The 71,859-nt window shown below is 41.7% G+C and overlaps 2 protein-coding genes across 4 annotated transcripts; one reads left to right on the forward strand and one right to left on the reverse strand.

The window, feature by feature from the left end:
• The first annotated feature begins 10,591 nt into the window (after positions 1–10,591).
• On the forward strand, positions 10,592–29,403 carry HSF2 (heat shock transcription factor 2). 2 transcript variants are annotated; one of them, XM_060238733.1, is made up of 13 exons: positions 10,592–10,768; positions 15,810–15,918; positions 17,951–18,078; positions 19,216–19,340; positions 19,583–19,658; positions 20,116–20,177; positions 20,293–20,377; positions 22,443–22,588; positions 26,243–26,512; positions 27,137–27,242; positions 27,510–27,563; positions 28,108–28,192; positions 28,723–29,403. In XM_060238733.1, exons 1-13 carry the CDS (start codon positions 10,634–10,636, stop codon positions 29,010–29,012), a joined length of 1,671 nt encoding a protein of 556 aa, XP_060094716.1. In that variant the 5' UTR covers positions 10,592–10,633; the 3' UTR covers positions 29,013–29,403. The 2 variants fall into 2 exon arrangements, with proteins under 2 accessions (XP_060094716.1, XP_060094723.1); XM_060238740.1 differs by lacking the exons at positions 27,137–27,242; positions 28,723–29,403.
• Positions 29,404–32,500: 3,097 nt separating this feature from the next.
• SERINC1 (serine incorporator 1) lies at positions 32,501–58,732 on the reverse strand. Of its 2 annotated transcripts, none has more exons than XM_060238751.1 (10): positions 58,546–58,732; positions 53,912–54,073; positions 50,363–50,526; positions 42,510–42,589; positions 41,969–42,106; positions 40,826–40,995; positions 40,636–40,726; positions 36,018–36,159; positions 35,678–35,908; positions 32,501–35,450 (listed from the first exon to the last, which is right to left on the reverse strand). In XM_060238751.1, the coding sequence occupies exons 1-10, from the start codon at positions 58,582–58,584 to the stop codon at positions 35,312–35,314; spliced, it is 1,356 nt and encodes a 451-aa protein (XP_060094734.1). In that variant the 5' UTR covers positions 58,585–58,732; the 3' UTR covers positions 32,501–35,311. The 2 variants fall into 2 exon arrangements, with proteins under 2 accessions (XP_060094734.1, XP_060094742.1); XM_060238759.1 differs by having other exon boundaries at positions 50,363–50,519; positions 53,908–54,073.
• Positions 58,733–71,859: the final 13,127 nt, after the last annotated feature.

Consider the following 71,859-nt stretch of genomic DNA (forward strand, 5'->3'; position numbering starts at 1 on the left):
AACAATGTAATAATAGAAATAAAGTGCACAATGGTATCATTCCAAAACCATGCCCCCGCCCCCCGGCTTGCCAATCCCCAGATCCCAGCGGGGGTTCTCCCAATTTCCCAGGCTCCTTCCCACTCCCAGTCAGCTGGCCAGCGGGGGTGGGAAGCCCTGCCCCCACAGCCACCATGTGACTTTCCACCTCCAGAGACTTCAGTGTCCGATCGAAAGGCTTCCTCTTGGAATGGTGTGTCCATGTTACTTTGAAGAAGTTGGCAGCAACTTGTGAGTAGAGAGGCCAATCCCTAGCTTCAGAGTTGCCAGAAACGGGGGAGGGAAATGTCTGCTGGGCACTTCATTATTCCCTGTGTGGAGATCAATTCTCACTGGGTATAATGGGGAATTGATCCGGTATCTGAGGCTCTGTGGGGGGGCTGTTTTTCGAGGCAGAGGAACCAAATTTTCCGTATAGCATCTAGTGCCTCTCCCCAAAATACCCCACAAGTTTCAAAAAGATTGGACCAGGGGGTCCAATTCTATGATCCCCAAAAGAAGGTGCCCCTATCCTTCATTATTTCCTATGGAAGGAAGGCATTTAAAAAGGTGTGCTATACCTTTAAATGTGACGGCCAGAACTCCCTTGAAGTTCAATTATGCTTGTCACACCCTTGCTCCTGGCTCCACCCCCAAAGTCTCCTGGCTCCACCCCCAAAGTTCCAATATATTTCTTGAACTGGACTTGGCAACCCTACCTCCCCTCCCACCCCCCAGTCCATGGGAAAAGTGTCTTCCACAAAACTGGTCCCTGGTGCCAAAAAGGTTGGGGACCACTGCTGTAGATCAACTTACCCATTTTGAAAATCATAAAAAAATAAATAAATTAGATGGGTTGGGCTGAATGTTTTGGTGCAAGCTTAGGCAGTTACTTCAGTCTAAGGCCACCAGAATAACTTTGCATATAATGCCACTGTAAGGAAAAGGCAGGAATAATAAGTGCATACTGGGAGTAAACTCTGATGAGCTCAAGGGGAATTCCTGAGCAAACATGCTTAGGATTACTCTGGATGTAACTTTAAAGACAGTTTGTAAAGGTTCTAGTCTGTTGTTCTGTTACTCTGGAGTAAAGTTGTGTACCCCATTTTCAGGAATTTTTTAAAATCATCCATTCTATGTGAAGCTTGCTCAGTACTGCATGTTTTAAACTGCTCTCTAAGCTTGGCATTGTACTAATTCACTAAGCTCATTTAAATGTTTCACCAAGGGTCATGTATTTGTGTTTCCATAGAGACTAAAACCTAAAATGGTGCTCAGTTTCTCAGTAGCCCTTTAACCTCCATCCCATCAGTCTGTGTAGGGAATCCCCCCCCCTTATTATTGTAACTTCAGGGGTTATATTTTGTGCTGTACCTCTCCAAGGATCTCTTCTCTACAGTAACTCTTTACAAAATCAAACTAGAAATACAAATTAACTCTTTTCTTTACGGCAGGAACCGAGTTACTGGCACTTCACACAGTGGAATCAAAGAGCTACCATATCCCTATAATCAGATTGTTTGAGTCCAGTGGTATCTTTAGTTAATAGCATCTTTTTTTCTTTGAGGTGGGGTTATTTGTTTATTATCTATAGTGGGCAAATTGTATGCAAAACATTTAGAACTCCGATTAACTGACTGGATGCGCCTAGGCAACATCATAGGTCCTGAACAGATTGGCTTCTCCAAAGGCAAATCTGCTATGGATCACTGCTGCACTCTGGCCTTCCTTGCTGAAAAATATATGCATACCGGGTCAAAAAAATTATATGCGGCCTTCATCGATTTGAAGGGTGCTTTTGATTCAATAGATAGAGCCCAACTATGGATCAAGCTAGGTTACCTGGGAATGGACCCTCGTTTGCTGTTTCTCTTGAGGAAACTTCATTCTAATACCTTTTGCCAAGTGAAATTTTCTTCTAGCGGTGACTTGACTAGTAAAATCCCAGTGTTAAAGGGGGTAAAACAAGGTTGTGTGCTGGCCCCACATCTTTTTAATTTATTTTTAACTGACCTGGCACAATTTTTGACCCCTATCAATGGTCATCCGCCTAAACTTGCAGGCCAAGCGGTCCCCTTATTACTTTATGCCGATGACACTACCATCCTCTCTTGTACAAGAGTGGGCCTGCAAAGGTATTTGAACGCCTTTTATGACTACTGTAATTGTAATTCACTTACTATCAATTATACCAAATCTAAAGTAGTTGTCTTTTCAAATTGCTGGGGCCCACAGAGATGGTTTATTGGCAATTCAACAATCGAGCAAACAAAAAATTTTAAATACTTGGGGATCACTTTTAACCACAAGTTAAGCTGGGTTTCACATCGTAACAACACCATCAACTTGGCTAAGTGTTCAGCTGCTCAAATTAAACAGTTTTTCTTTGCAAGGGGCAACCAATTAGTTCCAGCAGCTATTAAAGTATTCAAAGCCAAAACGCTTGCCCAAATCCTCTATGGTATCCCTATATGGATCTCAGCTTTTACCAGGAAAGTGGAGGGCATTCAAGCCTCATTCTTTAGACAAATTCTTGGTTTGCCAAAATGTGTGTCCTACTTTGCTCTCTGCTCTGAAGTGGGTCAGTCTTTGGTGGAGACAAAAGCCTGGATTGCAGTGTTTAAATTCTGGCTCAAAATTCATTTTAGAACAGATCCCAACAGCCTTCTTGATTGTATGAAAAGAGACCCATATATTTCGTCCTGGACAGCAGTGCTTCTGTCTAAACTCAATCAATTGGGGTTAGAGGTAGATGATTTTTCTACCTCTGAAGAGTCATATATCTTCAGATGTATTAAACTGAGACTGTGGGAATTGGAGGAAACGAAATTACGGCCAACTCTCCCTTATACTTGCTCTCCAGCTTCCTTAGGTCTTTATGCTTTTTGTGGCAAAATGCCCAATTATCTATCAGACCTAACCACTCCAAGTCATCGCAGGGCATTTATGTTGGCCAGACTAAACGCGTTTCCCTCCAAAGTTTTACAAGGGAGATATCAGCGAGTCCCTTTAGCCGACAGACTTTGCTCCTGTGGAGCGAATACCCCTGACTCAATCCAGCATATATTGCTTGATTGTTCTTTTTACCATAACCTCCGTAAAGATTTATTTGGCAAGCTTTCTTTTTCTCCAGATTTGTCTATTCTGCCACCCTGTTATTATTTATTGAGTGATACTGAGGGGGTGGTTAGTGAGGCTGTGGCAAAATTTCTGGCTGACATCCTTAAATTTAATTCTGACCATGTTTGAATGTATCTGTAAGCTCGGTTTTATTTTGATTTTATCTCCAATGTTTAAATTTTTATATTCTGTGTATTTTTATCTGAATCTATTATGCCATTAAAGGTTTGGTATGGTATGGTTTGTAGTGGAGTGTTATATTTCCCCTGCTACCAGGCCAGAGAAGTGCATTCCAATATACCCTTTTAATATTCATTACAATCAGTGTTCTAACCTACTATTTCAAATAAGAAGTGGACTAAAATAAAGAGAATGTATAGCCCTTTATGGTGAGAATGCAGATTTAAGGCCTGAATTAATTTAGCATACATAGTGAGATAAGAAACCAATATCCCTGTTAAGCCGGTGGCAGTATTGTTCCAAGTGTTGTAATAACTTGTAATTCAGCAGAACAAAGTTTGAGTCTAGTGGCACTTTTAAGACCAACAAAGTTTTATTGACAGTATAAGCTTTTGTGTGCAAGCACACCTCATCAGATATGATGAATTCAACAACTGTTATTCAGCAATTTTCTTTTCCAGTCTGTTCCTGAAGTTCCTTTGCAATAAAACAGCTGCTTTGAGGTCACCCATTGAATCTCCTGGAAGGCTGAAGTGTTCTCCTGTAAGCTTCTCAGTCTTGTGATTCTTGGTGTCAGATTTGTGTCCATTTATCCTTTGACATACATAATGTTAGAAAACAACCCTAGATTTCTTTGGTGGTCTCCCATCCAAATACTAACCAGGGCCAACGCTCCTTAGCTTCCAAAGTGTGATGATGACGATGATGATTATGATGATTTATTGGATTTATATCCCACCCTCCCCAGCAAAGTAGGCTCCCCTGCTGAAGCCTGATGAGACCAGACTTTTTAAATAAGCCTGAGATGGTGATATTGCTAGGTCCCATGACTGTGTTGTCCGGGTGTATGTGGCGGCAAAGCTGGCATCTGGGTTTATTGCAAAACCTGGTACCAGTGTCCATATTTAAATTAATGTTGCATTACTGTGGGTGAGGAGTTGTTGGAGACTGGGGGGCTGTCTATGCACAAGAAAACATCTCAGTACTTGTGAAAGAGAATTGTTATTATCTAGTAGAGGTTGTAAGCAGGCCTCAGATTCAGTGGGAGCTCACAGGAGCACAGCTTCTGAAACTTTCTGAGAGTTCCACCTCCTTGTCCATTGAATAGTATTGCAGCTGCATAACAATCCCTGGATGAGCTCCACCACCTATTTTTCTGCAAAACGACCCATGGTTGTATGTAACTGATGATGCATTGAACTGTTTTCAGTTGAGAGCTTCTATGTGAGCACTAGTGGTGTTCTCTTTTGGGCCAGTCTTGCAACAGGTTTTCTCTGGGTACCATTCAGGATTTGTTAATCTGTTTCTTGACTTCTTCAGATGGATACTTTAGTTCCAAAAAGGTTTGTTGTAGATCCCTCAGATGAGAATTAGATGTTAACAGACTCATTAAACTGCAATGTTATCCTTTATACCTACCGAACAAGGACAAGGTGACTATTAAATACCTTATGCTGAGTAATCTCCAAGTTCTGATGCCACAGTGACATGTCTGTACAAGTGCTATATTTCTCTAAATGATAGGTGGTGGAAAGTGCCATCAAGCTGCAGCTGGCTTATGGCAGTCCCATAGGGTTTTCAAGGCAAGAAGCATTCAGAGGTGATTTGCCATTGCCTGACTCTGCATGGTAACCCTGGACTTCTTTGGTGGTCTCTCATCCAAATACTAACCAGGGCCAACGCTCCTTAGCTTCCAAAGTGCGATGAGGTCAGGCTAACCTGAGCCATCCAGATCAGGGCATATTATTGTACATGCATTATTGTAAAAGAATGAAAGAGCAGGAGTTGGGGCTGTGGTGGGAAGTATTGGAGGAGTAGCCAGTTTAGCTACTACTACAAAAAAAAGCCCTGCAAGGGCTACAGCTGCTGCTCCATTCAGGCACAAGATGCTGAGGGTGAGCCTTCACATCATAAAGTCCTTGTGTTTGTTGGGGAAATAGCATGAGGACTTTCTTATCAGACATGCAATGGGAGTATTGTACCTCCTTAATGCACATTGGCCCTTTTTCACTTGTGACTGTGGCATGCAGGGAGAAGCAGCTTCACTACTCTGCCCCCCCCCTGCCATTTTTGAATCATCAGACTGTCCTCTGGAGCTACTATTAGCTCTATTTCAAAAATTCAGTTGTTAGATGTATGTGTGTTGGGGGGAATGCATAACAAAATCTGCTGGATAGTGAGCAGCTTCTGCTAACCAACCAAAAGAACATGGGTCAATTTATTTAATTCAATTTCATTTAATTCAATTTATTAAATTCATTTACATGCTTTTCTCTACCACTGGTGATCCAGAGCGCTTACATCATTACTCCTCTTCTCTGTTTTCTCTACCAAACAGCCCTGTAAGCTAGTTAGGCTGAGAGTGTTTGACTGGCTCAAAGTCACCCAGCAAGCCTTCAGGACAAAATGGAGATTCAAACCTGGATCTCCCAAGATCCAATTCCAACACTCTAACTATGGGTGTTGCAGCATCTCATGTCTGGAAAAGCTGTTTGAGTTTGCACTGCCCTATTGCAACAAGATGGAGGGTGCTCAACTGGCATCGAAGCGGCACAGGCCATTGACATTGCTAACATGCCTCAACCATGGACCAATGAGGAATTTTTTTTTTAAAGTCCCACTGTGCATGTGCACAAGCAGATTAGCATACAAGCACTCCTCGGAGTAGGGTTGGAGGGGGGGAAAGGATGCGTGGAAACTGAATGGAGCAATCATGCATTTCCATGGTGAAATGGGGTGACCAGATGCCCAGAAACCCATCATGGAAACACTTCCCCCAGGAAACCACCAGGAATTTCCCCGGAAGTTGTCATAGCACAAGGTATGGACAAGTGGGACACAGGGCCAGATGTGTGCATGTTCTGTCAGTAACAGATGTGTGCATGTGATTGCACCTGAAGGGAAGACCCCTGAATAATTATGAACACACCTATAATAACAATAAATGAAAATGTGGGTTTGTGCCTTTAAAATGTCTGATGCAACATTTAGAGTGTCTGTTGGGAGGCCCCTCAGAGGAGCTTCTGCTAAACTGTCAAAGCCAGGCAGCCTAAATGGGGGTGAGACAAATGTGTATTGATAACAGGAAACTCCTTGTTGAATAAAGATAAGAAGACACACTGGAGAACTACCAGAGAGAAAGGGGAGGGGGGAAGTTAATTAGATAACAAAGGGGCCAGGCTGCAGGCTCGCTTTTGCTTAAAGCTGATGGTTTGAGAAGTGTACAAGGTTCATTATTTTTGGAAACCATGATGCTCAAATGAACCTTGCCATTGGTGCCAAATAGTAAAATACCTCGTTTTCAATCAGTAAGTGCGCGCCTCGTTATTTCCCTGCTACACACCCACTTCATCTGGGGGAGAGGGTGGCTATACGAGAGCAATTTGGTCATGTGATCACACCCCACTATTCCACATTGGCTCTTGCATGCATGGTTGGATGGGATAAAGTGGCTAGGCAAAATGAAAGGTGTTCTAAATCATCCTATTTCATTGTCTGATTCTGTTCTTATATTATGGGAAGAGACTATAACTTTAGAAAACTCTATTCCCCTCCCCCCACTCATCTTTTTTCTACATTAAAAAGCCCCAGATGCATTCACATTTCATTGTAGGGACAGTGCTCCAAATCATAAATCCCCATCACTTCCGATATACCATTCCTTGTAGAGGAAGGTGACCAGTATAATAAACAAATAATTCAAAATATGGCAACACCATAGTAATGTAAACCACTGTGCCACTAGCCTGTAGTCAATACATTTTAGAATCAAAGAATCATACTTGGAAGGGACCTCCAGGGTCATCTAGTCCAACCCCCTGCACAATGCAGGAAATTCACAAATACCAACACCCCCTAAATTCATAGAATCTGCATTGCTCTCAGATGGCCATCCAGCTTCCGTTTAAAAAACTCCAAAGAATGGGAGCCCACCACCTCCTGAGGAAGCCTGTTCCACTGAGGAACCGCTCTAATGATCAGGAAGTTCTTCCTAATGTTGAGCCGGAAACTCTTTTGATTTAATTTCAACTCGTTGGTTTTGGTCCTACCTTCTGGGGCCACAGAAAACAATTTTGCACCATCCTCTATATGACAGCCTTTCAAGTACTTGAAGATGGTGATAATATCACCTCTCAGCCAAGCCCGGCACTACGATTTTCAGCACCCCAGACCAAAACCTGCTTCTCTGCCCCCCCCCCCCCCAGTGTATTTGTGTGTGCTTTGCACAAAACATTTTTTAAAAAATCCAGAAGTAACAATTATTTATATTTCCTCTCCACAGTATTAAATAAAAATAAAAAAACTCATTCTCATAAAAAGAATTGAAGAGGGGGGAAGTGTACAGAAGGGAGTGTAGGACTAAGTTTCAATGAATGGGCATGACCTAGGACTTGCTTGTCCTCAGTGCACAGAAATTAGAATAATCTGATACCATACATATTTTTTAGAAATGATTTGGAAAATATTTGAACACCTTGTCTTAAAATATTTTATTCATCATGTTAAAATAAAATGTTCCATAATCAATTTTTTTTCTTTTTTTTCAATTTTTCGGAAAAAAACAAAAAATACTTCAGGAAAAAAATGGGGGGGGGGACGGTTTTCCAGACCTTCACATCTCTACTTACAAGTATTTGAAGATGGCGATCATATAACCTCTCAGCCGCCTCTTCTCCAAGCTAAACATCTCCAGCTCCTTCAACCTTTCTTCATAGGACTTGATCTCCCAACCCTTCACCATCTTCGTCGCCCTCCTCTGGACCCATTCCAGCTTGTCTATATCCTTCTTAAAATGTGGTGCCCAAAACTGAAAACAATACTCCAGGTGAGGTCTTACCAGAGCAGAGTAAAGCGACAACTTCACTTCACGTGATCTGGACACTACTGTTGACACAGCCCAATATTGCATTTACCTTTTTAGCCACCACATCACACTCATGTTCAGCATATGGTCTACTAAGACCCCTAGATCCTTTATGCACACACTACTGCTAAGACAAATCTCCCCTATCCTATAGCCATGCATCGGATTTTTCCTACCTAAATGCAGAACTTTACATTTATTCCTGTTAAAATTCATTTCATTAGTTTTAGCCCCGTTTTCCAGCCTATCAAGATCATCCTGTATCCTGTTTCTGTTTTCTACTGTATTTGCAACCACTCCCAATTTTATATATATACACATACATACAGAGAGAGAGACGGTGTTTGTGTGTGTATATACACACACACATCAGACTATATATATCTATATATACACACACACACTTCAAGAACACCTCACAATCCAATGTTAGCTCCCTTCTTTATCTGTAGTTGACCCTAAGAAACACACACAGGAGTCTTAAAACACTGAAGAAATGTTACTCCAGAGTTCACTTCTGGTGCAGTGAGGAGATCCTCAACATGTAATCGTTATCAGATCTGCTAAATTCCAGGGGGGGAGGGGGGGCGCTGGAGTTCTCCGGGAATTACAAGTAATCTCCAGAAGACAAATATCTAGGTTTCCCAATCCCCAGGTCCCAGCAGGGGATCCCCTGGTTTTACAGGCTTCCCCCTGGCCCCCAGCCAGCTGGCCTGTGGGGGGAAGCCCCGCCCCCACAGCCACCATATACCTCTAGAACTGCAGCAGGTTTAGAAACCTGCAAACAGGTTCCGTTTTAAAATGTGTGTGTTTCTGTTGTTTGTGTGCCTTTAAGGTTGAGCAGGAAACAGGAAGCACTTCATGGGGAAGGGTCAGCAGCAACTTGGTCAGAGCACAGCCCTTCTGTTTGGTTTGCTTTCATTTTCAGAGCAAGAGTGTGTGTAAAAGAGAGCAGCTTATAACCCCTGTACTTTTCAGATGTCATTGTGGAGGAACCAGACCCAGTAAGTGTGTGTGAGAGAGAGGGAGGGTTGCCAATCCCCAGGTGGGGGCAGGGGAATCCCCGGTTTGGAGGCCCTCCCCTCGCTTTAGAAAGCAGTGAGGGGGGAGGGAAATGTCTACTGGGCACTCTATTATTCCCTATGGAGAATGATTCCCATAGGGAATAATGGGAAATTGATGTGTCTGGGGCGCTGGGGGGGGTGTTCTTTGAGGTAGAGGCACCAAATTTGCAGCATAGCATGATACCTTTCCTCAAAACACCCTCCAAGTTTCAAAAGGATTGGACTAGGAGGGCCAATTCTGTGAGCCTCCAAAGAAGGTGCCTCTATCCTTGATTATTTCTAATGGAGGGAAGGCATTGTAAAGGTGTGCAGCCCTTTCAATGTGATGACCAGAACTCCCTTTGGAGTTCAATTGTACTTGTTCCAACCTTGCTAATGGCTCCACCCCCAAAGTCCCCAGGTATTTCTTGAATTGGACTTGGCAACCCTACAAATATCAGTTCCCTTGGACAAAATGGCAGCTTCAGAGAAGAAACAGGTGCTACCCGAAAATCTCCAGGAACGTCCTAAACCAGAGCTAGCAACCCTATGAGCTGGGTCAAGGAAAGTATATATTGAAAGACGGTTATATAAGATTTCCTTATAATGAAGAATAATAGACTATACTAAGAATAAAATAGTATTCTAAGAATTCTCTTCTAAGAATAATAATAGAGACTATTATGTTAACAGCCATAATTGCTGATATGTCATGTTTCACTAAAATAGCAAAATTCACAGAAGGGCTTACTTCACTTTGTCCTAACGCATTCAACTTTGGCGTTCATCACTTTGTAACGTACCACTACCAGTGTTGCATGTGATCAATACGCCGGAAATAGCAAGGCTATACATACTTAACATGCACGTATCGTGAAGCATGCAAGGCTGTATTTCGGTACGGCGTTCAGAAGAAATCTAAATTTCGGGAGGGGGGGGCGCTCCTCATATCCACCAAGCTCACAACTCTCCTTTCCCTGCGTTTCAGTTCTGAATTGTTTCCCTGCACAACACAGTCAACTCCCACCCGCTCCTTTTCTCTTCCCTCAAGCAAGCGCACACACAGCCCTTCCCATCGCTTTGGGAGACGTTTTCCCTCATTGGCTAGCCCCCATTCGCTATTTTGCATTTGACGTCGGGTGGAAATTTCCGTCTTCCCCACACTTCCCACCCTCCTCTCCGGCCTTCTCAGCCAATAGGTATTTCTCAAGTCCGCTCGCGTTGCTTACACTGAAAGCCAAAGAGCTCGTGCCATTGTGGCACGTGAGGACGGAGCACGTGTTCCCGTTCTGTAAAAGGAGGGGCGAAGGGCAGGTGGTCCCCGCGTGCAGCTTGCCGCGCATGCGCGGAGGCGGCCCCGATGGAGGCGGTGGCTGATGAGGCAGCCTAGGCTCCTTTCCGAACGACAATGAAGCAGCAGGCGGCTGCGGCGGCTATGACGACGAGCCCCAGCGGCACCAGCACTGCGGTCCCGGCCTTTCTCAGTAAGCTCTGGGCGCTGGTGGGCGACGCGCCGAGCAATCAGCTCATCACCTGGAGCCAGGTAAACGCCTCCTCGGAAGGCCGTGGCCGACACAGACTCCCCCTTTGCGTTGCACAGCGGCGTGATGGTCTCTTCGCCCGCCCCCTCGGGGTTCCGCGGGGAGTGGGTCACTCTGCCTCTCTCTATGGAGGTAATATGTTACCTCTCCACAGGGAAGGCTGCAAGGGAAGAAAATGCGCCTGTGGAGAAGAAGAGGGGGGCGTGGTCAGGCCTCCATCCCGCTTCTGTTTCCTGGCGGGCCTGGGAGGAGGGAGAAGAGCCTGGGCCGGGATTCGTGAAGGCCTCGGGCCATCGATGCTGCGCGCACCTGCGAAGAGGGAGGGAAGGCTCGTAGCCGCCTCGAGGCTGTCAGATGAGATACTGAGGCCGTTACTGGTGCTGGGGGGGGGGGGGTGGCGGGCGGCAGGATGTGGATGTGACGTGGGACTTCGGACGTGACATAGCTGCGAGGGCACGCTGAAGGGCTGTTTTTACGTGTGCCGTGTTCTCTTGTTACAGAGATCCTCGTCTGTATGGGAGATATAGCACGTGTCACACGGCCTCTTGACTTCACTTTTGCTTGTGCGCTTGCAGTTGGGTCAAAGCAGGCGTGGAGATCTGCGGCTGGTTGTGTTTACAGCTGGGGAGCAGGTGATATGGCGAGTTAAGGATTCTCTAATCTTGGCCACAAACTGGCTGGCCGGCCCTAGAGAGCAGTTATTTTCCTCGTTTAAAAATCTATAAAAGCCAAACCTTGTGTTTCTGCAGGTAGGTGCATAGAAAGCAGACTTTGGAAAGCGAATATTAATAGGCAGGCGGAGGAGGTGATTCTTAAAGTAACAGGTAGCCATTGGATATCTTTCAGCGCAGCAGGAGGGAGAGAAGAGGAGGTTGCACATTGCAGACAGAGATCTTTCTGGTCCCATAAATTTATCTGTCGGATCCAGGATGGTTCCTGTTATTTGGGAGTAAGCTATATTGAACACTGGGATTTACTTCTGAGTGATAATATACAGAATCAGGCTACAAGTCATTTCACTGTTAGATGAGTATAGCTCTATGTTCGAGAACAGAAAAGTGGTGTGCAGTTTTTTTTTTTTTGTAGACATTGAATCACTTTATCATGTATGATTGGAATGGTGTGGAGAGGAGCTAGAGAGAACAAGTTTTCCACATAGTAATTGTATGACTAAGGCAAATGGCGCCAGGAATCTAGGAGACAGTCATATTTTTTTATTGTCGGTCTGGCAACAGGGTGCTTTATTTTTAGCGTGTAATGAATTGAGTCCATAATGTTCGAAGTCAGGGATATTTGATAAGACAAATAAATTGTTAAATCATTCTAATAAACACAGTAAAATTAATTTACAACCCAATCTTACCAATGGTTTGGTAGGATTCCTAAATCTTCCTTGCACTTGTGAAGCACTGGAACAGTGGATCTGTTTGCTGTTGTGTCTGCATTTATGGTAAACTACTACCTGGCAGTCTTTGTGCAGACATATCCACAGGGTTTGCTTCCATCACCTATGTAACTATGACTGAACACCTGTAAAAGGTGCTGCACTTCACAACCCTTGTTGTAGCCACAGAGTCTCCCCCCAATTTTATAATCTATATTGATTCTCCGTGGGAAAGGTGGGTTATAAATTAAGGAAATAAAATAAAAACAAACTATTTTCCTATTTCTTTTCTGTTCCTATATCCCCATATATGGTTTGGGCATTAGTTGCTGCCATCCTGGATGCTGGGCTTCTAATGTGGGAGGGGCTCTGGTCTAATTCTAGCAGTTTGTGCATTGGGGGGGGGGAGTGGGTGGGGTGTTGATGTGATATTTTATTTATTTAGAATATATATATAAGTTTTCTTGCCAGATTAGATTTCTCTGGGTAGGATTTCTATCACTATTAATTTTTTTTACTTGCGGGCATGGCTCTAGTGATGCATTGGTATGCAGTGCTGTGATTAATGGGTGGTGGTGAAGTTGCTAGGCACAAGAAGATCCAGCATGGTATAGTAACCAGTGTGGTATAGTAATCAGAAAGTTAGACTGGGGAGACCAGGATTCAGATCACCACTTATTTGCAAAGCTTACTTGGCATCTTAGTCTATTCTATTTCATAGGATGAAGGTAAAGTGTAGGAGTATTGTGCCCTGAGCTTTTTGGAGGATCACAGGATAAGAATGTTATAGGAGTGGCTGTGATAGCAGTGCTGCCTCTTGTTTCTACAGTTTCACACTGCTACATAAAATGTAATGGTTGCTGCCAAAGCAACTGTAAGAAGTTTGGTGTACTCAAACTTATGTCATTTATTGGATAAGAAAATGACTTGTGCATGAATCTATGAATTTTCATCTGGCACGCTGTGCCCTGAACTCTCCGAACAATCCTTCCTTTTTCAATATGAAGATAATATTGACCAGTCTTTGAATGTTATTTTAAAGATGGTTAAAGTATATGACTGGGGTATCAAACTCATTTGTTATGAGGACGAGAACTGACATAAGTGAGACCTTATTGGGCCAGGCCATATATATCATTAAATGTAATGCTAGGTAGTAGAGATGTAAACTTTATAAAGGACATGAATAAACACAATTATTTTTTTGCTTAATAGGAATCCTGTGTGGGGTAGATGTAGCCCTCAGGCTGTAACACACAGTTATTTGGATGCACTAAAATTAGTGTCAATGGTTTTGAGTGCTTTGGGTGTTTTTATGTAAACAGTGTTAGGGAAATGAGTACCATATTGCTCTGAAATGTTTGCAGATATTATTCTGATTAAAAATAATTGAGAGCCAGTCTGGGATCTGGGAGACTCGGATGCAAATCTCTATTATCTTAGAAACCTAGAGAATCACTGTCAGCCTGATCTACTTCAGTGTGATTGTGAGGATAAAATGGAGGGGAGAAGAGTAATGTAAACTGCTGTGGAAACCCACTGGGAAGAAAAGCGGGGTATAAATGAAATCTATAAATAAAAATAATTTCCACATAGAGCTTTGCTTTTATTTGAGTGTAATTTACCCTATACTTGATTTTTTTCTAAACCAGTATTTTATTTTAAAAAAACCCCTTTGCTATTGGGGCATTAAATTGACATGCTTTTAAAACTAGTTTTACTAAAATAAAATATTACCTTGTGTTCTATTGAGGACATTGGAAATTTCAGCATCATTTGGCTGAGCACTGTGGAAAATGGGATACTTGTCTAGCTGGACACATTAGCGGTGGGGGGGGGGGGGAGCCATTGTCCTGATCCATCACAGCAGCTGCTGTTTGTATGACCTGATATTTCCATTACTTCTGATGTAAAGACAGAGTTGGAGTACTACGGAGCTGCTATGAAAAAGGGAATTAAGCCCTTCACCTTAATAAATCTCTTGCAACAGCCACTCTGTCTAAGCAGCATAGGTATATTACTCAATAATTAGCAACATAAAGTTAATCTGCCTCCATATTTGGTCTCTCTGACCTTGGGAAAGTGTGGATATTTATAAATTTTTCTTCTGCTCGTTTCTGTTTTTATGAAGAAATTAGTAAAACTAAATAAAATCATGAATATTGCCAAGCTTAGTAAGGGAATCCTAAAATATTTTAATATCAGTTATGCTGTTGAGGTTCCCACCCCTATTTCCATTTTTTTATTTCATTGTGGCTGACTGCTTTGTACATGCATAATACAGTATTCTCATGCAAGGAGTAGTGAGGGACAGCTTATATGAAAGAGGATTGGTGTTGGTTTAGAGTTAGCTGAAGCTCCTATTAGGAAGTAAAATTATTCATAAATATGTGTATTACAAGCATTTATGAGTAGCCAGCTTGCTGGGGGGGAAAGTGTGGATGACTTGGGAAGGCAGTGGCAAACCACCCCGTAAAAAGATGTGATGTCACCCCAGAGTTGGAAACAACTGATGCTTGCACAGGGGACTACCTTAGTTTGGGGGGGTTTTTTACTTGAAAGCGGCAGGTTACTGTATGCTTGAAATGATATAAAATATAACAATTTCAGTACAGTTTTAAGAAAAATAACCAATCAAAAGTATTTTCCAGTTTTGAAATACTGTGAAAGTATTAACCCACAGGATTAAAAATTGCACTTCAGCAAACAGCAGAAATACTTATAAATGTAAACCATTGCTCTCCAAGTTTTTCCCCATATTAAAACTATTTAGAAAAACTAGCCACAGCAGCAAAAAAAACCTTAAGAGGACTTTCTTCAGTGTACAAAATCTCAGCACAGATGAAGACCAGTGAATTTCCCATGAGAGGCCACAGCAAAGTTGTGTTAATGGTACTATCATGAGAAGCCTTAGCCATCCATCACGCTTCAGGTGCTGGGGACTTGCTTTGAGGATCTCTGATAACTTAAATGCCTGGGCAGGCCTATATCTGGAGCATTGAAGCTGGTTCTCATTTCATCCTCATGAAGTCCCTCCAGAGCCACAAGCCCCCATAAGTGGTAAATGATCTTACTATTTTCCAAGGTACAGGGCCAGCCCCGACACTAAGGGTTCTGCCACTCGAGGCAGACCTCTGCACCACGCCCCCCTGCAATCTCTGTGGAGCTCATTTCTCACACACAAACTAGTTAATATTGTGTTTCTTTTCCATTGTTCTACAGATTAAAGGGATCTTTAACCCTTTTTATAGAGAAAACAAAAAAGTATAGCGCTGGGCACTTGAAAAAAATTGTACAGGAGCGTTTCTTGACTTTACTGTGTTGAATTGTTCAGTTGCTTTTCTTGCTTTCAACTGTATGATTATTCTGCGGCTATTTACTGATTATTTCTGTTTCAAAGGTTTGACTTATCAGAGTGGCATTGGTATCATTTTCAAGTTAGAAAGTGCTCAGTGATATTCCCACAGACATATACAGACACTTCAGTTTGGGATTGTACCAAGTTTAATAAACCGTACTCTCTATCCCTGACACCATTTTGAATTCTGATTGAATCTAAAGGTTTCTTTGTAGGTCTAGTGACCTATTTGGTAGGTGATTCGTTAGCATTAAGAAATTGTTTGCTATAATAGTATAATTGTTCATAATCTTAATTTCAGAATGGCCAGAGTTTCCTTGTGTTGGATGAACAAAGATTTGCAAAAGAGATTCTTCCAAAGTACTTCAAGCACAATAACATGGCAAGTTTTGTGAGACAACTAAATATGTGTAAGTTCTATGTGCAGTGTTAAATACAGGTGTTTTGCCTAACAAGCTAGAACTAAGAGAAATCTTATAAACATTCCAAGAGTTTTTATCTCTTGCATTAATAGGTTCCACCTGTTACTCAGATCTAATGATTCCTTTGATCACTGAGGCACAATGAGTTATAATATGTGCAGCACTATTTCACTTAGATGTCATATGATGAAAGCAAGCAAAATACAAGCTGAGAACTCCTTACTCTGTATCTCTCAAAACAGAATTCAAGGGAAAGACTTTCAGCTACAGCCATGCACAAAGATTTTTTGAGTTCTAACAAGGGAAAATAATCTATATCATGTAGGATTTTTGAAGGTGAGCAGTACAGTGATTATTAATAAATGCCATGATAGTATCTTCCAGAGTAGGCACATTTTGATCTATGTTATAGCAGGGCAAGTTCATATCCTGGTCTAAAAACATCAAAAATATGAATTTAAAAGATATGTAGAAAAAGTGGAAAATAAAAAAACATTGGACAATTTTTGATAATGATTAAGTCTTAGAAAAAAGAATATTAATTTTTGTTTTTATTAGTTAAGGGTACCTTTAAATATTAGTGTTTTAAGTAAACAACACCGGCAGAGGTCAAGTAACGGGGGGAGGGGTGGGTAGAAAGTAATATATGGGATAGATAAAAGAAGTTATTAATGATGCAAGAAATATAATTTGTTACCATATGTTACCAAATAAAATTGTTTTAACTGAAAAATATGAATTTATGAGCAAAGCTTTGTAAATGAATCATGCCTAGAGCATACTGCTGTTCAGATGGAGACCTGTGTAACTGCCGAAGTGTTGCACTGTAAATTTGCACAGGGCTTTGTTATGACAACTGCATGTGTGGCTTTCATCTTTTCTAGCCTTAAAATTGCTAGTACTGAAAGGTAGAAGTGAGATGGAGAACTCAATGTGTTATCTTCCATATTTGTACCCTCTTCAACACATCGAGGCTGTGCTTGACTTTTATTCTTTCATCTAGCTTTACAGGAAATTAGCTTTTAGTTTACAAGAAAAAAACATTCCATACTTGCAACTGTCATGTTTTTCTGTATTAAACAGCAATGTACTGAAAGCTGCATGGATTGTTCTTTATCTAGAATAGGGGTGGGGAACCTCCATCCTGAGGTCCGTATACGGCTCTCGAGGTCACTTGGTGTGGCCCTCGGGGATTGCTAGGCCAAACTGAGGCATGTGGCAGCCTCCCTGGGGCCTGGCTGGCCAGCGAGGATCGTGGGGCCCAGCCACACTATGCAGCAGCCTCTCTAGGACCAGGCAGGGATCACAGGGCCCAGATGTACTGTGCAGCAGCCTCCCTGGGGCCTGGCCGGCCAACCAGATTTGCTGCGGGATCTGGAAAAGTTACTGTCACAGTTCAGTTTGCACTTCATTATCCCAGATGGTGTGGCCTAATATGCTAATATTAGGGGATGTGGTCTAATATGCCGCTGAGTTCCTGCTGGGCCCTGGACCTATGCATTTGCCTAGGATGGCAGGCTGTGTGTGTATGTGTGTGTGCCAGATTAGGCTCTCCCCACATGACTTCAAATAGAAAAACAATTATTTGCATTAATTTTGCTAGCCTGAATCATTCTCCCTTGGCAGAGCACTGTTTTTTAAGTTGATAATTTTTCATGGCCCGCGAATGATGTTATAAATATCCATATTGCCCTTGACAGAAAAAAGGTTCCCCACTCCTGATCTAGAAAGCTCTAGTACCTCTAAAGCTAGGAGGACAAAAGAGGGCACCATTGCAAAGGCTGTACATGGACTTCAGACCTCCTCCTGCAACTGGGCATCCACCTAGGATAGTTCCATAGGTAAAGATAGTTTTTAGCAGGGTGGGGTTGATTATTAGGAGGGATAGTGCAAGGGAACAAAGGTGGTAGGTTTCTTTTTTGTTGTATCATTGCAGAATTGAGAAGGTTTTTTGTTCTGATGAGAGTTGTAGCCTCAAGTATTCAGTAATGTCTGCATAGTTTGCTTTGGCTTTTTTCAGATGGTTTCCGTAAGGTAGTCCATGTTGACTCTGGTATTGTCAAACTGGAGCGAGATGGCCCTGTTGAGTTCCAGCACCCTTATTTCAAGCAAGGGCGGGAAGATTTATTAGAACACATTAAAAGAAAGGTTAGTAAGAAATTCTACAAAACCATTTGACTCCTGCATCTCTGTGTTCAGATTGTTAGAAAACATAGCCATCAAAGCACTTTTGACTTTTTTTTTTTAAGTTAAAACTCTGCTAAATAGCCCGGTGGTGCAGAGTGGTAAAGCAGCAGTACTGCAGTACTGTGGTCTGAATTGTCTGCTCATGACCTGAGTTTGATTTTGGCAGAAACTGGATTCAGGTAGCTGGCACAAGGTTGACTCAGCCTTCCATCCTTCTGGGGTCAGTAAAATGAGTACCCAGCTTGCTGGGGGGGAAGTGTAAAAGACTGGGAAAAGCAATGGCAAACCACCTCGTTAAAAAAAAAAAAACTCTCTGCTGTGAAAACGTTGTGAAAGCAATGTCACCCCAGAGTCGGAAACAACTGGTGCTTGCACAGGGTACCTTTCCTTTTCAAATAGCTTGACTGGCAGCTTCAACTGATTTTTAGGCAGTCAAATATGCATTATGTTCCTCCAGATGTTCTTCATTGTGAGTAGAAGAAATCAGAGTGCAGAAACATTTTAAAATATTTTTCAAGTGTTGTTATTACAGTGTCAACCGTAATAACCTTTCTAGTACCTCTAAAGCTAGGAGGACAAAAGAGGGCACCATTGCAAAGGCTGTACATGGACTTCAGACCTCCTCCTGCAACTGGGCATCCACCTAGGATAGTTCCATAGGTAAAGATAGTTTTTAGCAGGATGGGGTTGATCCTAGGTGGATGCCCAGTTGCAGGAGGAGGTCTGAAGTCCATGTACAGCCTTTGCAATGGTGCCCTCTTTTGTCCTCCTAGCTTTAGAGGTACTAGAAAGGTTATTACGGTTGGCACTGTAATAACAACACTTGAAAAATATTTTAAAATGTTTCTGCACTCTGATTTCTTCCTTTTAAGATTGGTGACCCTTCATCTTAATTGTGTACTTAGTTTTACCGTTATGCAAAAAAAGTACTTTCTTTTACCCAGAAAGAGGATGCCAGACATATATGGAGTATGAATGGTAAGTTCACATCAGTATTTGGCAACTGCACAGCTGTATAGTCATAAAATGTTATCAAGTAATTAAAAGATAATCCTCAAATAGTTGGACAGCTAATATTTGTAATGGTAATCTTTACAGGTTTCTTCTTCAAGACCAGAGGAAAACAAAATTCGTCAGGAAGACTTATCTAAAATTATAAGCAGTGCTCAGAAAGTTCAAATTAAACAAGAGACAATTGAATCCAGACTATCTGCTTTGAAAAGGTATGTTTGATGTAAAAGTTGGAGCTTGTGCTTGCATAACTTTGCAGAAGAGTATTAAAATAAGTAAGACTAGTATTTTGTTTGGTGGTTGGAGGTGTGTGTGTTTTGAGAATCTAAAAAGCTTCTAGTTCAGTTTTATAACTGAGTCATTGGCAGTGGTTTACAAAGTAATATAATTTAAAAGAAATTTCAAGGTATGTCAGTTTTCAGTTGTCTTACTGATTGTTGACATTTTTAAACAGAGAAAATGAATCTCTTTGGCGTGAAGTAGCAGAACTGAGAGCAAAACATTTGCAACAGCAACAAGTTATTCGGAAGGTAACTATATGACGCTTGTTTTCTGTGATTCAGGCTTAGAATTCCATAGAATAGGATTGGGGAAAGAGGTATAAAACTGTACTGTCTTTGCCAGGAATAAATGGGAATGGTAAACAGGAGATGGTTTCAGAACAAACTAGTAGATTAAAGAACACAGCATCAACTGGTACTAGCAGTTGTAGGACTTGAAGAATAATCTGGGATGTGGAAGCTAGTTTTAGAATGATCTGCCTTCTGGTCATGATTTAGACAGACAATGATGAAAAATTCAGTTGACTTGTTAAAAAGTGCTGCTTCACTGAAGATCTAATTGATGGTTCTTCCTGTTCTGCTTTTTCTACTCTAAATTTTTATCTGAAAATGTTACACATAATTTCACTTTAATCTTGAAAAACAAATGGCAGTTTGCGTTCATGGATATGGTAGATTTAAGCACTGTTTACATTTTTCTCTGCAGATTGTACAGTTCATTGTTACCCTTGTTCAGAATAACCAGCTTGTGAGTTTAAAACGCAAACGGTAAATATAACATTGGATGACTTTTGGAATTCTAAAATTAGTTTTTCATTAAGCTGCCACTTTCAGAAGCCATATTCCTAGCTTTCTTCACTAAATGTGTGTTTTTCTGTGTTAGCCCATTACTTCTGAATACCAATGGGGCTCCAAAGTCCAACTTGTTCCAGCATATAATCAAAGACCCTGCAGAAAATAAACATCACGTGAGTTCATTTTGAAGTATATTTATGCAAAGTAGCGAGTGCAGGCAAAAGTCATAGCCAAATAACTGCAGCCAAGCTGTTTTGATAAACACAGAGCAGCACAAAATGAAAACAGTCCATCCCTTTATTTTCATGCTATTCAGGAAAGAGCATATTGAATGAAATCCTAAATAGAAACTTCAGTTATATCAAGCCAGTTTGTGCACATTTTTGAAAGGGGAAGAAAAAAATATTACGTCCTATGACCTGTTATGATGTGGTTTCTTGATCCCTCCTTAGACTGATGCACAACTGCATGAAATGTCAATTAGTTCGCCAATCAGTTGATGACTCTCAGCCAGACATATCAGATGTCTTTATTAAAACATATCAGTTTAATTCATATCACATCAAACCATGGTTGAAGTTTTAAACATGCAGGTGAACTGTCGTGTGGGGCTGCATATCTAGTTTTAGTTTTATTTTCCATATTATATATTTATGCACTTCCAGGATGAGGCAGTGGTCAATTATGAGTCATTGACTCATACACAGTGACAAATGATAAGCTGAAAACCCACTTCACATGATGGTTTCTAATCAAAATCATGATATCAATTCAGACATCACACCAAACTGTAGTGAATCCTTGGTTGAATTGAGCTATTCTTTGATTTTGATATAAAGTGAGAGTTGTGTTTGAGCCATCACGGACATCAGGAATACAAGTCATCACTTGATATTGCAGTTCTGTTGGACAGATAAGCGTGTTCATGCAGAAACATTTGACCCAATTCAGCTCACTGGTTTTATTGGTCTTAGGGCTACAGTGAGGAAATAAGTTCAGGAAATTATTACCTGTATTTGGCTCTCAATCATACATTACTTCTAATGGATTCTATCACGTATCTCTTACCTGACAACTATGTGCTGCTTTGGGTTGATGCACTAGATTGAGTCTTCTTTTGTTCAACCTTTCCCTTGTGTTTTTTTTTTATAACCTTCCCAGAATTAAAGTCGCTTGTAGCCTTATGAACTGGTTTTCTTGATTCATGACTTTTTTCTGTATCCCTGCAGTTGTACAGCAGTACTAACTGAAAGCCAAATTAATGCAACTCATGACACAGTAACAGATGTAAAATGAAATGAAACCACTGCAGTTGTACAGGTTTTTATAGTTAACAGATGAGTTGCAATTTAGTCCTTAACTGTTGTTTAGAATGGTCTAGTATCATGTCAGCTGTGGATATAGAGCTATTTAAAGAATATTGAGAGAACTAGCATGAGTGATGCTGACTGGTCTGTGTTTTAATGGTGGAGCTAACAGATTATTTCACTTGCATCTTACAAGGTTGCTGTTGTATTTTGACCTATCTGGATCTAAAAAGATAATTGTATTCTATTGGTTAAAAAAAATTGTTTGCAAAAAGTTTGGGTAATCTACCACATATGTTGGTATCTTTATATAACTAAAAGAAATGTAAAGCTTTTTGAAATTTTCTGGTATTAAATTCTGATGGGAAGCAATTATTTGCAGATAGACTTGGGCTGATAATGGAGTTGCAAGCAAATGTTATCACTGCATTTAGGTAACACTGCTAGTCTTAATGCTCCATCTCTTTAATATTCCTGTTTATAGCTTTATGGTCTATTAGCAGTTTCAATTTCTATTCTAAACTTGGCTCCAGGGTACAGTTAAAAAGTCCAGATGATACGGCCATGTACAGATAGCAAAAATGAAAAATCTGAAAAACTTAGTAAAAGGGGGAGTTAAAAGCCCTCCAAATTGAAACAGAGGGAAAGAGGAGGAAGAACTAGAGGTAAAACTAAGGAGCAGGAATCAAAGAAAAACTGGATTGGGAGAAAAGGGAAAGGCTTTGTGGGTACCACTTGAAGGAAAAGGAAAGTGCCGGTAGTATGGAGAAGGATGATCAGAATGGATGGAGTGATTTCTGCCTCCCCCATAAGTCATTGTTTGTATCTTGTTTATAAAGTTTGCTACACTGTAACGAATTTCTGATATGCTTTGAAGTATGCCTATTTGGAGAGTTCTCTTAAATAATTTTTCTTCCTATTGATTCTGCAGGTACCACTCAACAGGACAGATGGCCTAAAGCAAAGAGAACAGTTATCAGATGATATAATTATTTATGATATCACTGATGATGTTGGTGATGAAGAAAAGGCTCCAGTTACGCCAGAAACCAGTGAGGACATGGCTACAGATTCAAAGTAAGAAGTGTTCATACATGTCTTATTGAAATAAAGCATAAAAACAAAGTCTAGAGCAGCATTTGTGAAAAGGGATTTCCACAATCTGTGTACCATTGTAAAGAAGGCCCTATTGCTGGTGCTTTGTTCCTGTGAGCAGCAGTGTACAGAATAGAGTCCTTAACCATGATCCAAGCTGGAAGACAAGTTTGCATATGAGAAGGTGGTATTTCAGATAGTTTGGCTCAAGGTTGTGTAGAGCTTTGTAGGAGTTTACCAGTTATTTGAAATCTTGCCAAGAAGCATAGTGAAAATTAGTACAGATCTCACGTTTGGGTTGAATGATCTTGTAACTAATGCTGTTGAAAAGCCACATTACTGCATTAGGTTCTGAGCTACCTTCAAAGACAGCTCATATACAAAATATTGCAGTAATTCAGCATGGTTGAAGAGGAATTGGAAATACAATGGAGTCTGTCTCTCTTAGATCTTAAGGCTGTGGGAGGGGAGGAACAGCAAGTTGGTTAAGCTTGCTTTTACACATATTTAGGCTTGTGGCTGTGAAGTGCTAAGAGCCATACTTAAAACTGTTTCAGATGCAGTCAGAGTATGGTCTCCCAACATTAGTATGGACTGGCGAGGCCAAACTTGCTTAACGTAAGAGCCACATAGAATAAATGTCAGATGTTTGAGAGCCACAAGACATGAACATCAAATGTTTGAGAACCGCAAGGAAGAAAGGAAGGAAAATAGTGATGGAGGGAGAGGTGAAAAGAAAGCAACTTTAACTATAAATACATTCTCCAAACTACTGGCTGATTGGCTTGGAGAAGTGATTTAAGGAGACAAATGCCTTCTCCAAGACAGCCGATGGGGTGGTGGGGGCTTCAAGAGCCACACAATGTGTGTGAAAGAGCCACATGTGACTCCCGAGCCACAGTTTGGCCACCCCTGATGTAGGAGTAGGGGGATCATCACTAACAGATAACTTCCTATGGTATAGTATAAAGAGATATATAGCTGAAATTAAGATAGATTCAGGTTGATCTGAAGCAGCAGAACAAAGTTCAGAAGTGTGCATGCACACAAAAGCTTATAGCTGGAATAAAACTTTGTTGGTCTTAAAGGTGCCACTGGACCTAGACTTTGTATAATTGAAATTTCACACTGGAGATGCTTTTTATCAGTAAAACTTGAGACCCTGTTTTACAGTGCTGAACCTCACTGCCTTGTGTGTCTATCATAAAATTTGGCTTTCACTGATCAAGAAAAGAGGTGATAAGCTTAAATTTAAAAACAAGTTCTGCATGGATTCAGGAATTCTACAATTGGATAGATGGGGGGGGGTGTCTCCTTCCATGATACAACTTGGATAAGTTCATACACCTTATTTAAATGGAGACCAGATACTATATCCTCTATCAACCTAATTTTTATGTAATACTTTTTTTCCTACTCACAGTTGCCATCATTTGTTTCGGGATCTGTTCTTCTTACTAATCATTAGTTAAGTTAGAGATTTTCCTGGAACATTTAAGTATTGTTATAGCGAGTGTAAAGAAATTTCTAGTACAATGCCCTGTATAGCACAGCAGTTAGTGAGTACAGGTTCCTTTTTAAGAAACAGTTTGGTTCATCTTCATTAAAAGCCACTTTAAAATGTGCTTTGATTTCATATATAGCTGTCAGGAGAGCGAGGACTGAAACTCATTTTGTCTAGTTCAGGGGTGTCAAACATGCAGCCCAAGGGCCAAATCAGGCCCCTGAGCAACTGGCTGTCATCTGCTTCCGTCTTCCTATCTCTTGCTTCTTTCTGCATCACAGCTTGCTTTGCAAGACTTGCTCAGTTGCACAGCTACAGAGCAAAACCTCTATTTTCTCCATTGGCTGAGGTGGCTCCCTTGGGGAGGAGGGGGGGGAGGCAGAGCTTGTTTTTCCAGGTTCTCTCAATTACATAGCCACAGCAGAGCTACTGAGAGAAGCCTCTCTTCTATTGTCTGAGGCTCCTCTCTCCGCTGTCCCCTGGGGAAGGAAGGAAAGAGCCACAGGTTTGTTTGCCCAGTTCCCTGGATCCCATGAAAGAAATACAAAGAAAGCACCTTTAAGACCAACAAATGCTAACGTTTTAAGCATATTTCAAGTTTTTTAAAAAAATTATTTCATTATGTTTGTCTGTGTCCTTTATAAAGTTTATATCTCTGCTACCTAATCTTAAATAGGTACACACATGGCTTGGCCCGACATGGCCTGGCCCAACAATTTGTCATTTATGTCATATCCGGACCTCATAACAAATGAGTTTGACACCCCTGGTCTAGTTATTTGTGAAGAAAGGTGTAAAGGAGTAGTAGCAGCAACATGTTATCACCTGAATGATAGAGGTTTGTGAACATGAATATAATGCATTCTATGGCTGTGTCTACATTGCTGGCTCAGGGCAGCATCAAGCTGATCCAGAAGTAAGCTGGCTGAAAAAGGAACGCCCAGGAGCGTGCAGATGGTGTGCGGTCCACCTCCAGAACAGGGATGAGCTGTGGGTGCCCTGAAGGAGTGTCCAGAGTGCTCATTCACCCATCTGCTGCTCCCTGGGCACTTCCTAGCTGTCCAGACGGCTGGGGAGGTGCCTTGGAGCCCCCTCAGATATTAGGTACCACTTTGGAAGTGATACCTTTCTGAGGTGACTCCCATCTGAACCAGGATGGGGTGAGTATGGGACAGCAGGTAGATACGCATGTTTGGACCCACTTTTAGATCCACTCACTTGCTATCCCCTAGGATGGCTTAAAATGCTTGTCTGTAACCCGCCTATGATTACTTGTTCACTACCAGTACCTGTTCAGCATGTGTTTCTAAACAATTTATTGCAAAGCCATGGTAGGTTGGAGTCACTGTATTCCAAACAGAACTTTGCTTGTAGAACAAGAGTTTCCTGCACTTACATGCCCCTCGAAATATTTGCTCTGGTATTCAAGGGGTCCCTGGAACTACACAGGGGATGATGTGGAGATCTGAAGTGGAATAGAGGCAGAGCCGAATTAACAAACAGGCCAAGTAGGCACTGGCTTATGGGCCCCCATGACTTTGGGGGCCCCAGGCTAGCTCCCTCTGCTTGCAGCCCTCCCAGCCTGTACACTCAGACATCAACTGAGCTGCTCTTTGCCTGACTTGCCTGGTGCAGCTGCTGCCAGCGTTGTCGCCAAGTTTGCCTCTCTGCCTCTCTTAGTAAAAGAGGTTTTTTAGGAAGGTGCCTGAAGCAGGGGCAGTGAGTAGTCTGGTGGGCTCTCAGACTCTGAGATAAATTGTGAGGGGCCCACCAAGATTTCGGCTGCACAGGGTTTAATGTGGCACTGAATAGGGGAACAGTGAAAATTAAACAAACCTTCCAATAAGTGTCCTCCTACCAGCAGGAAACAAGCATTGTGTAAAAACACCAAGTGGCCATAGACAGGTCAGTGTCAGCAGTATATGAGTGTACAATGCTGGCATCCTTACAGAGTTATTGTAAGGATTACTAATGTGCTATACTTGAATGTATTTAAGTGTTGTCTTCTTGTTCCAAAGAAAGGAATGTCTATTATTAGGGTATCTTGAACTTCAGAGAAGGCAGTACTAAAAGCATGCTGCACTTACAACTTAGTAGTTGCTTCTTCACCTTTTTTCTCCTTTGTATTGCAGCTGTAGCCATTCTCCTGATATTGTAATAGTAGAAGATGATGAGGAGGATGACTATGGTCCTATAATTCAAGAAAATACGAGTGCTGCATCAATAACTGTTCCTTCCAGTGGTTCTGTTGGTCCTTCCACTGATGGTTCAAGCCCATTAATGTCCAGTGCTGTACAGTTAAATAGCCAGTCAACCTTAACTGCAGAAGACCCAGTCTCAATGATGGATTCTATACTCAGTGAGAATGGTGTGATTTCACAGAATATCAATCTTCTTGGAAAGTGAGTAGTTTTTTTGACATTTATAGTTTTAAACTTCGTGGTACTTCTTGGCTAAGAATTTCAAAATGAACTGCACAAGGTAGTTTGTACTTTAACTTTGTTTTCTAAAATGTGTGATTTGAGGGCTGGCTTTAAATCTGTCTTTGGGTTATTTTCAGTTTGGAATTCAGTGGTTAAGAGGTAGTTTCAAAGTAATTGCACTACTTGCTGTAATTTTTTTATGTGTGGGTTGTGAAAAGCATAAAACCATGATCAGCATGTCTGACTTCCAGTGATCAACATGAATCGTCTGCCTGAGATTTCACTATGAGACTTGCATTTTTGATAACTTAATGGCTGCTTTCTGTGAAGGGGGTCCTAAATATTTCAAACTTAGTTCCAACATGGTGTGGAGATCACAGTTTGAGGTGTGAAATTTTAGACCACAATTTATGGAGCTAGGAAAGTGTTTTGAATTTCTTATCACAAGCTTTAAATAGAAAAGTAGTACCTGGTTGTGTTCCTGATCTGATCATAACGTTTGAGAACCCTAAGATGACTTGCTGTTCTGCACCTTATTTTGATTCATTGGTGCAATTCTTCTTTAACACTGGAATCTTACGGTGTTTTCTTGTACTGTCTCAGGGTTGAGCTTCTCGACTACCTTGAGAGCATTGATTGCAGTTTAGAGGATTTCCAGGCCATGCTCTCAGGACGGCAGTTCAGCATAGACCCAGATCTTCTAGTAGATGTAAATATTTACGCTATTTTCTTTTGGCTTCCAATTTTTCTTTTGAAAGGCCTTTGTCATGGAAAGTATAGATGTTAGCATTTTGTAACTTTTATTTTACAAGGATTATCTGTATAACTGCAAACTTGAGAGTTCAGAAGAATTTTTTTGCAAAATGGTGTTTGTACTTAATCTGCAGCTGTATGCAGTCGTGTTTTGAGGAATAAAAGATCAGGTAATTAAACTAAGTTTAGATCTATAATACAGAAATTTGTGTTTTGTCTTCAGCTTTTTTCAAGTTCCGTGCAGATGAATCCTACAGGTCATATCAATAGTGCAAAAGTAAGTTTAAAGAGCACATCAATGAGCCAGTATTCAGTTGTCTCAGTTTAAATGGCATGTTACTGTATTTTTGTATGTTTTAGCAAGGAAATAGGTTACGGACAAGTGCTAGAAATTTGTTTTGAAAAAAATTTACCCATCTGCATTTAAACAATTTTCATGTTCTGTACGCTGGAGACTGGTTCATTCTGGTAGGAGCATACTACAGTTTTACATATTAGTAATGTTTGTCAAAGTATGATTAGCAGAGAAACACTGCACACATTAAGAACGGATTTTGAAACTGCATTATTAATACACCTCTTATTTGAGTTTGTCTCATGACTAGCAAGTAAACACTTAGTGGGGGTGGGAAACAAGGGTACTTCTGTGCCTTAACTCTAAATAAGCTTCTCTGTGTTGGCTTATTCCAGTTGGACATACCACCTTGTTTCATTCATTAACCTTGTATGCTAACTACATCTTAAAAGTCACTGCAGATTTGGATTTGTGCTGGTTGTCCATTTTAATGACTTACTGAAGTCTGCTTTCTGTAATATCATAGCTGGAGACAAAGGGAATTGAAACTATGAAGACAAATGGCACTCACCCGGCTGATCAAGATGTGTCTGATTCTAACCCTAAATCAGGTTGGTACACATCAATTGAAGCCCAGATAGAATGCATATTTCTAATACTTAACAGGGTCCCATTTGTGGATACTGCAATGCAAAGATTGGAGTCATGAACAGACAAGTCAAATATTTCTAAAAACCTGAAAAATCTAATTTATATATATATATGCAAAAACAAACCTAGTGGTGGAAGTAATAGAAGTAACACCCTGTCTTTTAAGAAATTGATGACCTTTGAAATCTGTGGCCCATTGGTGATTGCCAGGCTACAAACTTAGATTTCTATCAGCAAAAAATGATGGGGGCAGGGTCGTTTTCAGGACTAATTTTGCCTCCCAGTCTACACCTCATCTCCTCTTTCCTGACCGAGAGAGGACTTAACAGGACCAGGTGATTTGCTGGTATGCAGTTGGTGCAAGGCACCCTGTCTGGACAAGGAATTGTAGTTGAGGTGATCGGCTGTAAAAAATTAGAACATTCCAATTTTTTTTACTTCATAGAAGCCCTTTGCAGCTCACAAATTATTTTTTCTATTCTTTTTGTAGATAAACAGCTAATTCAGTATACAGCCTTCCCCCTTCTTGCATTCTTTGATGGCAATTCCAGTTCGGCGATAGAGAATACAAATCCCACACCTGAAGTGGTGTCTTCTGTAGATAAACCATTAGAAGTAGATGAACTCCTGGAAAGCAGTTTTGATCCTCAGCCAACCCAAAGCAAACTTGTCCGTCTTGAACCATTGACAGAAGCAGAAGCCAGTGAAGCTACACTGTTTTATCTTTGTGAACTTGCTCCTGTGCCAATGGACACTGATATGCCACTATTGAGCAACTAGCACAAGTGATGATACAAAATATTTATTTAGATCTTTTGTAAATGGCATTTTGTGGGAGCATATAATGTGGAACCTAAAACAGCTACTTCTGTCACTTTTCCACAAGTTCAGTCAGATCTGTTTAAGCATTTATACAAACCTACAGTTTGTTCACATTAGTACACTTCTAGTGCTGTCTATTTGGAAATATATGTATTCAGAATATACTGGGTAATCAAATATGTTCAAATTAACCTATTATGGGTTTTGTTTGCTTTTGGTCCTAATGTATGACTCAATTCATTAGTTTACTGGGTGGGATGATATAGCACTTTTAGCAGTTTTACTCTCCTGTACTTTGTTTTTTCTATTTTTACAACTTTGTTTAAATAAAACTGTTAAGGGACTAGAACACAATATGGTGTTATTGGCATACCTTCAGTTTTGCAGGTTTGGATCCAGTGATCAGCATTCATTCTGTTGTTGTATCTTTCTGTTCCCTTTCACTCAGCAGTGTATTCATCTTTGGGGAAATTAGATGGCCCCACATGTAAACCTATTTTGTAGTTAGAACCCCCCCCCCCCCCCGGAAAGTGGGAAGATTAAGTGAGCAGGAGTGCTTGAGGCTAAATGACCTTAGCGGTTGTCTCAGAAACATGGAATATCAGTGATGGTCATCTCTAGGTATAAGCTCTTTGGGATGGGACGTGTTGCAATGTGTACCATTGAGACCAGCACATCAAATAAGTAATGAAATATTAGGGCAAGGTGTCAAACATGTGGCCTGGGGGCCGAATGAGGCCCCCAAGCAAGTGGCTGTCATCTGCTTTCTTCTCCCTCTCTTGCTTCTTTCTGCATCACAGCTTGCTTTGCCAGGCTTGCTCAATCGCACAGGAGCTAGCGCAAAGCCTCTATTTTTTCCATTGACTGAGGCTCCTCCTTTGGGGAAGAAGGGGGGGAGGCAGAGCTTGATTTGAACAGGCTATCTCAATCACACAGCAGAGCTATTGAGACGAGCCTCTCTTCCTTTAATTGCCTGAGGCTCCTCCCCCTCCTGGTCCCCTGGGGAAGGAATGAAAGCCAAAGTTTCCTTTGCCCAGTTCCCTCAATCCCATGGGAGAAATACAAAGAAAGTACCATTAAGACCAACAAGTGCTAATGTTATAAGCATGTTTTAGTTTGGGGTTTTTTCCCAAAAAAATCTTTAATTGTTGCATGTGTCCTTTATAAAGTTTCTATCACTGCTACCTATAAAGGAACACACACAGTCCAGCTCAACAAGGTCTCATTTATGTCAGATCTGGCCCTCACAGCAATTGAGTTTGACACCCCTGCCCTATAGGAACAGTCCCTTCAGGGTATAATTGAGCTGAATAAATTCAGCAATACTGATAATTCCCAAACCTCAGTATACCGCTACTGTGATTAGAAATATTGGCAAAACACATGTATTTCAGGTTTGGCATATGAATATGTAAAAAAAATTGGTGCAAAACCTTAGTTGGAAACTGTGGCCACGATGCTATTAAGCTATCCCTGAAGTCCAACATTTGATTTCAAGAGTGGGAATTTTATAAAAATGAAGGGAATAGTTAAAGGGAAACACAAGAGTCAAATCGCTAGAGCAGGGGTCCCCAACCCCCGGTCTGTGGACCAATTCCAGTCCATGGCGTGTTAGCAACCGGGCCATGGAGGGAGGCAGAGCAGCACTGCCAGCCCTTTCCCCAAAAGAGGCAGAGTAGCCTCACCACCCCTTTTATCCGCTTGGAACCTGGGTGGACTAAAGAGGCAGCTTGGTCTAGCTCTGAAGCACCACCTCTTTCATCTGCCTGGGTTCCAAATGAGCAGAAGGGGTATTGCAGCAGCAACCTTCACCTACCCCTCATTTAAAGAGGGCAGGGACAGGGTGGGGGGGCAGCCTAGGGGGAGCAAAAACCCCAGCATACCCCCCCACCAGTTTGTGGAAGAATAGTCTTCCACGAAACGGGTCCCTGCCAAAAAGGTTGGGAACCACTGTGCTAGAGGATGTTTGGAAGCTATTTAAAACTGCATTAACTGAAGCGAAGATGGAATGTATCACCCAGTCTGGGAAAGGCACAACTGAGTCTGAATGCATGCATGGTTAACAAGTCAAGGAAACCATGAAAAATCAAAAAGATTTCATTTACAAAGTGGAAAGTATTCCCCTAAATATGTGACCAAAAGGGAGCACTGGGTCTAGCAAAAGAAATATAAGTAGGTATACAAAAAAGTGAATTTAAGTGGGTTGCTAAAAGCATCAAGAGAAAGAAACATTTCTTTAAATATATCTACAGCAGGAAACCAGTCAAAAGCAGTGGGGCCTTTGGATGACCAAGGAATAAAAAGATTGCTGATACCAAAAAGCTCAATTTTTTGCATCTGTGTTCACTGTGGAAAGTATGGGGTACGTACCAGGCCCCAGCCAGTTTTCAGAAAGGAAGGTGGAAAAACTGAGTCAAATTGAGGTGATGAGAGAAGTCTCTAGGTCATGATGGCATGCACTGGAGAGTTCTTAAATGAAATGTGAGATTCTTGATCTACTAACACGTGTAGCTTATCACTAAAATTACCCACTGTGCCAGAAGAGTGGAGAATAGCAAATGTTTTAAAGAAGCATCTGGAGGGCAATCGGGAAATTACAGACCAGTTAGCTTAATGTCTGTCCTTGAGAAATTAATAGAAACTAATCAAAGACAGAATTATTAGGTACGTAAAAGAGCAAACCTGAACTTCTACAAAAGGAAGTCTTGCCTCACCAACCTTCTGGAGTTCTGAGAAAGTAACAAGCGCATAAATATAATGGTGACCCTGGCAGACATTATTTACTTAGACTTTTGACAAGGTACTTTGCCAAAGCCAACTGAATAAGTTTGGCAGCCATGAGATAAAATGGGCCTCTTGTGGATTACATTTTGGTTAAATGACAGGAAGCAGAGAAAAGGAATAAATAGAGGTATGCAGATGTGGAAGTTGGAGTTCTTTTCCTCTTGTGGAAAGGCTGAAGGGTCTGGGACTTCTCAGTTTAGAAAACAACTGCCAGGGAGGACTTTATTAAGGTTGTATACAGTAGAGAAATTGAACAGAAATTTTTTTTCTCCCCCTAATAGTAGAATTCAGTGGTATCCAATGAAGTTGACGAGTAGTAGATTCAGGAGACAAAAGGAAATACTTCTTTACACAACAGCTGCAATCATGCATTAAATAATTCAGTTCACTTTCCTACTGGATATTATTGTGTGCACTGACAAGTCCAGCTGGAAAGTGGATTGAAACTGCATTTAGCATGTGTGATCACAGCCAACAATTGATAAAATGTGGAGTTTCCTGCCAGAAGAGGTAGTGATGGCCCCAGGCAGTTTTAAAAGGGATTAGACAGATTCATGGATGATATGTCTAACAGTAGCTAGTGGCCATGGTGAGTAAAGAGAACGCAGAAAGTGGTGTCATTGATCTTTCAGCATTTACCTTTTCCAGCAGAGAAGACAAGATAACTTATCTGGACATTTATTGATTGCTACAGCATACATTCACATTCAAAATGACTACACATTTAATATTAAATCTACCTTCAATCTGCATTTTTGTGTTGAACCATCTGTGTGTCAGTCTACGTTACAATTGTTTTGAATAAACTTAATTGAATTTAATAAGCAATAAGTGCACAGCAGTTATAAGGAATGCTGCAGAAACCGAAATACAGTTCACTTCCAACTGGACAGCTGTAAAGTGGAATAAGCTATCACTGTATTTCCAGTTAAAGCATAACATTTAAATTTTCCACGTACACTAAATTATGCAAAACAGATCCAGTAGTGTATTTGCAGACACAAGATTTCCCAAATGTAAATCCGTGTGCCCACTGCCAGCAATAGTAGGCAAGCAGCAGAACCACCAGTAGCATCTCTGTGGAAAAGAGCAACAGAATGCAATTCCTTTAAATGCAACTAATACAGATCATGTGAGCTTATCCAGTAAAGTATTTCTGAAAAAAGAAGCATAGCTGCAAATTAAGCTACACAACACCCCTAAAGTAGCACAGTTTAGAAAGAATAGCATAAAAAAGCATCTATTAATGTATTTGCAAAAAAAGCCCCTCAAAACACCCTAAAATCGAATTCTGACACCAGCACTTTATTTTCTTGCTGTGTTCTACTGCAAACAATAGGATGCCACTACAATTAAACTACTGGAGGGGCATTAACTTATTTGAGGCCCCCATTTCTGCAATTATCACTTGTGCTAAGAATGTTCAAACACTGATAAAAGTTTTTTTAAATGCATTCTATCAAAATGATGCAAAAATGAAAAAAGCATGCATTTTAATAGGTCTAATAGTACACCGCAAGACACTTCATTTTCTTAAACCGTAACATGGCATTTATTTCCCACATCTAGAAATCTCGTGTGTCATTAAAATCTGAAGTACAACCTTAAAACATTTAACTATCTCTCCATCTCTCTCAAGACCAGTCCTGTACTGAGGCACTGAAGTCAGCACCATCAACAGAATGCAAGGTCCTGTGCAATTCAGCTTTGCCTGTAACAGCAAACTCCCAGTGAAAATGCCCTTTTTTCAGTTAAATTTTTAAACCCCAAATTTCATGAAAATAGCAGCTGGATCCTTCCAGACCAAAGAACAGTCCACTGCTTCCTCTTTTCTTTTAGCAAAGGCTCATTATTAGATTGGACATTCTTATTCTCATGCCAGTCTGCATCCAGTTCACTGAGGAAGCTCAGGCTTCCAGCATTCACAAATCAGATGTAAACTAAAGATGAGTCATCTATTCACTTCCAAGCATCAGACTAAACACAGGCTCTCTCAAGTAACCAACAGCCTCAAAGCCTGGCAGTCATCAAGCCTTTCTTTCTCGCTCATAGTCTTAACTTCTTTACCTTTTCAGTGCACACATCACACTTGCAAGGTTGTGGAAGCAAAGCAAAGGCAGGATCAAATATGAATATGTGAACTGCACTGAAATTACCTTGCAAATCAAAGAAGGCCAAAAGGATTGTCAAAGGCAGCCCTAGCTTTCTTATAATATTCCAACACACTTTGCGGTTCACCATTTAATTATAGCAGCAAATACCTGGCTTTCAAGCTTGGCCTACTTTTACACATTAACAATTACTTTTCATTTGAAAAAAATAATGTCACTCAGCACAAGAATAGCAAAGTTGAGCCAAATTTCTATGGGGTTAATTTTTCAAAGCATGTTGACATTTTGTGGAGTGCAAAATCTGTAAAAAAAATTCTGCCCTTCATTGCAAGCCAAGAAACTCTGCAATGCCCCACAGATTGCTTTCCTTAAATTGGATGCTTCAGAACATTAAAAGGAAAGATTCTTCCTTGCAATATGTGGATCCTAGTCCTGCAAGAGAAGGGGAGGATTGTACTGTACATGGAAGCAATGTATTGCAGGTGCAAATTCAAAGTGAGAACATTTTTGAACCATGTTAAATTGCCAAGCCTTCCCCATCACCAAACTTTGGCAAAACTAAAATGTCTTTTCACAGAAATAGAAGAGGTTCGTGAAAAAAGAACCCTCCTAATTTCCGCTGACAGTATTTCTCGAAGTCAAATCCTAACTAGATGTGACAATGGCCATTTCATGTATTAAACTCAGAACTGCCTCAATCTCCCACAATAACAAGGTGGGGGAATCCCATTTTCAAAGCAAAAGGGGTGTGCAGGTGAGGTGAACCAAGCCATCAGCCCTCCCTCCCATGGTTTACATCCTTCCAGCCCTTCTTTCTTCCTGCCAGTGTCACTTTGAGTACTGAAGCCCAATTGGAAGAGAAGCACCTAGTGAAGTGTCTGCAGGGAAATCAGCTGCAAGCAAGCAAGGCTGCTGTGCTCGCTTTTAAAACAGTGCCTGAGATCCTGGGTGCTGTTACATGACCACAGCAGCTCTTCCAATAGAATGGCTTTTCTGACTGCCAAGGAGGCAGGGAGATTTTTGGCAATTCTCCCCTTCTGCTACAGACTTCCAATTCGCTCCCCACAAGAAGGGGGCACAGGGAAACATAACTCCACCCAACAGTCCCCATCTTTTTTACACAAAAGAAACACCCAGAACAGCCATCATCGCATTTAGCTTGGCCACAAATCTAGTAGCAATCATCAGTGCGCTTGGCTAGGAAACAGTTAACATGATTTAAAAGTAACCGTGCAGAATAAGACAAGGTAAAATGCACTGACAGTACACAACACACACATATTTACAATTACATCTTTGTAAGGAATACTGTTAGCTTCAAGTAAGCAACCAAAACAACTTCTTTCAGATGAGATGCTTGGCTTAGTCAAAGTCACGGTTTGTTAAAACTAGCGGAGCCACCAGAGTCCACACATAGAGGACAATGCCAATCCAGCTGGAAGATATCTTCACCCAGACAGATGGCCACTTACTGGTCATTGCCTCAGAAGCAGGATCAGGGCTGAAAGAGAGGATGGATGTAAGTGTTTCTGATAAAGTAACCTCTTTTCTGTCAATAATGCTAATTTTAAGAAGAAAATTCTAATTATGCCAAAGAGGTGGAAGATCTGGAGCCCATCCTTTGGCCTACTCCTAAATTTACAAGTGATTATCACTACTGGAATCAACTTCGTTGAGAATCTGTCCATATTTGAATTTTTTTTGCCATAATTTCCCGTATTTACATACCTATACCAGTTGGTTAGAGTCATCATAATGTAAAGCGAAGCAAGAAAAAGCATGAAGTGAAAGAATGAATAACTGTAAGTAACTCCATCTCTCTCATTATCAATGGCACGGTGGAAATCGTCTCCATCATCAAGGGAGCCATCACTCCTGGGAAGCCCATCTTCTATCAGTGTTGATTCATCACTAGTCAGCGTCAGTTTATTTACTTGGCTGTTATTGGATGTCCGGATGCTGCAGTCAGAAGAGAAGGCACTGTTACTTAATGCCCATTTTTAATCATTTTTTAATAAATGAAACTGTAAGAATGTCCCCCCCCCCCCCCCCCGGCAGAAGTTCTCACCTGGAATACAGCACACACAGCAAGAACAGAATGAGCCCCACAATTCCTTGGGCATCCCACCAATGGACAAATTGGCCCTGGCTTGGCGTTTTTGTGGCATTATAGCCAATTATGCTCAGCAAGCTTGGATTGCATTGTCTGTCTGTGTTGGCAAAGACAGGAAAGTGAAAATCAGATTATTTTAGTTGATATTTCTTATCTCACTCAGCATGAATCTGCTTTCACAATAAATGTAAACTGATAATTAAGGCAGTTTAAAGCAGAAGCTGGGTTCAGGTAGCCGGCTCGAGGTTGACTCAGCCTTCTATCCTTCCAAGGTCAGTAAAATGAGTACCCAGCTTGCTGGGGGGAAAGTATAGATGACTGGGGAAGGAAATGGCAAACCACCCCGCAAAAAGTCTGTGAAAATGTTGTGAAAGCAACATCACCCCAGAGTCGGAAACGACTGGTGCTTGCACAGGGGATTACCTTTACCTTTAATGTAAGTAATATTCACATTCCTTTATATAGCAACAGTAGGTGCTAACATTTATGTAGCCTAAAGGTAGGACAAAGCTTGAGTCCAGCATTCAGGTCCTGGCATTTTGTCCCATTTAAACAACTGGTCTGCACAACTGCCAAAGCCTGTTCCTATTCTATTAGCCATCTTCCATACTTTACATTGCAAGTCAAATCCTGCCGGCCTCTCATTGGTGTTTATCAGGTTATGAATATTGGGTAAAACTAATTGCATCCATGCTTGCAACTAATCATTCCCTAGATCAAAATTTTGTGATTGAACAATTTGTGCAGATCTTTCTGGGTGTTGAGATCATAGTCTGGATAAGCCCACATCAGCCATGTCTTCATGAATGGGCTACTCTGTTTTCAGTTATCTTTCTATATTCACAAAGAGCATCTTGTCTTTGGAAATGTGGGGGAGCGATGTGGCACAGTGTGGGTAGCCCATAGGTCAGAATGGGTTTAACACATCTCCTGATCGTTCTCATTATTGGACATCATGTTTGTGGACATGGTAGGTGCTGAGCCACACTGAAAACCATATTCCACAGTACTATACACCAGCCTCAAAACTGAGCATCTAAGTGCAGTAGCAGACACATCCCAAGTTGTACCACGTAATTTTTGGAGAATGTTGTTTTGCATGTGCAGGACCGGCGCGTGGGAGATGGCCAAGTAGGTAGCAGCCTGGGGCGGCAGGAGGCATCTCCTCTCCTCATGCGCCACCTGCACCCACTGTGTGCCTGACCTCGCCAAGGCTGCTGGAGCCTTGGCGAAATCGGGGGGGCTGGCAGCGAGTGCACTCAGAGCCCGGCTCTAAGTGCGCCTGCTGCATCCTGACTTTGTCAAGGCTGCCCAAGCCTCGCTGATGTCAAGGGTGCGTGGCAGTGAGCGCACCCGCTGTGTCCTGACCTCACCGAGGCTGTCCAAGCCTTGACAATGTTGGGGGTGGGGGTGGCAGTGAGTGAGCTCAGAGCGTGCCCACTGCCATCTAGGCGTGGCACAGCCTGCCCCATGCCTGACCCTCTCCTGCTTCAGAGGGAGCTGGGAAGAGGTCTTTCTAGCTCCCTTTGAAGCAGGAGAGAGCCAGGCACAGGGCTTTGCACCCCGATGATGTCACTTCCGGTGTCACTTAGACACCTGGGAGGGGGAGGGTGCAGCCTGGGGCACTAGAAATGCTAGCACCGGGCCTGTGCATGTGTATTTTTCTGCTACATTGTTAAGATGGTGTTTATAGTTCAAGTTCCTGTTCAGGGTAATGCCAAAGTACTTAGATTTATGGTTGAGTGTAAGTTGGGTGCCATTAAGGTAGACATTCAGTTTACAGTTGGCAAGATTGTTATTGAGTTAGACACAGGAGCATTCTGTTTTTCCTGGACTTGGCATAAACCACCATTTACAGTAGCTGTCAGCCAAAATTTCATGGTCCCTAGTCAGTATTCCCTCAGTCCTTTCAATTGATTTGTGTCTTACTACAATCGCCATGTCATTGGCATAACCAAACTTCCTGGATACTGTCTTGGGAACATCAGCTATGTATAGATTGAAAAGAACTGGAGCAAGGACCAAGCCTTGGGGTAGACCATTATTCAGTGTCTTCTGCTTGCTGACTGACTTACCCATAATTACTTGGAAAGCTCTGTCACTCAGCATGTTATTTAGGAGTTGAAATAATGTTCTGCAGGGGAAAACTTGTACAGCAGACCATCTCTCCAGACTGTGTCATAAGTGGCAGTCAGATCAACAGAGCTGCCTATGTCTTAAGACACTTCTGAAAGTTGTTAAGCCGAGAACCTGGTCTTCACAACTGTGACAAGGTCTAAACCTGCTTGTTCTACAGAGACAGATTTGTTAATTCTGTCACTGATTCTGTTCAGGATTAGCCTCTTAAGCAGTTTACAATGGGACCTCAGAAGGGAAATAAGCCTGCAACGTTCTGCCAGATATTTAGGTTTTCCATGTTTCAGAACAGCAACTATCTTTTGCTTTCTTGAATTCTCCTGGAGTCCTTCTGTTCTCATGATGTCAGTGAGAAACCTTGTGAGCCACTTCTGAATAGGCCCATGTCAGTGCAATTCCAGCTTGCCTTCTTATGGTGCATCCTGGATAACACTAAAGAGCTAGAACTTCAGGGTGCCAGACAATCGTAGGATCTTCTGGCTACACACATGCTACAACCAAACAGTCCTTCTCAAGACTACTTGACAAGAGTTATAGAAGACTGCATCCAAATCTGCCAAATGTGGGTATAAACAAGTCTAAATGCCAATACTTGTCATGAGTCTTACTGGCTAATAAAGCAGATTTAGTTCTTGTTCAAGAGCGAGACTTGAGGGTGTCAACAGATATATATTTGTTTTGCCAGAATCACAGGCAGACATGCTGTTATGTATGGACTTGAATTCAGGCTTGCAAGTAGACATCAATTCAACAGCAACATTTGGAAAAATCAGAATAAGCAAAGATATGCTTCTACTCTGTTACAGCTGCCCACAGGCAGAATGAAAATTTTGTTTGAGGTGCAAGATGCTAAACAGCCTGACATTTAGCAGCAAATGAATTTCTTTCCTGACATTTATTTCTACCCTTCAAAAACATAACAAATAACTGGTGAATGTCAGCATTAAAAAAAAAAGTTTGTGGAAGTTACTTTAACAAGGTTTCTCAATTTTAATTCCCCTTTTCTAGTATAAACATTGCGTTCATGCCTTATGCAAATGTGTAAGAAGGACTGGATGTGAAAATGAAAACATGGAACTACACATAAGAAAACTAGCCTGGAATACATAACTTGAAAACTGAGCATCAATGCAAAGTATTATATTAAGTCCTTCTAAAGCAGTGGCTCCCAACTTTTTTTGCACCAGTGACAAGTTTCGTGGAAGACAATTTTCCATTGACCGGTGGTGGCGGTGGTGCTGGTTTTTTTGCTGCCCCAGGCTGCCCACCCACCCACACCCCTTCCCTGCCCCCCATGGGAGTCTTTAAATGAAAGACAGGCCACACTGCCCCTTTCACCCTCCCAGGACCCAGAAGAATGAAAGAGGTGGTGCTTCAGAGTGAGGCCAAGCTGCTTCTTTAATCCGTCTGAGTTCTGGGCAAGTGGAAGAGGTGGCAGGGCTGCTCTGCCTTGCTCCAAGGCTGCCTCCCCTGCAAGAGAGCCTCGGAGTGAGGCCGCTCTGCCTCTTTTGTCTGCCCGGGTACTAGACAGGCGGAAGGGGTGATGGGGCTGCTCTGCCTCGCTCTGAGGGGACACATCTTACAGAAAAGCCTTTCGTTCCCTCAGAATCATTTATACTCAGAATCATTGATACTTAGGAACTTTGGACTTATGACTTATGATTTAATAACATTCGGCCCAATATCCTGAAGTATAACAGCTTTTAAAAATAATACACACTGAAATGTTGTATTTACTTAAATATCTTGTTTTTGCCTTTTATTTGAGCAGAGCTATGGCTAAATCATAAATAGTTCCCTGCCACAGTGTTTCACTTACTTAAAACACTCATATCCCACCTCTCCTTCTGGCTCAAGGCTGTCTACAAATTACAATTTAAAACATACTATGTAACCCCCAGAGATATGGAATGGTATAGTATAGTTCAGTCTGGTCAGATCAGAAATCAGAAGCTAAGCAAGGTTGGTGGTTGGGTGGGAGACCACCAAAGAAGACTTTGCAGAGGACGGCAATGGCAAAACCACCTCTGCTTAATCACTTGCCTTAAAAACCCTATGGGGTCTCCATAAGACAGCTGTGACTTGACATACAAGTAACCCACTATCTTCAATCCATTATATGACTTAATATACAATATGGTAGGGGATGAATTAAATGTCCCCCCCCACAACTGACCTATGTCAACTCCAGGGTATGAGTAAGTCTTGATTGTAGTAATCTTGATCATAAACACAAAAAATATCACCCAAAGCATAAGAGAGCACAATAAACTAATGGGATCAGCCAAAACAGTTCCTGTACACTGTGCACATATATACACAAAATTACAGAACTACATAAAATAGAGGCAGGGAGAATGTTGTAAGCCACTTTGGTTCTTCATTGTAGAATGATACAAGGTATAAATGAGGTAAATATTATGAGATCAAATCTTACCTGGCTCATTGGTCATTGCTGCCCAGGTTAGATACATTGTGTAAACTGTGATCACAGATGACTGCAACAACCCAGATCTTGGTTGCGACTCCTACATGCAGAGAGAACACAGAAAAATAAATAACAAATTCCACAAAATAGTTTAACTATAAGGCATATCTCCAACAAATACTGAAACTAAATGCCATACCTGGATTTTAGGCAGAATGGACATGACAGATGCTCCTACACACAGCAACATATTGACACTGATGAATGCCTTATTTTCAGAACAGCCATCTGGGCGAGTATAATAAACATAAAACAGGACAATTGCCACCAAGGACAGAAGGTAGTTCAGGGCTGTGGCAGATAACAAAGCTGTGGATAAATAAACAAAGTTGGATTCAGTTGATGGGTGCATTTGAAACAGTCTTCCTAGTGTGCTGCTCTTAAAGAAGAACTAGAGAACAGAACAGTTAGATCCATGAATTCTAATAGCCACGATCATCTCTGGACCAAGAGCTTATTAGCTGACAATAGTCTTTAGCAGTATTGCCTAATCAAAGCAATATAATTTCAAATCATCATCTCATTCCAGTGATCATTAATTAATTCCACCTGCAGAGTACTGTAGGGCATGCTGCATGTAGGGGGTTTAGTTCCCATAAGGCGATAACTGGATCTTTCCCTTGCCCAAGCTAACGTTTCTGACCCTATGCACCTTACCAAACTTACCTGAAGTAACAACAATGCAAGTCAGAAAGCTGTAGTGGGAGAGTGAAACTACTCCCTTCCTTCTCTTCCACCTGTAAAGCTGCACTAATCAAAGAAGGCAAAAGGGTATGATTTTGCCCCTGTCCCTTTTCCCCACCCCACTGTAGCCTCCTGAACCATACAATTCTTATTCCACATGAGTCCCAAAAGCCTGGGAATAAACTTTCCCAGGTTTGGAAATGGCTCCTGGGGAAGATACATGGTTATCAAAGCGTTCCACTGATAGACCATTAGATCCATCCCATGGTGTGGGAAAACCAAACTCCACCAGTTATGGGTAGAATATATCTCCATCTCCCACAGATTAATGCTGAGACTTACAAAGTGTTTTCTCGTAATACACGGGTTGCAAGGGAGGGGGGGAGGAAGGAAGGGATATCCTTTGCCCAAGAATAATTGTTGTCATTCCTGCACTAGCACTCCCAAACAACTGATCAATTGGTCTCTGATAATGCCAGTATCCCATTAGAAACTCTTCCTTCCTAAGTAAGTTGGCTTCAAAGAGCACAATGCTCTGCACTCAAGGGTCCTTTAACCAAAATGTGATCAACATGAGTGATGAAATACAGTTGCCTACCTGCATACCAGCATCTTGAGTTTCCTTCCTCCATTTTTTCAACCCAGGATTCATTCCAGGAGTGGGCAAAATCAATTAGTAAAACCAGCTGGATAAGAATGAAGCAGAAAGCACCAGCCATGCCTACATAAAACCAAACTGGGGAATTGGGGTAAAGGGGTGGAGAGGCATGTTAACTTTGCCATAAACAAAATGGTTTCTCAGTCCAAATTTGTATTACTGACTGTTAGATACAGTGCCCTCTAAATGTCACCTTAAAGTGCTTAACAAAAACAACAAAAATATTGGGGTCTTCCCCAAAGATTATAAAATCTAAACATACAATGAAGAAAACCAATGGCAAAAGGAATTAATGTAAATGCTCATACTTTGCACTTGGTAGCAGCTGGGAATTAAGTTATTTACTTAGAGGTCTACTAACTTCCTCCAAAATAACAAATCATTATATAAAAACAACTAAAAAGCACTTCAATAGCAGATAAAGATAAAACTGTTTCTGTTTAAAATATAAAATATTTAAAATGACTTAAGGCCATCGTACCAGTTGTAAATGGTCCCTCCGGAATGAAAAATGCACCAACTGTAATTGCAACGGCTGTGGCAAATTTAAAGAACCAGAATCTGAAAAATTCAACACAGACCCATCGAAGTTAAAACCATAAGAATATTTTAAAATGCACCTCATGTTTCAGAATTAATAATATATATATGCTTATTTCCATTTCTTGAAGCAACAGCACTAGAATATTATATTTTATATAGTATGTAAAAAGTCCAATAGAACCAACCCCTTGAAAACACAAATATTCACAGAAGATACCAGTAAGTGTTGACAGACATAGTCTTTCTTGCCAGCTATATTTCAGTTAGGGTTGTCAACTCCCTCCTGACAACTGGCAAGAGATGGGAGAGACTTACCAGGAACAAGAGAGGGCGAGGCAACGTCATCAGCAACATCACAGGCGACGCTGTTAGTGACATCATTCCAGTGTGTGCCAGAAGTCACATTACAACGCGATGTTGGGATGATGCTCCACTATGGTAAAAATGGCTTCTGCCATAGTTTTTGCCCAAATACCAAAGTGTTGCCTGGATATCACCGATGTGATGTCATTTCCAGTTCATGGTGTGACATCACATCACCACATTCTATTCTCTTCGGGTAAGTCCCTCCACTGGCCAGCTGATAGTTGGCATGAGGATGGGTTTTGCAGCAGGCAACTCTACATTCAGTCAGGGCCTCTCAGTTGCCATTAATTGGGCTGCAAACATAATCTATTGAAAGAAACTGAGGTTTGGACATTAAGGATCTCTTGGTGCCACTATGGGTACAATTGACTGCTTTGGGCAATCAATCTCATTCAGTATTTTCCATCTCTGAAACAAGAACATGTGTCCAAAGGATTGCTCCATAGATGAAATAATTATATATACAAAGGTGTAAAATTTCCAAAATTTTGAAGCCGGGGGTGCTGGCTGTTCCTTCTAAGGTATCTGTCTAGTAATGTAACTTAGGTAGTCTTATATTTTCATTTCATTTCCATAGAATTGTCTGTCCCTCCTAGCTATCATCACTATTTCCATGTATGTACTCTAGTTTAATCTGAAGTAATAAGCTTCTAGTATCGTGTAGTGCAGGCATGTCCAACTTCAAACAGGTCGTGATCTATTTTTTCCGGACAAAAGTGCTGGTGATCTACAACCATGAAAATTAAGTTTCGAATCAGATTTTAACCCACCAACCCTACCACCCATTTACAATGCACCTTCTGTCATTTACTGGTAAGCAAAAACAAAACGGAGACGAAGATCCAGAAAGAACTGCAAACAGTTTTTCTTAAATTTTTGTTGTTATAACTTTCTTTAAGTATCTTAATAACTTTCTTCAACTTTTATTGAGTAATTTGTGTTAAATGTAGGTCAAGTATTGATCCAGGCTGATCTTGCGCAATCTTTAAAACTTCGCTCTTGCTAATTAGTGAGACATCTCAGCCTGCATTTCATCCACCAGCTTTTTGAAGTTGGGTGAATATTGAGTGAGGGCTTGTCTCAGGGAATCCTGGAGATGTTCATCTGTCATGTTGGAATGCTGTGTACTCTTTGTCATTTTCAGATGGGAAAACGCAGATTCACACAAATAAGTTGAACCGAAACAGAAGCGTACAGCTTCACTGCATCTTCTCAAGTTGGGAAATTTGTCTCTAAGGACTAGCTTCCAAAACGATTCTTGCTCAGCACGGGTCTTGAGAAAAATGTCATTTTTAAGGGTTACTATTTCATTTTCAAGAGATGCCTTGTTCAGTGAGTAATTTTTACTGACAGCAGCTGCAGTTTCCTTAATGTCCATATCTGCTTTGAATGGGTATGACAAGTACTCCACAACTTTTTTAATTATCTGGAAGTCACAGAATCTTTTTTCGAATCCCTGGATAGCAGAGCAGATTTCTGTCACATGCTTCTCATTCTGAAAAACAAAATTTGCATATTGTCCCAGATGGTCCTGCGTATTAGGAAAATGATCAAAAGTGTTGTTTGCAAGGTCAATCATCATTAGTTCAAATTTGCTCTTGTAGGATGAAACTGTACTCATCATCTCGCCAATGCATTTATTTTTACCTTGTAGTTCAATGTTCGTATCACTTAGTTCGCCTGTAAAGTCAGCAAGAAATGCCAGATCACATAACCACTCCTCATCTTCTAACTCTGCTTTGTCATCTCCCCTCTCCTTCAAAAGCCTTCTTATTTCATTCAGCAAATCACGAAATCTTTGCAGAAATTTGTGCCTACTTAGCCACCTTACATCTATGTGCAAAATGATTTCCACTGCCCCTTCATCAAGAGTAAGATTGAAAAGCCGTCTTTGAAGTGATCTTCCACAAACTGAATTTATAATTTTGAAAGTGATGTCCATGACAGTCTTTGTATTGAGTCTCTTGCTTGCCAAAATTTGCTGGTGAATGATGCAGTGGTAAGAAAGGAAATCTGGAAAGTCGTCATGCTGTCTGCAGAGGCCTATGAAACCGTTAACCTCATCTGTCATTGCTCTTGCTCCATCAGTAGTGATGGAAACAAGTTTATGCAATGGAAGATTACACTTTGTAACAAAAGAATGGAAAGAGCTGAATATTTCCTGACCGGTAGTTCTCCCCTTTAAAGAAATCATTCCAAATAGCTCTTCTTTAACACTGAAGTCTTCAAAAACCATCCGGATATGAAGAAGATGATACTGGATTTATATCCCGCCCTCCACTCCGAAGAGTCTCAGAGCGGTTCACAAACTCCTTTACCTTCCTCCCCCACAACAGACACCCTGTGAGGTAGATGGGGCTGGAGAGGGCTCTCACAGCAGCTGCCCTTTCAAGGACAACCTCTGGCTGACCCAAGGCCAAGCTAGCAGGTGCAAGTGGAGGAGTGGGGAATCAAACCCGGTTCTCCCAGGTAAGAGTCCGCACACTTAACCACTACACCAAACTGGCTCAAGTAACTGGGCCATGTCTCTTATGTCTGTAGATTCACCCAGCTGGAGTGAGAAAGCAACACAAACTGAAGCATCCTCCAACAATTGTTCAGTTGTGTCTCCACACATCTTTTCTATTCGCCGCATGAAGGTGTTTCTTGACAATTGTACATTTTGAACAGCAGCTATGATATCTTTCTTATTCTTAAATCCTTCAAAAAGATTGTCTGCTCTGTCAAGAAAACAATCTTTTACGAATTCTCCTTCATTGAAAGGTTTGCTTTTTTTGCGATCAGGTTGCTGACCTTAAAGGATACCATGGTTGCATTGACCGAATGTGACCTTGGCTTCGCCATCAACTGTTGCTGTGCGGCTAATTTAGATTTAAGTTCTTTCAGCTTCAGTTTATGAATTTCACTTTTGGGTGTAAAATCAGCATCAAACTTATTGCTATGCAGAGCCTTATAATGATGCTCCAGATTACCCTTTTTGGGCAAGGATACAGCGGTGTTACAAAGTAAACAACAACACTTGACTTTCACCATGATGAAGTAGTAGTAGTCCATTTCCCATTCATCATGAAAGTGGTAGATTTCGCTCTTCTTTGGAACACTCATCTTCGTTATACTGGGGTGGCTGGGGTGCTAAGAACACTGACTGAATCTGGTCAAAAACTGTCACTGTCCCAAAGTATTAAAGATCGACAGGAACTGAAGATCTCTGGATGATGCCAAAACCACACATGCAGTTCTAAAAGTAAAAATAAGAATTCATCATACTGGCACCAATAATCAAATACCACCACACCAAACAATCATCAAAAAAACCCCCCAAACTCCAGCAAACCATGAGACCAAGTGGGGCTGGTGATCTACCTCTGACCCCTCTGCGATATACTGGTAAATCGTGATCTACCTTTTGGACATTTAGTGGTTAAGGGTGTTGGAGCAGTATCTAGACCTAGGCTCAACTCCCCTACTCAAGCCATAGAAGATTGCTGGGTGCCCTTGAACCAATCTCTCTCAGCCTAACCTACTGGATCCAATTCAAGGTTTTGGTACTGGCATTTAAAGTCTTATGCGGCCTGGGACTGACATACCTGAGGGACCACCTTTCCCCATATACGCCCCGGAGGTCATTGAGATCTGCTACACAACACTTCCTGACCACCCCTGGCCCAAAGGACGTCTGACTTGCCTTGATCAGGACCAGGGTTTTCTCGATTCTGGCCCGTCTGGTGGAATTAGCTCCCTATGGAGCTCTAGGCCCTACCTGAGCTACCGCCATTCCATAGGGCCTGTAAGATGGAGCCATTCTGCTAGGCTTTTGGTTGAGGCAGTGGGCATCCTATTCCAGCTACTATTCCAGCAGCTGCCCTCCCTTGTTGTGACATTATGTTCTACTAGTGTGCTATCTTATTTATTATTATCATTTTATTCTTGGGCCGATAATTGTTTTATTCTGTAAAATATGCCCTTCCCACCTATGATGCACCTTATTGTTCTATTGTTCTTTGGTTTGTTAATTTTATTGCATTGTTTTTAGTTCTAAATTGTAGGTTTTTTTATTGTTGTTCAGTTTATGTTGTAATCCGCCCTGAGTCCATTAATGAGAAAGGGCGGAATATAAGCCTACTAAATAGATAAATACCTTACAGAGTTTTTGTGAGGATAAAATGGAGGAGAGAACAATCTAATCCATTTTGGGTCCCCACTGGGGAGAAAGGTGGAGTAGAACTGCAGAAGTAAATAAAATTACTATCCTATCAAACTTAAATTTACTACTTTAATGTCATAAAATATATCAATTATATCAGTGTATTAAATTGCAACATTTGACATATTTATAAAACGTATGCCTTAGACTGGTACAAGCAAAAATGAGAATATACCCAAATACTTGAGAGAAAACTGTAAACTGATGCACCCTTTGCTACCTAGACATGTGCCTTTAATTTTTGCTATCTGGTTAGAGAGAGCTCAGTTCTCAATGGAACTTTGTTTTCCTCTGAAGCTTTGATATAGTTTCTGCCCCACTTCCTTCTGGTCTTTTTCTTCCTTCCTCCTGCAAGGTAGGGAAATAAGCTACTTTTTACCCATTCTATGGTTATATCTGTCACTGCATGCTCCCCTCACTGAAGATCCTTTTAGGTACAGAAATAAATCTTAGTTTTAAAAGCAGTATGTCTACAGCATGTCCACTTTGTCTGTAAAGACATTTCACTCAGTTGGAATGGGGGGAGAATAGAATAGCTTTTGTTTCTGGGCCTTCACATGTCTGCACTCAGTCTGAGAAAGGATGTCATCTATGAAGATACATAAGCACATTAGAATGCACTAGGTACAGCTGACTGTTTTTAAAATGTTACAATTTCCTTTTCTTAGGAAGTTCCCAGAAAGGGCTGATTTCAGATTTTTGCACCTTATGGGATCAGACCTATAGTGGCCCCATCAAAGCTGAAGTCCCCACCCCCAAGGGAAAGAGCAGAAACAATGCAGCTGGCATGTGCCTTCTGAGGAAGGTGCTCGGTACCAGAACGTACTGGATTGGGTCCAAAGGCACTTATCTGCTGGCATGGCAATCAGGGTAATAGAAGGGCACATTGTGGGCAAAAACTAGAAGAGCAGTTTTCCCCTTTCCACTGCAGACCCCCCATTTCCCTACTCCTATTGCTTATGAAAGGTCCTCGGTGTTAGCATATGAAAATGCTCAGTAAGGCATGAGGCAAGTGAAGCATGCTGATCTGTCAGCTATTGTCAAAACAGATGACATCAGCGTTCTAGCAAGTCTCTGCCAAGTAAGAACTGGTTCTAACCAGGTTGATGAGGTACTAAGGTGATGAGTGCGGAATGACTCGGCACTGAAAGCTCATCGGTACAGTGACTAAGTGCATGTGTATGTAAGTAATGTGCTGTATATAACTACCCTTCTACTCTATATGATTGACTGGCGGAGCACTTTGATGGGAGTTTGTATATATGTAAATAAACCTGTATATAGTTTAGTACACAGAGTGCTGTTGGACTGTGTCTTACTATAGTAACTCACCTACGTAGACTGGTGGTGGTAGGACTAGGCGGTCACAAATCTACTCAATCAACGACACTCTGACCTCCCCCCCCAACCCGCCCCGAAGTTGGGGTGCTAGCCTAGCAGACAAGGAGAGACAAGAAAGTTCCATTCTGAGCTTTAGTCCACTTGCAGTACTTCTTGTAGTATCAGTGTTTTCAGGCAACAGTCTTCTTCCTCAACTGCACACTATTTGCTTCACTATAATCCATTAGTCTGTAATCTACAGGGTGAAATACTCAAGTGTATTATTTCGTTCCATCTGCTGAGTTATGAGAGCTGTCATCAACAACCTGGTACTAGTCTGAATGTATCATGCCTCTTCTCGCTTATATGTGGAGAAGAGGAGGAAAGCAAGACAAAGTTACACAGAGCTGGAAGAAGTTCCTTTCACAGGCAGGCTTAGAGACTCTGGCTACTCCCTTTCTGATGCATGTGATGGTTGTGTCATGCATCTTACTACCTAGCAGTTGCTCAGTGAGACTCATGCTGCTGCCTAGAGGTCCACATTGGGTCTTGCATATGGAATGAAGAACACAGCTTTACTTTATCCTCAATGATGCTTTGTTCAGTAGAAGAGCAGCAGAAAAAGCTAGCTAAGAAAAGGGCCCTTTAGCATTTTGTAGCAGTATCTGATTTTCACGATTTTTTCCTGCAGATCATGCATGTTATCAGAAGTCTCAGTTCATGCATTCTTCAGCTGTCACTAAACTCTGGTTGCTTATGGTTCCCCTAATCTTTGACTGTTAATGGTTGCTTATGGTTACCTTAATCTTTGACAGTTAACTGAAACAGTTACAGAAATGTTAGATTAATTGCTTTTTCACAGAGCTTAAGGGTTAAATTTTATCCTTTTTATTTTGCTTTAAAAAAGACAATGAGGACATATCAAATGCATCTCATCTGCACCTGCTGATTAGTTCACCTGCTTTGATTATCTCATACTTAGTTAAGAATCACTTACCTAGATAGTAATCACGTAATTACAAAAGAAGAGATATAGAGCAAGACTGATATTTTTCTATAAAAATGGACTACTGTGGTAAGTAACTCAGATTTCTCTGGAAGGCTCAAAAGATGATTAGGTGAGACCCCCAGCTGTCTATGACTGGGGCTGAAACTTGGTTTGCTTTTTAAAAATATTACTTACTATAATACAATCAAAACAAGTTAGAAATTTTGATAATGTTACCACTTGCTTTTACAGCAACTATACGATTAATTTTAACAAGCATTACACTTCCACACACACTCATTACACTGCCACACACACTCTTATCTGCCTGGCTTTGGTAAGTGCTGCTGCAGGCTATGTTACAAGAACTTGAAATTATCTAAAAATGGTTGCAAGATCACTCATTCCACCTATGTTTTGGTGGTCAAAATTAGTAAATCAGGAGAACTGGTACAGCAGTTTCAATGCCTAGCCAGGGTTAGGGAAATCCAGGCTCAAATCCCTACTCTAGCTCATACGGTGACCTTGAGGCACTTACAACTTCCCAACCAGGCCTATCTTGGAGTGTTGTTTTGAGGATGAAGCAGGGATGAGAGAAAGAAGACATTTACATCACCTTGATCCTTGGAAGAAGGGTGGGATAAAATGTAATAAATAAAAATAAAATTAGAGTAAATTTAGACTTCCAGACTCATTGATGTAGTCTGCAAGATCCTTATATGTTCAGAGCTCATATTGGTTCTTTATTGTTCAAGTTTATTTAAATTCTCCAAGTGTCAACATCTACTAGAATAATCCAGTTTGTTCTGTGACCCCTATTGCTGTCAAGAATTTTTTTTCACCCATTAACCATCGCAGCATACTTGTTAAGAGTATATAAAAACATACTATGCAATCAGTTATTTGCTCTTACCCATTATGTACTGCTGCCCTTGGATCACTGCTGCTCTTCACTTTGATCATCAATAAGGAGAACAGGAGGAAAAACATTGCCATACCAAAGCATACTCGATACACTGCTTTGTACCCTACTAGAACATCACAATTCACATGGCCTTCATCACAGAATCCTGGAATCTGTACCAAAAGAGGAAGGGGGGGCGGAATTCAACATGTGTTAAAAAATAATCATCACTTTTTGGTTTGCTATTGCTTTTATTTCAGTAACTGCTTATTAATTAAGAAAAACATCCCTGACCAACTCCTTAAAAAACGCTGGCTAGAGCCGAAGTCATATGCCACATTAAGCTAACACTATACACAATGTTGGTTTAAGCCTGCATTCTACCCCATGTGCAGTCTATTTCTGCCTCTCCCCACCTCCTTGATTTAAAACAAATTTAACTTGACCATGACACACAAAAGCCACCTGATGCATTAATCAAAACGGAGTCTTAATATGTGGGAAGGAAACTAAGACTGAATTAAATAGTTATTCAGAATACCAGTTTATGGAGGAAAAGTCAATTCTAACACCTAGATGCCTGCACTCATGCATTAGTGTATTTTTAACCAAGACTCCTTCATTGTTCTCTGCACAAGAAGGGAAGAGGAGGAGAGGTATGTGTGAGAACCCAAGAAAAGCTGGGTTTGTACACATTAAGTCTCAGTGCTGGCTTGACATGACATCTGAATGCAATTATTTATTTGTTTGTTTCTATTTTTATTCTACCCTACCTGCAAGTGGGCTCAGGGCAGATCACAACAATAAAATGCAACAATAAAACAGTAATACAGTAATTAGAACAATATAAATTAAACAAGCGGCAGTATGCATAACTGCAAATCTCAGAAATTACAGCCACTGGGCTTTAAAACTGCTTGAACTGGGCCACTCATGATAGAGGGCTTCAGCAAGGGTGGCCAACTTAATTGGATGCCCGCCACCTCATCCAAAGGCCTGGCGAAATAGCTCCATTTTATAGGTCTGGCAGGAAGCTGATCTCAAGTGGGAGCATGTTACACTAGGCTAGGGCCAGGGCAGAAAATGCTTTGGCCCTAGTTGAGGCTAAGTGGGCATGTTCTGGGCCGGAGACAGCTAGCATGTGTTGATAGGCTGAGCATAACACACTCTGGGGCACCTATGGGGAGAGGCAGTATCAACATCTTGAATCAGATCTGGTACTCAACTGGTAGCTGGTGTGATTGGTGTAGCACCCGTCAAATGCAAGCCCACACAGGCAATGCAGTCAGCAGGTGTGCTGCCACATTTTGCACTAGCTGGAGTTTCCGGATCAGCCCCAAGGGCAAGCCTGCATAAAGCGACTTACAAGCCTGGAAGTGACCACTCCATGGGTCACTGTAGCTATGTAATGTTAAGGGAAAAGTCAGGGTGACAGTTGCCTGATCTGCCAAAGTTACATATTAATCAGTATTATGTATACTTCAATATTAGGTGTACAATCGTTATGTATACTTTCTATAACTGTAAACAATTTATGAAAACTTTCACTTTTATCTTGGAACACTAGGAGTGAGGTGTGCAACAAGCCAGTTCTGTGCACAATGTTGACCTTATTTATTGACCCAATTGATTTACTTCTATACCCACCTTTCTCCCCAATGGGAACTCAAAGCAACTTACATACTTCTCTCCATTTTATTCTTTGCAACAACCCTGCAAAGTAGGTTAAAGTTGAGAGCTTGTGATTCCAACATTCCAAGGCAGAATGTGGATTCAAACCTGGGTCTCCCAGATTTTAGTTTAAAATCTAAACTAGGTGTTAACTTTTATTTTAATCTAGGAGCCAGCCCAAAATTTTAGGGTCCAGACTTAACACAACAAATACAATATTTTCAACATCATGTGAGTCATCTTGGTGAGTTCTCTGGAGAGGCAGTTTATATAGTCTCTGGAATTTTTTTCATTATTTACTTGGCTGCATATGTGTGAAGCATTATAGCTGAATGCTTACAAATATTTACCTGTGTAACTATTCATAGCTATTATGCAGTGAAAATTTTTTCTAAATCCAATTATGGATAAACACAGCTATCAATTTTTGATAGGTTTGTGGAAGTTTGTGAAAGTCAAACAGCAACACTACAAACTTAAAAAAGAAGAAAAAAGCCACTTTGCCCTGACCTGGATAGCTCAGGCAAGCCTGATCTCGTCAAGTCACAGAAGCTAAGCAGGGTCAACTGCGGTTAACAATTGGACGGGTGACTTCCTTGGAATACCCAGTCAGAAGACAGGGGCAGACTCTATTCAGCCACCACTCTGAATATCCTCCAGGCCCCCAATAGAGGTCAGTAAGCAGAGGTAAATGTGACTTCCATGTGCAAACACAAGCACGCATGCACACAAACAAAAATATACAAAAGAAAGAAAGCCACTTCATACTCTACTGGCTTGCAGCAAAATTAACAGACTGAAAAAGAACTTATAAAACATATAGAATTATCAATGACAAACTTCTTGAAGCTGTCTTGACTCTGGTATGATAGTATTAACAGATAATATGAAATATCATGATTTTTTTACTATCATCATCATTGACAGTTCTGTGTATAGCCCCAAAGCAGACTAAAAATTAAAAGTAAGATTCAAAATAGTTTAATTAGTCTAATAACCAACACTTTGTCTTATCATACGCACTTCCCATTTAACTGTAGCTGAAGCCACGTATTCAAATCAGGAGCACTCACATTACTTGCAAAACATGTCAAAAGATAAAGGCACCAAACAGGTCATTAATGTAATATGTGAATACAGCCTAGGGCATCAATACTGTCCATTTTAAATATTCAAACACACACAAGCAATATATATATATAGCCCCCAGCTATTACACATAGCCACACATATACTATACGGAGAAGCCACCACAGTACAATGGACTGAGATCCAGGAGATCCATGTTTGAATCACCACTCTGTCATGGGAACTCACTAAGTAACCTTGAGTAAGTTATTCTCTTAGCCTAACTTACCTCACAGTACTGTTGTTGTTAAAATACAACAGAGGAAAGAACAACAATATTGCATGCCTCTTTGGGTCTGAACTGGGGAGAACAGCTGGATATAAATATATAAATAAATAACGAGTTAGCTCCAGCCAACATTTCCATTCGGTCTCAATTAATTGCCTTATCTCTCATCAAGTATGGCTTATGTCTACAGAAGTCCTATAATCTTCTGATCAAAATGTCCCCTTCCCATCAGTGGTAAAAAACTTTTGTCCATCATTCCTGGTCATTTCAGCAGCTAGTGACAGCCATTATATTATTATTAAAAGGCTTCATCAGAACGTAAAGTGAGAAATCCAGTTCATGCTTAGGCCCTTGACCTACATAAACAAAATACAAACATTACTCTTCTGTGGAGGAGTAGTTGCTACATAGGAAGCTACAGAGCAACAAACAGTTTTCGGGGGGGGGGGTGGACAGAAGAGTCCAAGGAAATTCCAACAGCTGGGTTTGTGTCATCAGTTTAACCAGAATTCTCAGAAGAGTAAACTGACCTTCTTCAGCTGTTCTTCCATTCCTGGTATAAGCATCACACATGCTACACTCACTCCAAGCAGCAGGAAGAGTGCATATATCACCCTCGTTATAGTGGAATTATTACCACTGGGGCAACATCGGCACAGCAGACATGGGGCACTGCCACATAAACACGGTATCTGATGGAAAGAAATTTAAAAGGAGAACTTTGAGAATGAGTTCAAGAATGATGCAATGGTTGTGAATCGTACATGGTTAAAATCTGTGCTGAACTACTGACTTTACAACTGCTGCCATTTTTTCAGCATTTGAGGATCATGTCCAGTAGCACAAACCATATCATTTTGGTCTGCCTGGCCTTTACTTCAAAGGATGTGAGCCACATTAAAAGTTATGCACTTCTGTAGATGACTTATTGAGGTTCTTATTTGGTATACTTGTACTGAAACATGGAAGACATCTTCTAAAAAGTAGACACAATGCTGCACAACAGACCCCCCTCCACCCCAAAATAATTGCATCTTAGACTGTCTCTGAGACTGTGCCAACTACAACAAAGACAGCCAAGAGACTTTATAAAAAGTGATTTGTCATTTTTCAAGTGCAAATTGTGCTTGAGAAGACAAACCAACAATATGTGGCGATACGATCACTGTGTAACTTCCAATCTGACACAGACTTGCCATTATTTAACACCTGTTTTCAAAATTATTTATCTCAAACGCAGAAACTGCTTCAAATATCTCCAAAGACAGAGATTGTACCATGAAGGACAATAAAATAAAACTGAAAATTTGGAGTTCAATCTTTAAAATATCTCCTCTTATTTAAACAAAACTTCAATCAAAGCAAGTCTAAACTCTAGCTCAGGGGTGTCAAACTCATTTTTTATGAGGGCTAGATTTGACATATATGAGACCTTGTCGGGCTGGGCCATGAGTGTCATAAATGTAATGTCAGGTAGCACAGATATAAGCTTTATAAAGGGCACAAACACAATTAAAGATTTTTTACTTAAAATAAGACATGCTTAAAATATTAGCATGCTTGCAATATTTTGTTTAACAGTCTCTGGTAACTGACACCTCTTGCTCTGAATTACTGCATCAAAAACTGGAGACAATGTCTGAGCTGTAGCAATCTTGAGTATGCTGTTCAGGTGTTCATCTTTAAGTTGCAAACCAACTTTTGATTTATTGTTATTCACTGCAGCAATCTCATGGTCAATGCTTTGATCCTAAGACCCAAAGGGAAACATGAAATGGCTGGGCATTGTGAGCTTTTGTACATAAGTTGCTTCATGTGCTGGTCAACAACATGTGAAGGCACTATGGCACAAACTGAGGGCTGTGTGTTTATCTACAAAACTGTAGTCTTCCCTAGAAAAATAACTGTGGCTCCTATGAGGCAATGCAGGAACAGAGAAACAGTCATGTATGGTGCTCAGTACCAGCCTACTATCTGGGAAGTTTAAGTTCAAAAATCCCCAATCAATCAAAGGAAAATGTGAAATAAAAATAAAAGGAAATGTGCTGGGTAAACTTGGTCTGGACACACTCTTTCAATCTAATCCTGGCACTGGCTCATGAGAGCATGAATAAAAGGGGAGGCAAACTCAGCTGCACCCATAACAAGCTCAACAAAACACACTCTGTCTCCCTGTAGCAAGGCAAAAACTCATACCTTGACTAAAACATTGCTGGTCTTAAAGCTACTTTCTTTGTATCAATCCAGTGGGATCAAGGGAACTGGGCAAAGAAAGCTTGCTCTCTTTCCCTCCTTCCCCAGGAGACAAGGAGGGGGAAGAGCCTCAGCCACTAGAAGGGAGGCTTGGCTCAGTAGCTCTGCAGTTCAACTGATTGAGCCTGGCAACCTTAATCACACAGCAAAGCTACAGAGCCAAACCTCTCCACTGGCTGGGGCTCCTCCTCCCTCTGGGAAGAGGGAGGGGGAGAAAGAAAAGAGCGAGAGGCTGCTTTGCTCAGCTGCCTGGTCACAGGAGAGAAAGAAAAAAAATGATGAATGAAAGAAGCAGGGAAGGGAGAAGGAAGCAGACAATGGCTACTTGCTGGCGGGCCTGATTGGAGCCCTTTGGGAGTCAGATCAGGCCAACAGGACATACATTTGACACCCCTGCTCCAGATTCCAGAAGCCTGAGCACAAATTTACTTATTTCCAGTAAAACACTTTGTTCTTATCTGCACTCAAAACTATCCTAAATACTAATGGAAGATATCTAAGATGAGAGAAAAATTTATGTAGAATAGTCAATTAAACTAACCTTCCCATGGCAAGAAAATACTAAGTTTAAAGTGATAGGAGACTATATATATATTCTCTGGGCATTCAAATATAGCAGGGGTGGCCAACAGTAGCTCTCCAGACGTTTTTTGCCTACACTTCCATCAGCCCCAGCCATTGGCCATGCTGGCTGGGGCTGATGGGAGTTGTAGGCAAAAAACATCTGAAGAGCTGCCGTTGGCCACCCCTGAAATATAGCAATAGCTGCCTGATTATAGCAGCCCTTTTAACTATATTCTAGATGCAAAGGTAGGAACAAGAGATCTCTCAGCTGTGTAGAGTCTAAGCCAGTTAAGGTTTTATTGATCACAGCCAGTACCGAAGGATTACAGGAAGCCTGAGCTTCTCATAGTATAAGCAAGCTACACAATTGGAAACCCAATTGCATTAGAACAGAGAAAAAAAATAAAACATTGTGCTCCTTCTGTTTCTATCACAGACAAGACCTTCAGAAAATCAGTATGTTATTGGCTGCATTCAGATATTATAAAGAAAACTGAGCTTGTTTATATCACAGGCACAAACCTAGCTAACTGCTGAACTCACATGATCTCTTCCTCTTCCTCTGCCCTCAGCACACTGAAACTGAAGATGCATATTTCCAACTGTCAATTTATTACACTTGGAGTGCCTTAACACTAAGAGGGTTGTTTCTTTGCCAGTAACTGTGATTCACATGGTTAAGACTAGTAATGGGGGGAGGGGGACTTCAGTTTGTCAATGCATCTGTATTCAAACATCACAACATACTGAAATTAGCTGGAAGCATTAATCTTCATTCTTGGCATGCCACACTGCTTGGGAGGAAATGGAATGCAAGCACAACAATTAACTAGATTTGTGTCCTTCACACACAAGCTCCTGTTAGTTCTATAGTCTAAACTGACCCAGTAAGTATTAATGTCTTAAGCTTATTGTATGACTTACATGTGCAGACAAATGAGATGGCAATGAAGTGATGGATTCCTAAGGTGTGTGAATGGGTAACGTGGTTTCAGAAAGCAGAGTATTCACATCTTTGAATGAGTGACAATGTACAAAAATTCTTTCCCTGCAGAAAAGTTGCTGAAACCTGTCTCCCTTATGTGCTATTAGTCACTTATTATATTATGGCCACTGTAAGCGCCAATGTCAGTGGCATCTACATAATGTTTTAGATTTGTACTGTTCAACACCCCTGTAGGTTACTCTAGATGCAGAATAGAAATCACAATATGCATATTTTGGGTAGAAAAATGATAACGTTTCCAGCAAAAAATAAATTATCCATACCAATTGAGCAGCCTTTCATGTTTCAGCAGTGCCAATACTAAAGTCAGCAAAATTAAGCAATGTTTTATTGATTTCCCAGCCCAATCCTTATTACACATTTATAATTCTGCAGTAGTAATATGCCTTAGTAAAAAAGTCTTTTTAATACACATTGATGCAAAAGAAGCAAATTGACATAGCTTATTTTCCACTGTTGTTCAGAACTGCCTTGACTGCTTTTTTCCCTCCCCAAACCCAACATTTTCCTGGCATTCATTTGACCGTGACATACCTGGACAATGCTACTTTAAAGGCAAGACTCGTCCAGAGTTAAAAACCACCCTGACAGTCTAATCTTATGCATAATTGCTAGTCTAAGTCAAACTGAAATCACACATATATGCATAATGTCTCTACACGCGCTGCAGTAGAAAAGGTTACCAGTTTTTGCCAGACAGCTTGGAATAAAGGGCTATATAACGTAACCAGACACAAGAGTCTTGCAAGTTAATTTCAAAGAAAACTCAAGTGTTAACTCCCTGATAAGTGATTTATGTGGGTGGGATAGGAATAAAGGGATCATAAAAATGGCCATGATCCAAAACCTAACTAGACAATAGAACGACGGAGTTACGCCGCACAACCCTCCCACAAATCAGAATGAAAATGACAAAGCTAAATGAAATGAAAAGCGGCAGCTTCAGCAATCCATTAACTCTCACTGTTAACAAAGGGTTGAAAAGGCTTACTGCAACTCTGATAGGTGTGCTACATGTTTTGAAAGATGTGGTTAAGAGACAGAGCGGACATTTCATAAACAATCAGGAGCAAGGAAAGGGCAGACCTTTATAAAAACAAAATTTAATGACACCCACGCACTCCCTCCCGGTCGTGGGCAGAAAGGATCTGCCTAATAGTATAAAACAGGGCGTGACAATGCATGTCTGGAGGGGCCGCAATCACTCAGCCCCTCAATGCGCCTGCGTCCCCCGTGCGGCCATGCACAGCTGCTGTTTGCATCCACCCCTCCCGCACCCCAGACCCTTCCTCTCCGCTGGTAGGAAGAGAACGGAGAGGCATCGCGAATCCAGCACATTACCCAGCTGGCCATGGAGCAAAGGCCCAGAACAGCCCCCATCTCGCTCCCTGTAGATGGGTGAGTTGCGCGGCAGCACTTTTAAAGATGGAGGCAGCGACAGAGGCAGACACTGAAGCCTTGTTTACTCCCCAGTCTGTTTCCTTCGCTAGCTTTAGGGACGGCGCATACGCGTCACTTCCGGATTAAAGGAAGAACGTCTCTCCTCGGATGATAGCCCCAGTGGAGGGGCGGGGCTAAAGAAAGAGTAAACGTGGTGGGCGCGGCTTCTAAGCAGAAGGTAGATCCAAGTGGGCAGCTGTGTTAGTCTGGAGCTGTTGAAGAAAGCAGGAGTCAAGGTGCACCTTTAAGACCAACAAAGTTTTATTCAGGACGTAAGCTTTCGTGTGCTAAAAGCACACTTCTTCAGACGAGGGGATCAAGTCTGAAGAAGTGTGCTTTTAGCACACGAAAGCTTGCGTTCTGAATAAAACTTTCTAAGCGGAAGGGTTATCTGTAGGCATAGCGATTTTGGAGTGAGCATAGGGAAGCCGTTTCACTTCAATTTTTGCCGGTGCAGAGATGCAGTCTTAATCTCTGAAAGTAGTGTCCAGTTTGCAAGTTACAGTGAGAATGTATGTGCAATTAAATCAAAAGAGTTTTTTGGCTCAACATTAGGAATAACTTCCTCACAGTTAGAGCGGTTCCTCAGTGGTTCCTTGGGAGGGGGTGGACTCTCCTTTGGAGGCTTTTAAGCAGAGGCTAAATGGTCATCTGACAGCAATGCTGATTCTGTGAATTAAGCAGATGAGCTCATGAGAAGGAGGGCTGGAAGGGTTGTATCAGTGCTTAATTCTCCTGGCCCTTCCTTACACACCCAGACAAATGCTTTGGGGTCAGGCAGCAATTCTTCTCCAGGCCAGTTTGTCATGGGATCCTGGAGAGGGTTTTTTTTTTTTTTTTTTGCCATCTTCTGCTTTTGGAGCAGGAGTCACTGGTAATGTGTGTAGGAGGAGGTATTGTGAATTTTCTGTGCTGGTATTGTGCAGGGGTAGATGACCTAATAGGCCCCCCCAACTCTATGATTCTAATTGATGTATAGCATACACATAATTATGTTGAGTAATTCTATGTGTACTGTTGAATGTGAAATGGAAACCACACATTTACCCAAGTACTGATTTCCGCTTTTATTTTTGAAGAGGATGCCTGTTGATTCTTTCTTACAAACAGATGTATGTACATACATACATTCTTTGTGAACAAGGCTCAGGTGTCTCCATAAACAGGTATCTAAGCCTTGTGATGTGTGCCATTTTCCAAATTGAAATCACTCCCATGAAGCTGCATGTCTACTGAGGGGGAGTCGGAGGTGTAGTATTGTGTGTGGTGTCCCCCCCCCCTCCAGTTTATGATCAGCTTCAAGATGCAGAGCGAACAGCATAGTTCTCATGGGCAGTTATCACCACTACCCACCCAGAGGAGGTTGCACTAAGGATCATGTATGAGATGAAGACTGTTTGGGGAAAATAAGGCTATCCAGATGGAGGCCTGTGCAGTCTGCCATTTTGTCTGCCGGTATGCACAGAGACAAATCTATTTTAACTGTAAATAAGGGAACATAAATATAAACATGCTCCCCTCTTTCTGCAGACTTCAACCACTGTGGTAGACATTCTATGGTACAGCACACCCACAGGTGCAATAACAATTCAACAAAACAAGTTAGCTGCAGTGAAAAATATTAGCACTAGAAGCAATGCTAGTACAACCTAGCACTTCATGGGCTTATTTTTATCTCCATATTAATTTTGACTTTAGGGAACTCACACACACATCACTACTGACAGGGTGTATATATAGAGCTAACTCCCAAATGTGCTTCCTATGTGTGCATCTCTAAATCCACAGATAAGAGGCACACTTACTCCAAACAGGTTTTTCTGCAAATTTGGGTGACCCCCTATGTTTGCAGAAAAATCTGAAGAGGGTTTTTTTTGTTTTGTTTTTAATGAGGAGTTTAAATTATTGGGTAAAATGTTTGGAAAAGGTAATTTGTCTTGGAAGCACAGAAGCTTTACACTGTATCTTCTGTCCTCCATGTTTCCTGGTTAAGAGGAAAGTACTGTTCAAACAAGTTACAAAGATGATCTGACTCCAGTGGTAACAAGAGACAGAAATTTTACTTTCAAGAATAGAAGCACATCTTACATAATATATTCATGTAGTTCTATTAAACTTATTGTGCACAGATTAACAATCTCCATCTCATTAACAACAAAGTTAACTTGCTACAGCTCCAAGCACATGGTAAGAGAGAGAAGAAAAGTGCTATATAAGATTTAAAAAGAAGGCAAGGGCCAAAGAGACTCAATATCTAACCAATGAGACAGTGGGGCCAAGTGTACCCCCTTTCCTTCCCAGATCCTCTTGAATGCAAAGTTACAATATCCAACATAAATCCCCCCCCCCAAAAACAAATAAAAAGTATTGGGCAGGCCACACAATTATCATTGAGCAGGTAGAAAGGGCCTGGCAGTTGCTGTGGTGACAAAACCATGGAGCAGTCAGCAGGTAGAGGGAAGAAAGACTTGATGAGCCTGCCCAGAGCAAGCTTCCAAGAGAAGGGATGGGTGGAAGTTTTGGCTGGCTCACCCAGAGCTACTCTGATAGAGCCTCAGAGAGCAGCAGCAGGAAGGAAAGCTGGTGGGCCCGTTCTAAGCAGCTCCAAGTGAGCCACTGAAAGTTGGGAGCGGGAAGAGAGGAAGCATCAGTTGGCTTGTCCAGAGCTGCTTCGGATGAGCTGCAGAGAATGACAGGGAGGAGGGAAGGTGGCAGGCCCCCTCAGAGCAGCTCCAGGTGAGCTGCAGGTGTGGAGGGAGGGAAGGTGCAGACCTGCTCAGAGCAGTTCCAGGCAGGCCACCAAGAGCTGGTAGTTTAAAAGAAGCTTCAACTGGCCCTCCTGGAGCTGCTCTGGGCAAGCTACCGAGATAGGCAGGATGGGAGAGCAGGCAGTAGGCCCAGTGGGGGCCCCATCAGGTCAGGTAAGAAAGTGGGGGAGGGATGGGATTCCCCCACAAGTCTCACGGGCCCCTACTTGTCTATATACTATTAGCAACATGCTGTCTCTATCTGCTGATACCTAAATCCACAGATGGGGGCTGCATGGTTACTAAACTGATTTTTCAGTGGACTTGAGGGACTCTCTAGATTTGCATAAAAATCCGAAATGTTCAAAAAAAAATACATGAGGGGGTTAATCTCCCCCAAAATAAAAGCACTTTCCTGTCTAACTCTGTGTGGTAGAGCCCTGGATGGGCCTGGTGCCAGTAGTGACAGTGGGGAAGAAGTCTGGGGCCATGGTGGGCCCAGCAGCTGGTAGACAGCCCATATGCTGCACTAGCAGTGAAGCAGCCCAAGAATCATGCCAGGTCAGGTGGCAGCCACCAGAGAGCTTGGGGGCTCTGCCGGACCCAGCAGCAGCTTCTGGAGAACCCAGGGGCCACACTGAGCCAGGCAACAGCTGCCAGAGAGTCCTGGGGCTGTGCTGACTCAGTGAAAGAGTGGGAGAGGTGGGATTCCCCCTCCGCAAGTCTCGCAGGCCCTCATTTGTACATTTTGACAACAGCGGCCACCAGGAGATACACAAAAATTTTAAACACCTAGCTTTTTCTTATGGAATGTTCACTAGCTGAACGTGAGATTAAGACCCAAAGAAAGGCAACTGTAGCTTTATCAGCCAGATGCATGCAAATCATGCAGAAGTGAATGACAATGGCTCTCAATAATCAGAGATCCTGCTGCCTCTGCTGTAAAAACACTGTTGTTACTGTTCTGCTATGTTGCCTAGAAGAGGCCTGAGCTTGGCCTATTACAAGTGAAGCTATGAATAGAATGAATCCTGCTGAATGAACACTGTCTAACATATGTTGTGAAAGCTATTGGTAACTGTTTCTGCTGTTCAGCAAGAGAGAAAGAGATGATGACATGCATCTTTTGTGCAAGCAGTGATCTGCAGCTACAAACAGTGACCTTGGGGAGGAGCTGTAGCTCAATGAAAATTCCTCTGCTTTGAATGCAGAAGGTTTCTGGTTCAATTGCTGGCATCTCCAGTTAAAAACAATCAGGCAGTAGCTGATGTGAAAGACCAGGAAAGCCACTGCCAGTTGGAGAAGACAATACTGCACTAAATACGAACTAATAATACTGACGCCATCTTGAATTTCAGGATCGTAACTGCATTATATATAATATGTATTTTTAATTATTTTGTTGTATTCTATTTTAACATTATGTATCTTAACTGTTGTTAGCCGCCCTGAGCCCAGTTGGGGAGAGTGGGCTATAAATATAAAAAATACTGAACTTGCTGGAACAGGAGCAGTGGTCTAAGTCGGTACAAGGGAGCTTAAAGTAGGAGAGAGTGCATTTGCCAGGATCAAGCAAAATGCTGACAGGCATTATAGGGACTGCAATTACCTTGTGCACCTGAGTTTTATGAAAAATGGAAACACTGAGGGGGGGGGGAGGACTTGTCATGTTATCCCTAGGGGACACTGGGTAAAATTGGGTAAGCATCAGTGCAGAAGAATTTCCCAACAACATCACACCTGAGATTCTGTCTCTGACTGAGGGGGAAAAGGCAAGTGTCCTCTTCCCTGTGCCATTTACCAGTTTCAAAACCCAACTGAGCAGAACAACAGCTTTGAAATCTTGTTGCAGATGTGGAAGAGTTGGCAGGGCATAATGAATTGCTGGTGATAGAATGAACACTGCCCTTTATTCTCTCCCCCATCCAGAATTCTGCAGTAACGTTAGATGACAAATACATGATTGAGAAGCCAAGTTTGCCTCCATATGTATAGTACTGCCCTAACCTTTAGAGGTCAGTATAAACCAAGATATAAACCAAGCTCAACTGGGATACCATCATCTCCACTCGCTTTGTTGTTAGTAATGCTTTCTAAAGCCCATTAGACTTCACTCTCCAGGACGTCTGGCTCAAGGTTATCGATTTCAACCATTGCAGTGAAATTGATGACCTTGAGCCAGACATCCTGGACAGTGAAGTCAAATGGGCTTTAGAAAGCATTACTAACAACAAAGCAAGCGGAGATGATGGTATCCCAGTTGAGCTATTCAAAGTCCTAAAAGATGATGTTGTTAAAGTGATGCACATATTATGTCAACAAATTTGGAAAACACAACAGTGGCCACAGGATTGGAAAAGATCGGTTTATATTCCAATCTCAAAGAAGGGTAATGCCAAGGAATGTTCAAACTATCGCACCATTGCACTCATTTCACATGCCAGCAATAAGCTAGGCTTCAGCAGTATGTAGATCGGGAACTACCAGAAGTTCAAGCTGGGTTTCGGAGAGGTAGAGGAACTAGAGATCAAATTGCCAACATTCAATGGATTATGGAGAAAGCACGGGAGTATCAGAAAAACGTCTATTTCTGCTTCATTGACTATGCTAAAGCCTTTGATTGTGTGGATCACAACAAACTGTGGCAAGTCCTTAAAGAGATGGGAGTACCAGGCCATCTCACATGTCTCCTGAGAAACCTGTATGTCAAGAAGCAACTGTCAGAATGGGTTATGGAACAACTGATTGGTTTAGAATAGGAAAAGGAGTTCAACAAGGATGTATACTTTCACCCTGCTTATTTAATTTATATGCAGAGTACATCATGCGGAATGCTGGCCTGGAAGAAGCACAAGCCGGAATTAAGAACATCAACAACCTCAGATATGCAGATGACACTACTCTAATGGCAGAAAGTGAGGAGGACCTAAAGAACCTCTTGTTGAGTGTGAAAGAGGAGAGCACAAAACTAGGTTTGAAACTCAACATCAAAAAACTAAGATCATGGCATCTGGCGCCATCACACCTTGGCAAATAGAAGGGAAAGACATGGAAGTAGTGACAGACTTCACATTTCTGGGATCCAAGATCACTGCAGATGGTGACTGTAGCCATGAAATTAAAAGACGTTTGCTCCTTGGGAGGACAGCTATGGCGAACCTGGGCAGTATAATAAAAAGTAGAGACATCACCGTGCCAACAAAAGTCCGTATAGTTAAAGCGATGGTATTCTCTGTAATGATGTATGGCTCTGAGAGCTGGACCATAAGGAAATCTGAGTGTAAAAGAATAGATGCTTTTGAGATGTGGTGCTAGAGAAGACTCTTGAAAGTCCCTTGGACTGCAAGAAGATCAAATCAGTCAGTCCTAAGGGAAAACAACCCAGACTGTTCCCTGGAAGGTCAGATGCTGAAGCTGAAGCTCAAACTTTGGACACCAAATGAGAAGAGAGCACTCCCTGGAGAAGATCCTGATGCTAGGAAAGACAGAAGGCAAAAGAAGAAGGGGACGGCAAAAGATGAGATGGCTGGACAGTGTTACTGATGTAACAAACACGAATTTGAGCAGAATTCAGAGGATGGTGGAAGACAGGAGGGCCTGGCGTGACGTTGTCCATGGGCTCGTAAGAAGTTGGACTTGACTGTGCGACTGAACAACAACAAACAAACAAACCAAGAAATGCATGCTCACTTCGCTGACAATTTCCTTTTCTTAATCTATACTCTGTCACCAGTCTGATGACATTTTTTCCATTCAGGAATGTGCAAAAGGGGCATTAATATAAACATTACCATCGTAACCTTGTCTGTGGTCTGGGTGGCATTTATTTGCATGTAAACCATGTGTAATGAACAGCTCTTCTTTAGTTTTCCAGTATTTTCAACTTTGTGAGAAGTGAAAATAGTTTCTTAGAAGCTATATGTCTGATTTTTTTAATTCATTTAAAAAAAAAACTATCTACACACTCAAACTATATGTCTGATAAAATACAAAAAAAAACCCCACCAACACCTTTCCTAGTCCTCACTGAGTACTTTCATAAAGGGGGGGGGGGGGGCGCAGGTGGGGAATTTGCCCAGCAAGGCTCAGGCTGTAGCCATGAATTTTTTTTTGGGGGGGGGGTAGCACTGGGGAAGGTGGCGGGGCCCCAAAAAAGCCCCAGATGTGTCCCTCTTTGGGAGATCCAATAAAAATAAAATAATCTCACACATGCTGGCTGGCCCCTTGCCACAGCTAGTCTTTGCAAGCCTCTCAGCCAGAGCAAGCAGGGCTGCACTTGCCAGTTGGCGGTGGTGCTGCGCCTGCTGCTACTGCTGCCAGTGCTGAGATGCAAGGCCACTCCATCTGTGGAGGCCTCCAAATCACTCTCCACCCCTTGGCCCATCTGCTGCTGAGAAAAGAGGCTGAAAGGACAGGTGTGCCAGAATGTATCCAGCAATAGGCAAGGGTCTGGACAAGGGAGCACCAACGAGCCCTGGAAGCTGGGCCACAGAGCTGGCCTCCACTGCCACTCTAGCTGGAAGACATGCCCCCTCCCCAGATGGCCAATCAGTGGGGCTGCTGGCAGGCAGGGAAGTTGGGCTGCCAGAGCCAGGAAAGTGAGTGGATACCCCACCCAGCACAGTGCACCTGGCCAGCCTCTGCCAACAGAAACACCCCTTGCCTGGGTCAAAATTTCCTGCTGGAATGCCTGACAGGCTGCTGCATGGAGCATGCCTGTGGGAGCCAGATGGGAAGGAGCAGGGCCACCTTGAGGAAGGGCTCAGTGTGCTGCGGCACCTTGCATCTCCTGGGCAGGCACTTACTCAGCTGGGGCTGTCCAGATGGGAAGTTGAGAGGGCCTTGGCAATAAGTAAGGAGGCAGGCCCTAAGAGGCCCTGCGGTAGCTATGGGCCTGGCAAGGCTTCTGATTGGCCACTGGAAATTTCATTGGTTATACAGATTTTTTAAAAATCTTTTTTAAATCTTGTTTTGACATGCAGCTGCCCTACAGCACAAGGATCTTTACTATGAAGAAAGTTTGAAGGAGCTGAGCCTGGAGAAGAGGCAGCTGAGAGGTGATATGATCACCATTTTCAGGTACTTGAAGGGCTGTCATATAGAGGATGGTGTGGAATTGTATTCTGTAGCCCCAGAAGGTAGAACCAGTGGGTTGAAATTAAATCAAAAGCAATGAAGATCCTGTGAATTTAGGGGGAGGTATTTGTGAGTTTGTGCAGGGGGTTGGACTAGATGACGCTGAGGTCCCTCCCAACTCTATGATTCTATGTGCAGCAACCATTTTGTGGCTTGCTCCTCCTCTTGTGGCAGCAATTTGTGGCTGTGCCCACCATGCCATGTCAGTATTCCAAATCTGAAAAGCTTAGGGACCCCTGCTCCACAATGTTCAGTTGAGTGTTTTAACTTATACCATTTTCTGCCAGTATAACATTGCACCATTGTTGGGACCGGGACCAGGATCTGAGAAATTTCAGGATGTCCACATGTCATACACCTCCCCACCATACCTACAATACCTATTTATGCATCTTGCATCTGTGGGTTAGACTTGGCAAAATGTGATATCTTTTAAATCAGGGGTGTCGAATTCAATTTTTTTTTGTATGAGGGTCGGATTTGACACAAATGGAACTTTGGGACAAAGCCATGCATGTCATAAAATATAATTTCAGGTAGTGGAGATATAAACTTTATAAAGGATACAAACACAAAGATATTATTTTTTTACTTAAAATACAACCATTTAAAGGGACCACATACCTTTTAAATGCCTTCCCTCCATTGGAAATAATGAAGGATAGGGGCACCTTCTTTTGGGGCTCATAGAATTGGACCCCATGGTCCAGTAACTGTCAAACTTTGAGGGTGTTTTGAAGAGAGTCATAGGATGCTATGCTGAAGATTTGGTGCCTCTACCTCAAAAAAACAGAACCTCCCCCAGAACCTCAGATACCCATAGATCAATTTTCCATTCTACTGGCTTATGGGAATTGGTCTCCATAGAGAATAATGGAGCACCCAGCAGACATTTCCCTCCTCCTCGCCACACTTTCTGATGACCCTGAAGTGGGGGGAGGGCCTCCAAACTAGGGGATCCCCTGCCCCCACCTGGGGATTTGCAACCCTATATCTGCATCAAAATGGAAAGCTGAAACATGCCCAGAATTGATTGATTGGAAAAATAAACTGATTACACGACCACGGCAAAGCTAAATCCTGCTTGCATAACGGACCAGAATCTGAATTTCAAGAAAAATGGAATGTATTTTTTCATATATCGATCAAAATTAGGCAGCAAAGCTTTAAAGACTAAAAGAAGAATAACATGATAAAGTCTAAAAAGATTAAGAGACAGAATTGAGTAGTATATATTTAAAATGTTTATGCTTACAATGACCTAACATTAGAAACATCAGAAATGTTAGAAACATAAATGTATTTGTATGAAGACAAAAATCAAAAGTATATGTAATTTGCATTTAACAATGTAAGATCTGTTTAGCAATTTTATAGATAGAAAAATGCTAGTTACAATTTATTAGATATTGATGGCTTCTTTCACTTATGGATTTTTATGCTCGTTGGCCAAAACATGATTATTTATGTATAAATGAACCACTGTGGTATTTGTTTTATCCTACCTTTTTCTATGTTTGTTTTTCTGTTTGTTTATATAAAATTAAAAAATATATATACTAAAAGATCTCTGGGTCCAGATTGGCCAGTCTATCTGGGTGCAGAGACCTTAATGGAAAATCCATTCTGCATTTTCTTCACAGCTTTGCAAGCCCAGAAGTGCTTCCTGCTGTTGCAGTAAAGCCAAGGCAGAAGGAGCTGGAATGTCATTGGCAGCCTTGGAGCTTCAAAGGGTGAGGACAGGAGGGGGGGGAGAAAATTACCATGAGCCTGATTAAAGCCCTGGACAGCTGGGTGTGGCCTGCAGGCTGGGAATTTGACATCCCTGTTTCAAACCATAAATTTATGGTGTCAGAGTCCCTAATTCCAGCATATCTTCAATTCCACTACTGCAGAGATTTAATAGTATTCTAAACTCACTTTCCCTCAGCCTAGGGTTGCCAACTACAGATGGAGAAATTCCTGGAGATGTGGGGGCGGAGTTTGGAGAGGGCAGGGTTTGGAGAGAGTAGTGAGCAGGCCACAGATTCAGTAGGAGTTCACAGGAGCACAGCTTTCTGAGGGTTCCCCTCTTCCATTGAATAGTAAGTGCAGCTGCATAACAATCCCTGGATGATCTCCACCATGTATTTTTCTACAAAATGACCCCTAGTAGTGAGCAATGTTCACTCTAAGCTGCAGAATCTTGTGAGCAAAAATGGTACTTTGTGAGCTACTGGTATTAAAGCTCCTGGTATTAAAGTTGTGAGCTACTGCATAGATTATTGTGCTCTGGGGCCATTTTTCCTGAGCTAAGACAAAAAAGTATGAACTGGAGGCTAAAAATCTAATTCAGTTTAGAGGGAACACTGGTAGTGAGGTAAAATGCCACACAGGGCACCCTCAAAAGACACCATTTTCTCTTGGGGAACTGCTCTCTTTCATCTGATAATCAGTTGTAATTGCATGCCATCTCCAGGCCCAATCTGGAGGCGGGTAACCCTATTAGCTCCCCCTCCCATAAATTGACCACAGTATTAATATGTTAGACCTTTAAGGAGAGGGCTTCAAGAACCTCATATGGCTCATGAGCTGCAGTTTGGCCACCCCTCCTTTAAGTTTTATGTAATATCTTTTCTTTCAAGAGAAAATGAGCAAAGGGGTTAGGAGGGATGAGGGAAGATGCACTACATTGTCTATACATAACTGGTAGATCTTAGAACAAAGTTGGAGTCCAGTAGCACCTTTAAGACCAACAATGTTTTATTCACAATGTAAGCTAAAAGCACACTTCATCAGACAACAGTATGGGATGGAATTAGCAGTCCTACATGTATAGAGAGTGGGCAGTGAACTAATATCAAAATAGTGAAAATTGTTTTAGCAGATTAAAAGAATAGCAAGTTGGAGTCTGTTGTAATGACTAGTTTATTACTTATCCCACTTAGGAGGCCTGGTAACGTAGACAACAATTCTGACATTTATTGCCTTTGCTGGGGTTTTTTCTGACCAGTGAATCCAGGCTGACAATTGCCAGACCCCAACTTGCTATTCTTTTTATCTACTAAAACAATGTTCACTATTTTGCATACTAGTTCACTTCCTAGTCTCTCTCTATGTAGGACTTCTAATTCCATCCCATACTGCAGGGGTGGCCAACGGTAGCTCTCCAGATGTTTTTGCCTACAACTCCCATCAGCCCCAGCCATTGGCCATGCTGGCTGGGGCTGATGGGAGTTGTAGGCAAAAAACATCTGGAGAGCTACCGTTGGCCACCTCTGCCATACTGTTGTCTGATGAAGTCACAAAAGCTTACACTGCGAATAAAACTTCATTGGTTTTCAGGGCTTTTTTTGTAGAAAAAGCCCAGCAGGAACTCATTTGCATATTAGACCACATGCCCTGATGCCAAACCAGCTGGAACTGCGTTTCTATTCATTCCTGCTCCAAAAAAGCCCTGTTGGTCTTAATGGTGCTACTGGACGCGCTTTGTTTCATTGCTTCAGACCAACTCAGCTGCCCACCTGGTAGATCTTATGTTGAACTTGCCATATTTTATTAGTTCTGCTCCTGTATCCCTAACATGACCGATATTTATCAGGTGAAAGCACTGAGGATGCTTGTATGTCAGTTTCTAAACTAGTGTAGTGATTGGTGTAAAGTGGAAACATTGTGAATAGAAATGCCTATAGGCATTATCCACTTCAGTGGGAATATCTGCTAATTGTTTGTCATCAGAAGGCACTCCTGTTAGCTCTAGCTTATCTGCTGAGTCACTCTTACCTCACTGCACTCTGACCTGCCTTGCCTTGTGCAACGGTGTTAACAGTGTGGTATGAGAGTAATAACAATTTCCAAAGGTGTAGGGAGTATACATAATGACTTTTTGGGTTAGGGTTCTATTCACTATTTGAAAGAACTAAGATTTCCTACAGATCTCTGTTTCCAAATACAGCTCTTTCATTTGTTTTCTCTTGAGTAGGCTGATGTTTATTTTAAAACTAGTGTCTGCTACTAAAAGCACATGTCTGTGGGCATCTTAATTTAGCACAATATGATTGAGAACTAGCCTTAAATCAGTGTACTTAAATCAGTGTCAGAACATCTCAATGTATTTATCCCATCTGTGAATCTAGCAATTTGCAGGTAACAGCAGAGGCTAGAAGATTAGTTGTATCTTGTATATAGTCAAGCTCTTTATTTGATAAAGTCAGGCACCTAAAAATAGGCTGTGAAATCTGGATATTTTGGGCTACAGATTAATAGGTCAAATTGTAACTGCAGCAGTTTAATACTGAATGGCCTTGCCATCAAAGCTAAGCTCTTATACGGATACCAAGTCCAGATGGTGTTCAAATTAATTGGGTTTCTGGATACTTTATCTGCATCGGTTGATTGATTAGATACTTACTGTGCTTCTCTCTAAATGTACTTAATACAACTGTTTCCCAAAATCTATGCATTCCAGTTATGAAATAATGTTCAATATTTACATGTCTCTTTGAAGGCAATAGGTTGCACATTCAAGCCTTTTACCTTGTTTGTTTTGAGAACAGCAGTCTTCAATGCCACGGTGGAATCTGGATTTACAAACTCCTCCAAGTTCCAAAGATAGTTTGTAATGCAGTATGTGGAGGATAAAGGGCGCTGGGGAGGGTAGAATAAGTCAAACATCTGCTGTACAAATAAAGTTAGTTGAGCAACACAGTACAGTTGTACTGTATATGTAATCCTCTTTTTAAAAAAAGAAAAGGGGAGGGGTCCTTCGAAACAATGTGTATTTCAGTAGTGAAAATTGACATTAGTTCAAACCTTGTTATAAAGTATTCAGTATAGTCCTAGCTATGATTTCAGAAATCCCACTGAGTTCCAATTAAAGTTGCTCTCAGGTAAGTTCGGACAAGGTTGCAGCCTCACTCCCTTACAATGGTGACTCCAGTATTTTGGCAGGATACTCTTAGTAGGATACCCTTTACCTGACAAAGGTAAAAGATACAAATTCTCCAGTGGCCCCAGAGTGGTCCAGTCCTTCCTCCTGGGATCAGAGCTCTTCCTCTACTAAGGCAGGGCTGGCAAGCTTGAACCTGCAGGGAAGGTGCTTGTACCTTGGCTCCCAGTTTGTTCAGCCCTGCCCTCTGAGCAGGATGTGCTGGCAGAGCCTTTAGCTCTTGGTCTGGAGAAGACTTTAAAAGAGAGACAGAAGGAGAGAGAGGAAGAGAAAAGAAACAGCCTCAGGGTGCTTATGCACTGAAGTGGGGAACGTTTCCCTGCTGACGCTGGAAACGCCATGGACGGCAGGCGCTGCCATGTGATGGCCCACAGTCCCACAGAGAGCAGGGAGGCCACAGAAGAT

The sequence above is a fragment of the Heteronotia binoei genome, chromosome 1 (assembly GCF_032191835.1).
Source record: "Heteronotia binoei isolate CCM8104 ecotype False Entrance Well chromosome 1, APGP_CSIRO_Hbin_v1, whole genome shotgun sequence".
Classification (NCBI taxonomy): Eukaryota; Metazoa; Chordata; class Lepidosauria; order Squamata; family Gekkonidae; genus Heteronotia; species Heteronotia binoei.

Coding starts and splice junctions, on each gene's coding strand:
- HSF2 (XM_060238733.1), top strand. CDS start 10,634: ATGAAGCAGCAGGCGGCTGCGGCGGCTATGACGACGAGCCCCAGCGGC. Junction 19,341..19,582: donor AGACTATCTGCTTTGAAAAG/GTATGTTTGATG, acceptor ATTTTTAAACAG/AGAAAATGAATCTCTTTGGC. Junction 19,659..20,115: donor AGCAACAAGTTATTCGGAAG/GTAACTATATGA, acceptor TTTTCTCTGCAG/ATTGTACAGTTCATTGTTAC.
- SERINC1 (XM_060238751.1), bottom strand. CDS start 58,584: ATGGGGGCTGTTCTGGGCCTTTGCTCCATGGCCAGCTGG. Junction 40,996..41,968: donor CTCAAGATGCTGGTATGCAG/GTAGGCAACTGT, acceptor ATTTATCCACAG/CTTTGTTATCTGCCACAGCC. Junction 35,909..36,017: donor CTGTGTGTGCTGTATTCCAG/GTGAGAACTTCT, acceptor TTCTGACTGCAG/CATCCGGACATCCAATAACA.